General features: G+C 41.8%; 1 protein-coding gene across 1 annotated transcript; it reads right to left on the reverse strand.

The window, feature by feature from the left end:
- Positions 1-19,155: 19,155 nt before the first annotated feature.
- tmem168a (transmembrane protein 168a) lies at positions 19,156-47,263 on the reverse strand. Its single transcript, XM_080421675.1, has 7 exons — positions 47,144-47,263; positions 44,033-44,551; positions 43,020-43,517; positions 41,603-41,878; positions 37,487-37,629; positions 26,003-26,280; positions 19,156-22,071 (listed from the first exon to the last, which is right to left on the reverse strand). Exons 2-7 carry the CDS (start codon positions 44,378-44,380, stop codon positions 21,518-21,520), a joined length of 2,097 nt encoding a protein of 698 aa, XP_080277801.1. The 5' UTR covers positions 44,381-44,551; positions 47,144-47,263; the 3' UTR covers positions 19,156-21,517.
- Positions 47,264-72,089: the final 24,826 nt, after the last annotated feature.

A 72,089-nucleotide genomic window follows, 5' to 3' on the forward strand; every position in this document is an offset into this window, starting at 1 on the left:
AGTAGCAGAATCTTTATTCATATTTTATTAACACTTCCTACTGGACTTTTCCGAGCCAGTCGTGCAGATCTGAATGGGCCTCATTTGCGTACTCTAACAGACTATTATCCGTAGAGTATGCAATTTATTGATGATTAAAATCAATAAAATCCCATTGTTGTTATATTTTATGTCAAATTATTGATTTATTTTTCTGTAATAAGTGGGATAATGAACAACAAGGCGGTTATTTCTGAGAAATAAACACCTTTAAGGTGGTAAGACCCCTCCGCTTCGAGCCAGGGTCTTGAATCAACCTGTTCAGGGTTCATTTCTCAATAATCTCTCAGGAACAGATTCAGAGCTGCGTTACTAAATCTGTCGGTAGCCCCGTTCAGAACTTATCAACATTAGCCTAAAAGTGGGCGTGCCTTCAGATCAGGAAGCAGGCCGCGCTTTAGCCAATCAAATGTAGTGGGCGGGATTTACATCTGTGTGTTTGCTTCCCACTGGAAACAAACCCAAACTCATTTAACAATAGCGTCCTCGGAGCCGTCAAAACCACGGAAGGTTAGTAACATTTTAACTTCCAGCATAGAAACAAGTGGGCTTATAACCAAAACGATCCATTTTCCGTGGGAGAAATGGTGTTAGTGTTCCGTGGAGAAATATTGTTAGTGGGAATGAAAACATAGGCGCACTACCGGAAGAGGAGGGCTGAGGGTAGACCAAACTATTTCCTGTACCTACGTTCTATCGGGAGCTAGCCCCAGAGTCAAATTCAAAGGCAAAAAACTGCGGAGGGCGCTGTTTTTCCTTTTTTTTTTTTACCTGGGTTCCCCGATTGATTTCTCAATAATTACTGGTAAGCAGGGCCGCATTAAGGCCCCTCAGGGCCGTGGAACTACACCAAATCAAAGGCCCCCCCTCAACATTAATCGGACAATATTGGGTGCGTTCACGTGCCAGCACGATCGGTGCTGACACAGGCACTGGGCAGAGCCTTTCCAACTTCAGTCTATGCTATGACTACAGTGTGTGTCTATCATTACAAATTACATTTATTATTAAGGAGGTTACTTTATGGTCATTACAGTCGTAGGCTACTAGACATATGGTGATGAGATGGGTAACAAATGTTTCATATTTATTTTCTTATTCTTCATAAGAAATTCAACAATTCAAGTTTAGAATTGAGAAAACAATACTCAGCAGAGATGGTAAAAGTACTACTCACTTTCTTCACTTAAAGTAGAAGTAGCCTCAGATACATTTACTTATGTAAAAAGCGACTTTAGTAAAAATACTCATTCAACTAATTACTCAAGTAAAAGTACAAAAGTACAGGCTCTGAAATGTACTTGAAAAGTTAAAGTAAAAAGACCTCTTGAAGTCTACCGCAGTGGTTCTCAACCTTTTTACCACCTCAGAAAATAATATTATGGCTCACCATTATGACCGACTGATGTTAAAATACAGTAGCGTAGACCTACTACTCCATCCTATTCAGCTATTTGCACAGTACAAATGTATTAGAATATGTCATTTAGATTTTCACAGTGTATGGTAGCACTAAGACAGACAGACAGACAGACATACAGACAGACAGAGATGACATTAACAACCGTGAGCTACATTATTAAAAACACAGCTGGCACGTGAGATACAGTCTAAGTTAAGCCTACTTCAAACAAACACACACACGCACACACATCTTCATTGTCAGGTTAACTCACCATGCTGCGCCGATGTTCAAAGAGTTTAATGCACGGCACTTCCAAAGTTTGTACTATGTTTAAGTCACAGGAGCTGGTTTTCATAACGTAAATATGAACGTTGGCCCAAATCTTGCGTTTAATCCACATGGTTCTTGTTTATTTGTGTTGCTGTCACAGACCATGATAGCAGTCATACTGGTTAACAGAAACAGACTTACCCTAAAAGCGGAGGATTTCAAAATAAGAGCCCCTTGTAAAGATTAGTCGACAGTAGTTTTATTTTTTTTGTCTACTTACAGGAAGTAGAAGTGACGGTATGCAAGAGGTTTGCATCTGTTCTGCCGCGCAACATTAAAAATAAAGCAACATATGTTTCTAAATATATATAATTCACACAGCAGGGCCCGAATATATACATTTGTATAAATAATAAGAAGAATACATATAATATTATAATAAAAGAATACAAAAAAAATTTTGTTTACAATAATATATATTTTTTAAAATACATAATTCACACAGGGCCCCTGCAGGCTCAGGCCGTGGAACACAAGTTCCACTAAGTTCCGCGGTTAATGCGGCCCTGCTGGTAAGTGTCTCACACTGAAAGATCTCCCTTTGCGCCTATAGCCACCTTTGGTGCAGATATGAGTCAGACACAAAGACATAACATGCCAGCTGTTGCCTTGCTCATCTGTAATACATTATTTAATTTTTTCACCTGAAGATGGAGTGCCTCAGTATTTTTTCCGTACTGCCTCACCACAAGCAGAACTTTGGGTTCCTTTGCTTCTATGCCTATACCTGTTCCACTGAAGAGCATCTGTTTTGAGCCACTGTGATTGAACCGAGGCAGCGCTTTCTTTTCTTTGTTTTACAAAGACATACCATTTCTGCAGAAGAGAAAATAAACAATAGGCTTCAGGGATGCATTTCACACTGACAACTAATACTACATTTAAGAAATCTGCATTGCAGTGAAGATTAAAAGCTAATGGAGCCTCTGGTTTAATGCACACTTGCACACCATGTGTTTTTTTGCACTCATGTCAGAGGTACTATCATCATATGCTTGCCCTACTATGGTTTATGTATTCAAAGCCATACTTCTGCAGTATTTGCACAATTTTCTGTGAAAGCGTTGACATAATTCCAGGCGCTCTGCTGTTTCAATGGTGAGGAAACCTTCACATATTGACCCATTTTAATAGTATCAAATTACAAAGGACATCTGTTCTGTCAGGATTCAGAAGCTGCACCCAAACACAGGAATGAACGAACAGGAATTGTGAGGCAAAAGTTTACTAGACAACAGGAAGAGGACACACAGGCACGGCCCGGGTACAGGCAGGATTCACAGAATAATTATCAGAACAACAGGCTAAACAGGCAGGCTGAAACAGGCTTACGAAAATAGACAATTGAACAAACATTAAAGGAACAGACAGCTACTACAATCACGGCACACGCTGGAGTGGGCAGGGACCAGAATTAGCAGGGAAACAAGGATTGGCTAACAAGATGAGTAGCGGGGTTTAGCAGGCAAAAACACAGGAGACAAAGCTGACAAGGGCTAACACAAGACAGGTAAGTAGGGAAAGGCAGGCTGGCGGAGGGGTACAGAAAGAGGGTGAGGGAGAGACAAGGAGACAGATGAGCAGAGATAGTGAGACAGAGGTACAGGGAGACAGAGAAGCAGACAAAGTGAGACAGAGAGCGACAGGGAGACAGATGAACAGGAAAGGATAGAGAGGAGAGACAGATGAAACAGGGAAAGGAAGAGGAAGCCAGGTAATAATAACAAACAACAACAACAACAACACCACAATAAATGGGAAACAACAGGGAGACGTTAATGACAAGTTCCTTCTTCTTGCTAAAGTATTTGGTCTCATTGACCATAATGCTGAAAGCTTTACTAAGTAACTAGTAACTAAGTAACTAAGTTGTCTCGTGTGGCCAGACTGTTGCCTCCCACAATTTTCAAATGCTTCCGGTCTTACAGTCTGGAGCACGGAAGCTCTGTTGATGATCAAGCGATAAAACGGATTTCGATTTCATCCTAATATAAATCCAAATCATCTAATATAGCTTGCTGCTTAGCAGAAATGAAAATAAAATAAATAAATGTAAAGATATTTTAAAATATATTTTTGTGAACGGCAATGACGAACAGATGCCAGCTTCCTGTCTCGGATTTCGGGAGGTGTAGTTCCAGACTGTATATAGCATTCGGAGATTGTGGAATAGTTGTCTGGCTACGCGAGACTAGAAACTAAGTAACTTAAGTAAGTAAGTAACTAACATATCATCACTAATTATTGAGGTGTACTGTAGACTATTTCCACAGGCAATGTTTTTTTTCTTTTCTCCGTTGTGTGTATTTATGTACATCTCTTTGACTTATCATTTGTCTTTTGATTGTGTGATCATGCTTAGCTAGCAGTTCCTGAGTTCCATAATAGAGGAAATGTCCTATATTTTGTGTATAATGTGTTCTCTGTGCCATGTTTTATGTAGCTGTGAGGAGCAGGTTCCTTCAACAGTTTTAATGTACTCTCTAGTTTCCATCACACAATTTATTATATTCTGCATTTAAGGAGGTTCAGAGAAAGCATTTGCTTGCCGTTGACTTTTTATATTCTGGCCATGCTGATATAATTAGTATGTGATTGTGATTTGGCATGGCCTACAACTCTCCCATCTTGTTGCCCTTTTAAAAAAAAATTGTCCCTCTTCAGATGTTTTGCTAGAAGTGCTCTACCGTCATTTCGATCGTTTGGTGTAAGGTGGTCATAGAACTCCGTCTGAGCTGTCTTAAAGGTCTAGTGTAATGAAAAATATGTTTAAAAAATATATATATATAAAACATAAACATTTTTTTGTGTATTTTTATATCAAAAGCCCCTAAAAAGCCAATCTTAATTACTTCCTGTGAACGAAACGTGCTGCGTGATGACTATAAATTAATCTTGATTTTGTTTACCTGTGGGATTCCCATAGCTGCACGTTCCTGCAAACACAGCTGATTTTAATTACAGAACTACTCCCTTTTTAATCTCATTCAAGATGACGTCCAGACGGTGTATTACTCGTTTTAAACTTAATCAACACACTAAAATATGTATCTGAAAACATTGTAAGTTCGAAATGTTTAACTTGGTGACAAACATTCTGCACAGTGGCCATCTCTGTCTCCCTTGGCCAGCCTGGCCAGGCTACAAACAGTAACACTGCGCACCACATGAGTGAGGTTCTACCGTGCCATAGCTTGAAGGGATGGAACCTTCTGATTGGTTGCGAGGCCGTTTCAGACTGAAACTTCAAAATAAAATTAAGTCAGTCTTTCCTCTCATTTTGATATTCTGATAAAAATCTAATAAATACTATCAAAAAGTGCCACATGTTCAATGTCAAGTTCAATGACATGAACATGAAAACCAACAGGTGCTTATGGAGCAAACACATACTGTACAGTACAGTATATGGATGGAGAATCCAGTGAACTGTCACTTTTGCCTTTAGTCCAGTGTACTGGAAGCATACTCAGATTGTACCAGCCCATTTTAAATAAAAAAATTCTCATTCTTCTCTCTGCTATATATCTGTTTAGGCGTGAAGTGAACCCTGAGCAGAATACCTATTCTACTCTACAGTAGAATAGGATTTTGCTAATGAACTGGGCTTTACACCAAGAAACGCTTCTCATAGGACAGTGCCAGACAAATACAAATAATGCATTTGTTATTTCCTCCCTAATCTGCTCCATGCAAAATCGTATTGTCTGTGATTAAAAACTGTGTGACTTATTAAGCATTCTCTTCAGATGTAAGAGGGTGTCAGACTTAAGTCTTTTTTAAAGTAATTTCAAAGTTGTTTTAAAGACTTCTATAGTGTATGATACATGTGAGAAGGGTGTCAGACTTTCATATTTTCAAAGTATTTTCAAATTCTTCTAGTGCATGGCATGCATTCACATGGTATGCATTGCTTACCTGTTAGCAGTCGGTGGTCTGCCAGCTAGGGTTACATGTCGGCTTTCCGACATGTCGCCTTTCCGACGGTTACTAACCCTATACCTAACCCTAACCCTAACCCTAACCGCACGCGGAAGCCACTAGTTGGAGTAGTGAGATGTCGGAATGGAAGGAGCACCCCGCCAGCTAGGCTAGCTTCTGACGATGGCACCAGAGACACGAGGCTGAGCTCAGCTGTTGCTGCCTATGAGGCAGACTGTGATCTGTGCAGCAACAAGGCCAGGGAGGGATCGGAGTGTGATGCACTGACGGACAGTCAAATGCTTTTTGACTTTTGACTGACTTTTGACTCAAAACCCATCCCTACGTCCTCGTCGTGCTTGGTGGAAGCACGTATAATGCTGATTAACAGGGCTCTGGTAAAACTGCAGGCTAATCACCTGTGCAGTGGATAAATGAAGATTACATACACATTTACAAAATGGCAACGCCATTCTGGACCTGGGCTCGTGAAGGTGGGGCAGTATGGGGGCCAGTGATAGCCCCCTGGCTATACCCCTGGTGAAGCCACTGATGTATCCATTCATGCCGCAGGTACATTTAAACTCAAATCAGTTTGTTTTTTTACACCACGCTAAAAAGGTTTGTCTCCGCAGTCAGCGGCTGAGGGCGGCAGGCAGGCAGACAAGACAGTGGGGAGGACAGGAGCGTGGGGCTGAGGTGAGTCATGTATCATCAACGGCGTTGTGAGAGATGAGAGTGGATCTGGAGCCAGGAGGACGTGTGGGTCTATAGGGGGACATGACAACGTGAGCCAGCGCTCTGGCTACTGGCTGACATCCAAATCCCTGCTTGGTCACTCGTGCGTATGCCTTGCTCTGAAGAAAAGTGACTGTTTTTCCCAGGGACCGTGAAATAGCCTGGCACACGCTGTATTAACCCATTTGAGAACTGGAACGCATCTGTGTCACTTTAGATTTCTTTGGCTATTCAAAAATAGCAGATATACAAGCTCATAGCGCGGCACAGAGTGCCGCGCTACGAGCTTGTAGATCTGCTATTTTTTATATTTTTTTCTGAAGAATTGTTAGGATTTAGATTTTTTTTAGACGCGGCCTCAGGTCTTAATGGGTTAAGTCCAATTTGAGTATGGACCGGCCGTTTCCCGGTCCAGTGTAAACCCACGTTAACCCTGTGTCTTTGGCGTGTCCTTGCATCGCAATGCTTTGCAAGCTTGTAGATGGTACTTAAATGGTTAACCTACTTCAATCTTTATGAAGATTAAGGATCGAGGGTTTTATTGTCACATGCTTATGTCACGACCTGGCACAATGTGTGGACAAAGTGGAGGGCCCACATGACTCTTACAAATAATTAGTAACTGAGTAGATTTATTTACTTAAAGTAAAAATAAGTAACATAATTTACATTGAACCCCATTATATATAGGGTGAGCAATCACCCCACCCAATAATGAGCCTCTCCTCAGAGGAGCCCAGGGAAACCTGTTTGTGGACACAGGCCACTGATCTAAGGCCAAGGGGCCGTCACACTTACAGTACATGCAGCTGTATAATACAGCTGTCGCAAAATTGCAGTCAGTGGAATTCTTGTACTGTACTTAGAGCTTCCTCGACATCGTGGATAAAATATATAATAATAAAATAAAAGAGAAATTGCATTAGGAATAGCATACTGTATTATACAGCATGAATGATAAATCCAGTTTCCCCTGTGACATAAAAGAGAATACACGATGTTCCCCCATTGGCGATGGGACATCTTGCTAAATGTACTGCATTCACACTTGCATTGGGACTAGAATGGGAAACCCACCATGCTCGTCGTTCAGCCTCAATCCCTTGTCCCATCTCAACCCAACTGTGACAACAGAGGCTAATTAGCACACCTCCGATCCCACGGCACTGACAGTCTCATTAGCCTCCGATTTTCGCCGTTAATTGAATTATGTGCATCAACATCATCTGGCTCATGCTGAGCATATTTGGCTGCCTCCGGAGGCAGACACTTCCACAGCAGCTTACTTAATTTCAACTTCAAAAAGCTCACAAAATCAGCCAGCCTTATTATTGATAGTTGAGAGTTTCGGTTAAACCAACACTTGGGATTTGTCTGAGCAATCTTGTTATCACTATCTAAATGACCATATATGGATTACTATTAATGGACATGGTGAGCATACCGGTAGTTAGCTCAAACTAGCTACTACTACATTTTTTTACTTAAGTAAAAGTATCAATACTGCAATGCAGAAATACTCTGTTACAAGTAAAAGTCCGGAATTCAAAATTTACTTGAGTAAAAGTACAAAAGTATTGGTATCAAAATGTATTAAAGTACCAAAAGTAGAAAGTACTCGTCATGCAGAATGTCCCATTTCAAGTTTTCAAGTGCATACAAAAGCTATGCATGTCAAACTTACTATGCACGTCAGAACACTGTTGTGAGTGTGTGGGTACTGCTTCTCTGTTGTCATGCACTAGGGAATACATGACAAAAGAGGGAGTCCACACACAAGTCAAACTTTTAAATTATATTTATTGATATGAATTAATTAAATAATGTTGATAATCATAAACTGGTCAGGTATGAGATGTGAGCAATTCAGTATTCAGTAATGTATGGATGTGTGGAACGTGCTGTGCGAGTGTTGTATAAAAGGTGTGTAAAAGTAACAAACAAAAGGGTTAGGCCCCACAGGCCAAGTGGGAACCCTCAGCAGAGATCCTGCTTGCAGGGAGGAGACAGAGAGATAATAGAAAGTGGGTGGGAGAGCTCCGTATATACTCTCCCAAACCACCTCACCCAGCTGCAACCAGTTGGTCTGACGGCCTGCACCACTCCGCCCTACTCACTCAGGCTGCCGGCTAGCCAACAGTGTTAAGGCAGAGGGGGCAGGGCCGTCACACTGTAGCAAAGCTAATGTCCAGTCCTCTGTGTCTGTGTGCCTCGACCTTGCTTCTTGGAAAGAGTTTAATGATTTGGCAAAGACTTTAGAGAAACAACACACACTAAAATGGGGTACAATGGTAAACGTCCAATTGGCACCGTAGCGTTTCCAAATGTATTTTGGTCGCATTCTATTCAAGACAATATGTCTTAATGATTGCGACCTTTGTCGGATCGTTCAGTTTTCTGAGCTCTTGTTTTTCAATGTGCACACCATATACTTGCATTGAGGTAGGCTATCTGAAGAGCACAGAGTACGTTTCTTACTGGGCGGTATGGGCTGTCATTGCAAGAATTGCCTGACATGCTGTCTCTAATTGACAGTCTAGCAATGACAGCCCATACTTACTGCACAGTGCACAGTCAGAAACTACTTACAGTGCTCTATACTTGATAAGATTATATAGTGTGCACATCGAATAACGAGACAGAAAACAACGTCTGATATGTCTTTTATTTTCTTGAACCGATTATTGTACAAAGGTCGCAATCATTCAAAGATAGTATCTATTCATTAGCTTGTTCATCACTTCAATGCATATCATCAACCGTCCATCTCCACTTTGCCTCATCGCCAGTGCGATGAATCTGTTGGCTAGAATTGCCATACAGAGAAAGGGACTATCCACATACGCAGTTCTGAGAGATTGCCAAGACCATGGCCATGTTTGAAAGGGCAACAAAGGTAGTGAGGAGCGTTTTGGCGGTCCCTCTCAAATGATTGCCCCAAGAGCGGGGAGCCTTGTAAGGCTAATTGGCCAGTAAACACATTTGAGATAAGGCTTTTGACATTTCAATGTCAGACACACTGCGGGGCGCAAAAGCAGACATGGAGAGGACAGAAGGAAAGTTTTTTTTTTTTACTTCATCGTATGACTGTGTGGCACACCGAAATAGCAGATCTACAAACTCATGACCCCGGGACGCAACGTGTTGTGAGGTTGTAGATCAGCAATCTTTCAGTGACAGAGCATCAACTGGGAATAAAAGAGACTCAGCTATATAGGCTGCGGAGAGAGAAGGAAGGAAGGAGGGAGGGAGGGAGGGAGGGAGAAAGAGATACAGAATGAAAGGGCGAGGGGGGATGTGATGAAGAGGGAGGCAGAGAGCGAGAGATGAAGAGATGAGAGAGAGAATGTTAAAGAGAGAGAAGGAGAACGAGAGAGGGAGATGAGAGGTTTATTATTCTTTTTGTGTGTACTGTATCTGTGCAATTTTGTGTGCGTGCGTGCGTGCGTGCGTGCGTGTGTGCGTACGCACGTGTGTGGGGGTCATATTGACATAGCCCTCAGAAGCCGGTCGTTCTTTTATGATCTAATCCAGTTTAGGAGATGAGTCCAGCCTCTAATCTAATGTTCTCATAAAGTACACACGGAGCCCTGACCCCCTCCATAACAGCGCCCTTGTTCAAAACCACAGCCAGAGAATACAAGCTGTTATATGTTGTATTTTAGGAGCTAAATTAGAAAAGCCTCTTCTAGGCTATATATTTCAAAGAACAAACAGTTTTGTTTTCCTGATTGCAGTTTGAATGGATATAGACCAGTGGTTTTCAACCCTTTTCATTATCAAGGACCAATATTTATTCGGCATTTGAACCACGGATTCACCATTTGATGAGATTTAGACTCTCAGACCCAAAACGTAGAATATTTTGTTGTCGTTGGATACGATTTTGTCCACAATCATGCTGTATTGATGTTGGTACCAATAGGACAGATGACAGGCAAATGTTGATTATTTAATTAAGTAATGCAGATGAGACAATAATTTAACTGTTGAGGGCGTAAAATGAAAATTTACGCTCTCAAGAGTTAAAGATCTACCCAATGAGGGTCCATTTCAGGGCCGGACTGGGATTTTGGTTCGGACCGGCCCACCACCCCCCGGGCCGTTTTGTCAACGGGGGGGGGGGGGGGGGGAACTCTGCAGCCGCACTGAGGCCCCTGCTGGAAAGCATCTCAGCCCACACATTAACGTAACTAATAATTGGGCCACGCGACCCTGAAATGACCGTAATAATCCTAAAACGGGAGCAAAACTTTTTTTTTGAAAAAATAAAAAAATAAATAAATAAACTTTTTTTTTTTTTTTTGGCCCAGCGGCCCACTGGCCCAGCGACCCACCGGGCATTTGCCCGGTACGCCAAATGGCCAGTCCGCCGCTGGTCCATTTGGTTAACTCTCCATCATTTAGCTGGGGACCACCTGGAACCCCCTCAAGGACCACTGGTGTTTCCCGGACCACTGGCTGAGAACCACTGTTATAGACTATGAACAGACTATCAACAATTCACCTTGCAGGAGAAGTCATCCTGACTCTAGTTTGTGAGCTATAGGCAGATTGCCTGGAAGTTCTCCCACTCAGAAGTATGAGACGGGGAGGGGGGAGGGGGGAGGCCGATATGACCTCGGATCTATCTCCCCACTGGAGGTTCAAGTGAGGATAGAAGAGTGAGGAAACATCAGGCAAGAGATTTGGAATCCGGCCCAAAGTCTTTCTCTCTCTCTCTCTCCCCTCTCCCCTCCAGCCACACACACATTCCACCACTTCACCTAAAAGTTGCACATCTGGTGTCTGTTGCCACCTCACTGCAGTTCCCTGCTCTGTCTAGTTTCTACAGCCATATGCTCAGTACGTTTTGTAGTTCTTTGTAGGTGCTTTGTTCAGACTGCAGGCAAATCCTATTTGTTTCTCAAATCTGATCTTCAGGACTGACCGTCCTCACTGTTATTTGCAAGTGATCAGATTCGGATTTATGTATTCAGACATCGTCGACCTATCTGCATTGGTTGCCGTGGTAACGCCATAACGACACATAAGCATGAGTAATGCCTCTGTTGCATGACGCTTGCCAATAATAGCTGAAAACAGCTGATCTACAAGCTCCCAACGCGATGTGACACGTTATAATACCGGTATCCGACGTAAGCGTAAATCAGATTTTATTTGGCTGTTTCAAACCCCAAGCTTTTTTAATTCCCAGGTGTCTCTTGTTGTAATCAAACCACATATCTCCGTGAGAGCACTTCTAGGTTTAGTCTTACAGCATAAGCTCTAAGTTCTAGCATATCATTTTATTATAGCCGCCATCTGTTTTTTTTCCCCCCCAGTCATGGTATTTGTTTCCAGTATTTGTTAGGTTGTCAGCACAGCTGTCACCTTCTATCGTAGGTTTCTGTTTGTTCCTGTGTACAAATACATTTTGCACCGTCACCTGGCTGCTTCCAGCCTGTTTGTCTGCGTTCGGGTCCTACGGTATTACCGCCACGCAGTGACAGTTACACCATAGCAGCTATTAAGACTGTGTGACATCGATTCGATTAGCCTCCCTGTTCCGAGTGGTGGTGCAGATGGGTACTTGGGAACCCAGACAGGGAGGTTAAGTCTCATAGGGAACGACCTGTAATGCTGCCTTTAGAATAACCGTTCTGTACTTGACCCCCTCCTTTTTCTCCTCTTCACCAAATCTCTTTGTCTAAAATAGCTGATCTACAAGCTCACAACACGTCATTGCGATACGTTGTGAGCTTGTAGATTTGCTATTTTTGCCAAATGGTCACCTATTATATGTGCAGAATAGGGTCACTAGGGTTAATAATCACACACACACACACACACACACACACACACACACACACACACACACACACACACACACACACACACACACACACACACACACACACACACACACACACACACACACACAGGGGAATGTACTCCCTATTTAGTTTTTTGGGGTATTTTGAGGGTTGCATCAAGGGATTCATTAATCTCTTACCTTCTTTCTGCAAGTAAACACAATCAATATAATTATTGTGAGTACACAGCGTAGGAACTCTAATTTCAGAGAAATCCCAGAGGCAAACTCAGATTATTAGGAGATCAGTATTATTACGCTAGTATTTTGAGTGTTGCATAATATACATGGGTAATGTGATTACTCCACCAAATTGGTAGAGTAATCACATTACCGATATCCATGTATATGCAACACTTAAAATGTGGAGTACAATTATGCTAATAGTCATGTTGATGTGATTGGTAGTACCAACTAGCCTGGTAAACCCTCCCTCCGGAAATCTCAATTCCATTTCATTTCAGGAGTGAGTCTGGCATGATCCGCCTGTCTGCAATATTGGCTGTGCTGGAGTTGGGCGGGAGTAATACCGTTGACTGACAACCCCTTCAGCCAATGATAATTTTTCCCCTTCAGCCAATCAGCAGTTCACCAGTCTTAATGTGACGCGACGGGACTTTTGAGACAGCCATACCCAAAATGGGTTGCCTTTTTCGGGTACAATGGTGTCACTGCCCGCCCCTACCGGTTCTCTAATTATTTTTTTTTAAATAGGCTTTGTCATGATTAATTGACCACATATATGAAGTTAAACAACTAAATTCTATCCAAACGATATCTTATAAGTAAATTCCGTGCCTCAAAATAGAAGTTAGAGAGCTTTTTGAAGTAAAAAAATAGCGGAGAATTGGCCGCACAAGAAAAAGATGGCTGCCGTTCGTGTTTTGGGCTCACTCGAACTCGCCACCTGATTGGCCAACGTAAGCTGTCAATCACAGAACAATGAGCGACGACGCTGATAGGCCCGGCCGTTTGGCATACAGAGCCAATATTGCAGAAAGGCGGATCATGCCAGACTCACTCCTGAAATGAAATGGAATTGAGATTTCCGGAGGGAGGGTTTACCAGGCTAAGTACCAACAACATCTACATGACTATTATCATAATTGTTGTAAGGTCCACAGAAACAACATTGGGTAAAGGGGAAATCTTAAGCATTCTGGTATACGCCATGGTTCGACTGAACAAGATGCGCACAGTGAAATCTAGTGAAATCTGAGAGATTTGGGAAATCAGATAAAGAAATTCATATAACCATATAAATGATCACAATCTTTATATAAACAGGGTAAGATCAACGTACAGTATTAGTATGCATGTAAACACACATGGGCCAATATTCCGGTGATCAGGGCTGCACAATAACATATCATAATAATAGGCCCAGTGTGCTACCTCAATGATTCTCAAACATTTTCATGTCAAGGACCCCCAAATTGATACGTATACAGTGTATGTACACCCATCTGAAAAGATTTTGTGTCAGGGTCAAGATTTTTCGAATCTTTTGAAAATAGCCTATCTACAAAGCTCATGTGTTGTGATGCGATGTGTGCAGATCTGCTATTTTCGAATAGCCAAAGTATAAAGGTTAAACATGTTTCTCATTTTACTGGGGACTAGTCAAGAACCCCTGGGGGTCCCCAGACCCCACTTTGAGAACCATTGTGCCACCTGAAAGACATCATTGTGTAATCTGACCAATGGCCAGCCCTAACCATTGTTTCTGAAAGCTATTTCAGAGGATCTCTGAAGATATTTAGCTGGAAATAAATGAGAAATGTTTGTTAGGAAAATCTAATTCACAAAGCAAATTCAACTATTTAACCTCATGAACCCTAGTGTTCCTATTCTGCATGGGGCACACATTTGGTAAAAAAATAGGAGATCTGAGAAGCGTTCGACAGACTGACCGGCCTAATAATTTATTTTAAATTAAATGTTAGGGATTGTGGGAACATAGGCATGACCCCAACTTGACGGGTTTCCCGATTGATGGGGACCACACCTAACGTGTTGGAAGTTCTCATTGTTAATGTGATTCAGAGTTTAAATTTGGACGTATCCGAGAGCTGCAATGAGGCATTAAACTCAACATGACTTGCCATCTCACCATCATCCGTACCACCATGCTCCCCTGCTTGAAGAGATGACAGCTACCAGGCCAGGCCAGCCTGACTTGTCCACTCCTTTCCTACCGCCCAGAATTGAACAAGACTTGTATATAAAAAGAGATGTAAGCTTGAAAGTTTAACAATAACCTTCAGTTATTGGCATGCGTTTTTCCACCGACCATATACAGAATAATGTATAAACACACTCACACAAATGCGTGGTGTATGGGGAACTGGGCTGCTAGTCTTCTATCGGACACTCATGCACACACACATGCACACGTGTGCACAAAACCAACCTACTTCCTACTACTAGCACCGTCAAGGCCAGTGTTGGTGTGTGGTACACACACACATGCTTGCCTCAGCACTAGCGTAAATCTTTGGCAAGTTTGCTGTAATCGTTCTTTTTTTTTTTGCCAACGGGGCAGATTGCACACCACCTTGCTCACACACTTAGCATTACATAATTTAATAGTTCCATAACCACACTGACTGACTGGACAATGAATAAGCCACATTTGCTTGTGTGGCGGATTGTGTATAGCTCTATTCCTATCCTGATCCCCCCTCCACCGCTGCAAAAAAAGCTTGCAACATGCATGCCTAATGGCATCCGTGGGTATGGGGAAGGTCCTGTAGCCCTGCTGTTGTCTGAGACCAAGAAAAACACATCAAGCCCAGAGGATGTTAACCACTTAGGCCCTACTTTGTTGTTTGATGAATAGCAAAACATAGCAGATCTAGAGCACGTAACATTATGCCTACTGTATGATAAAAGCTCTGTCCTTGAAGACACGGACGGATGCATAATGATACCTCCAAATTGAGACAAAGGATGATGATCCTCTTCCAACAAGTAAGAGGGAGACTTTAGGTGTTAGAAAGAGAGAGAGAGCGCGAGAGAGAGAGGACACCGGACAGACAATATATCTCTTCCTATTAGCCTAATCATTTCGCTGTATTGATCTGACTGTTGTGCAGCTATTGTAATAGAAAGATAGATGGAATATTGATACTGTACATAAATAGATGGATGGCAGTTGACAAGACGGGCAGACAAGATGGACATCAATGGATAATCAGACGTACGGAGGGACAGACAAATGAAGCGTGCGTTTCATCTCTCGTTTTCTCGCTTCGTCTCTTTTTGCGATCGTGACATTTGCAGGGCTGAGCTAGTATTTGGAGTCTGTCTTTGTTCACGGCCCTCGCACGTCGCCATGGTAATGACAGACTGGCTAGACACATTACAGGGCCTATATCCGTCCATTTTATCCTCGAATTCCTCTTTCCTCCACTTCTGTTATCCTCCGCCCCAGTAAGATCGCTCCATCTCTCCTGTTCTCGTTCCTCAGCACCCCCTTCCAAATGCCACAGTGCATCGCTGGCATGGCACATCATATCTATATATTATTTATTTTCTATGTGTCATCAAACAGTGCGAGTCATTAGTTCCAGCCACTATGCGAAGTATGAGTCAATCAGGGGAGAAAAAAAGTACAGCACAGCAAAATGTTGTGTTCATTTAACTCAGGGGGTGTAAAAATGGAACCGTAAGGATTTTGCTGTGTGGTTATATGTGGAGAATATATGACTTGAACTCTTCTTACAGTTAGTGGCAACACCAGTGTGTGTGGGGAGACGGGAGAGGAGGGCAGAGAAAGATGGGGAGAAAGTAAAAGCAAGAAAAAGAGGGACAGCAAAGCCACAGGAGATGCGGCGCAAGGGAGAGAAAACAAAAACATTGTGTAGAAGACTAAGATTCAGTGTGTGTGAGATAGAGGTAAATTAAGTATACATCTTGGTCAATACAGGCCCTCATGGTCACTGCAACAATAAAAGGCAGAGGAAATGTCCTGATGCTTTGACGCTGTGCAGGTCAACTCCCTGCTTGATAAGAAACTCCACAGTACGGCTAACTGCTTGTCAGTGTATGTACAGTACCATACTGCATGCATCTCGTCTGAAGCAATAAATAGTCAGCATTCCTGAGCCCTTACTGAAACCATACATGCATAAGAACCAGTTAGCCCACCCACACCGTCTCAACTAATTCAATCGATTTCTTTACACAGGAAGCTCTCATACTCGAAGGCAGCAGTAGACTTTTTAAAACTATCAGAAACCTGCAGGGTCGAGACACATGGGAGTTGTGGTGTGATTGGTTGTCGTCGCAACAACCAGTGTCTTCATCATGTTAAAGGTTCTATGACATTCATTTTTGGGCGGTGAAACCGCCCCTATAAGTGAGATTTGGAAAATGTACAAATATCTTGGGCAGTGAAACTATTCAGGACTGTGATTGGCCAGTGTCACATGACACATGTGCATAGCCCTATAGATGGGTTTCCGCGCGACGTCATCACAGAGCAGAGTGCGCAATCTGCGCATGCGGGTGGTAGAACGAACCGGAAGCGCCATTCACTCTGTTGTTATTTTCGGGATTTAGATAGGCATAATGCTGCTATTTTAGGCATAATAGGCATAATGCTGCTATTATATACAAACAGATCCAACTTCCGACAAATCATTTTTATTGAGTAAAGAAGATATTACAAACTGCATCATTTAATCTACTTTCATTAAACCCGGTGAAGACCATTTCTTTTATGAATGTACATTTGACTAGAGCTGCTGCGGGTAATAGCGCCCTCTACTGCTCAACCCTCCACTGCGCGCGCATCATCCTCTCATGTTTACAAACAGGAAACCCATCTATATAAGCAACCATAACTTAAAAAAAAACATAAATTTGTTTTTTTTAAGTTATGGTTTTGTCCATCATAAAGAGTGTTTCAATAAATGTATTTATCTTTTGTACATGATTGATCGACTCCATTCAGTATTGTGATTAGCTAGCAAGACACATGCTGTGATTGGCTAGTGATACATATGACGAAACTAATCTAAAACCACTGTGATGTAACACTAGTATATTACTTAGATCCTGTCCATTTCGTGAGAACAGTAAAGTAGAAGTCAAAGATCACTATGGCTGAAATGAGAAAAGGGAAAACCGATATTGAGAAGAAAATGGAAAGTCTTCCTAGAAGTGGCTCTTTAAGATCAAAGCATATATCAGAAAAGGTTAAAGATGGAATTGTGACAAAGCATAGATCTGTCCAAGGTTACAGAAGAATTTCAGGCAAACCTAAGATTTCTAAGAACACAGTTACCAACATAATCCATAAATGTAAGAGACGAGACTTGGTGAGAAACGTAAAGAAGAACCCAAAAAAGGAAAAGCAAAAGGATAAAATGATAATGGTAAGATCAAAGGGTATTCCAGAAGAGCTCAAAGACAGAATTGTGGCAAAGCACAGATCTGGCCAAACTTACAAAATAATTGCCGCTGCAGTTAAGATTTCCTGGAACACAGTAGCCAAGATAATCGGTAAATGGAAGATGTTTGAGAAAAGCAAGAATGCTATCAAGAATGCAAACAATGTTATTGCCAAAAAGATTTTGTTTCAAAAGATATTTAGACTTCCCACTTCATTAATGCCAGCTACACGAGACAGACTTATTAATATTCCCATAGAAGACAATGATGTAATGAACACTCTGCACACTCTTCCGAGAACTCCATCTCAGGCAGGAATAACTACCATTGATGTCAAGATGTTAAGTGGCTCTTTCAGATCAAAGCATATATATTGGTTGACTCCATTCAGTATTGTGGTTAGCTAGGAAGACACCGCCCACTTCACACAGGGTGTGATTTTTTGTTTTTTTTTGGGTTTTATGACCTCAATTACACCCAAAAAATCAGAACTTTGAACATTCAGTGGATTTTCTGTGGTCTGGGGTTTTCTGAATAATTAGGCTGATAAGTAATCTGAACTTGGCCCTTCGGCAGTGAGGTCACAGCCGATTAATCCCGCCCACTCTCCTCCTCGCCCCTCCCCTCCCCTATCCTTTCCTTTGGGGGGGGCGGAGCAGAGGCGATGATTGACAGGCAAAATCCCTCACCAGCGACACCCAGAGGCAAAGATTTATTTTTTCTTTGCAGTTGAAAAGGCTTTAGAAATGTGAGAGAAAAACACCTGCCATGGAACAATGGAGTGGAATTTTTTGTTAAAACTTTCTATACACGTTTGAAGGACCATGACAAAGACTTTTAATGTGTGGTAAAACTGAACGTCATGAAGCCTTTAAAAGGACCATACCGGTGGTCTGGCATGTTGTGTATGCGCGTATACGTAGCTTGTTTGATTTCCAAGGAAGCCCATGGATGCCATTCACTCACGTATGAAACTCAACAGCAGATCGTTGAAACTTCACTTGAGATCCAACACACAAAATATTGTTTTTAAATACATATTATCATTGTGTTTTAACCACTTTAACCCTGATGTTCCTATTTTGGGTATGTCATTATAGGTCAATTCTTCTTTTTTTTTAAACAAATATAATAAATAAAAAAATATTTAGGAATATCTTTTTTTTTAAATAGGGCTTAACTTGTTCATGCAATTCATTTGAAAAGTCTAAGAGGATTAGCCAACATCGAATCAATTATTACGTTTGCTAATGTTTTAATAACGATGTAAACAATCAGCGAGTCTAAAAATACTAATTGTCTCTTTAGGTACAACATAAGCTGTGAATGAACAATTATATGCATTGACACCAGAATGGGCCTTTATTAAGTCTTGAGCAAGACAATGGACCCCTCCCTGTTCACTCACTCCAAGTTGCTCTGAATGAAGCCGGATACAGTAGTAGCTCGCTGGAGTCATACGTAAAAACAGCCAATCTACAAGCTCACGTAGATCGGCTATTTTTATTCAACTTAAGGTCATGTATAACATAATAAAGGCACACTTAAAAAAAGAAATAAGTACAATCAATTCATTTTAAATTTCCCAAGTTCTGCTTTTAAGGCACTCCCACAATAAGAAACAAAGGGTTCAACATTATTGGCATAGGCTACAGAAGAAAAAGAGAAAAAAAGATGATTAGAAAATTGTTCCCAAAGGAAATAAATGCAGTAACAGAAGTATAGTGCATATTTCAATAAGGTATCACATAAAGTGTCGCAAGAAAGTACATGAGCTTTAAATAAAAAAAGGCACATATAAGGTAACTTCAGTCTTAAGAGGTGTTGCAGAAAACAGTAACGGGGCTTTTCATCAAAAAGCAGAACACGTAAACAGCTTTGACAAAAATTAACCAGACAAATTAGCCAGACAAAGTATACAAAGCAGCCAACCAGCGTGTGGGTGGTGTAAGGGTAACAGTCCATGTCAACCACCGCAGAGATTAGGGTTTCAAATCTACTGCGGTGCATCCGGCTTGACCGAGCATCTATACAGGGTTCCCACACATTTTTAACAGCGAATTTTCAAAAGTTTTCCGTAACTTTTCTAAAGTATTTTACCCCATTTCAAGGACTATAGAAATCATACAGTGCAATAATGAGACTCTTAACCCAGTGTGCCATCAATGCCCCAAGACTCGAGGGAAGGTGTCACATGACAAAAAAACAGATCTACAAGCTAACAACGTATCGAGTAACACTGCATTTTACCCATCTTTCACGTAATGTTAGACACAAACATGTATTTTGTTGCTGTCGGGCAGAAACCTCTTATCTCCGTAGTTTAACTTTTAGTTTTTTCGTAAATCATACAGCATCACACAAAAGCATCAAAAGTAGCAGATCTACAAGCGCAAAACGCGGCGCGAAGCGACGCGTTTTGAGCTTGTAGATCTGCTACTTTTGCCATTTTAGAATTTGAATCCTGGACATATGAGGTTTCCACCCGACAGACAAGATAGCCAAAGATGTGTACAAAACATTTGATTAATTTCAAACCTTTTCCAGGCCTGGAAAACTGTTTTTATAATTTCAAAATACTTCCAGGAATTTCATGACCGTGGGAACCCTGTCTATATAAACACAACTGGCCATGTTCAGGGCAGGGAAGCCGTGCTGGTGAGGGTGATCTTTGTTGCTGTGCTAGTGACTCGTACGGGCTGAGGCCAATGCCTGTCAGCGGGTTGACCGGGCGGAGTAGAATGAAGACGCTACGTCCTCCCGGTGGAGGCCCCTCACTGGCAGGTGACCCACTGACTAGAGTACAACAGCAGTTTGGCAAACCACAAAAATGTGTCGGGTGGGTTAATTGACGTTACGACTAAATTGGGAGAAAAAAGGGGGTAAAAATTATTGGCTAATCTTAACACATACAGTGCCAAGATCGCGTCGATGCGTTCTTTCAAATCCATCGCTTGAGTGCCAGGATTCCAAAGAACGCATTGATGCGTTCTTTGGAATTTTCATTGTTTAATCTGTGATCGCACGGTCCTGTTTATTTCTCATCAACACTTTCGTTTTCCACTTACGTCACACTCACCCGGAGCCGGATGTAAAAAAAATAATTCATTTCCGGGTCACGTTGTTTTTCTCCGGTAATTTTCGGCCAGAATAAGGAAAAACACGTTTTTTCACACGGTATAAAAAACGAACGGACAGCTCAACTTCTATTTTCTTTGGTCCGGGTGACTAACAGTCATCGTCGTAGTGTATCACATCGTTTTCAGGCCGATCAACGGACCAGGGATTGTCGAAAACGTCACATCCTGTGAATGACAGGATATGACGTGGGCTTGTTTGGGAGGGGGCGAGCGAGGTGATCAATGTGTGGATTTGCTGCTCTCTACTGGTGGAACTGTCGTAGGTGCTTGACTTCACAATCAGAGAATTTATTTGAATGAAAAATTACAAAACAAAAAAAATAAAAAACACGCAAATTGCTGGCACAGGGGTGAGTACATTATGAATAAACTCTGGCAGTCAATGAAATAATGTATTTAAAAAAAAAACAAAAAAAAAAACAACAGCCTACCAATCAAAAAGAAAAAAAAACACCGTGCCATTGAATTAAATGGATTGTCTGTCTGTTATGGTGACCTCTGATTCACGTTTTGAAGGTTCCCCTTTCTCGACTACTTCGCCGACCACCGTCAATTCAGTTGTAAATAGTGTGTGTAAGTTTTGCGCTCGTGTAGAAGGTAGCATTGTTTGTCCCTTTGGCATCGACTCCTCCTCCGACTCAAGATGTGCGTTCCGAGTCCTACCGCTCCGACCGTCGCACCACAACAAGTTCACCAATTCACCAGTTTGATTCCCTGCCCGGTGTCAAGGACGGCAGGAGGGAACCAGGCCAGCTTGAGCCTCCTGAAGCATCGCAGGAACACGCCGCACAGCCAGAGGAGGTTGAGGCCGCAGCACCAGCTGGACAGGTGCACCATGGGATAGGTCGCCCGCGGGAAGTGCGTCTTCCAGTGCTTGGCGACGTCTTCGCCGGTGGGCAAGTGGAGCGTGTAGTCGCTCCAGCGCTTGGAGCAGCCGTAGGCCGCGGTCGCGCCGCCGCCCCGCCCCCGGCTGCCGTCGCCGCCCGGGTTGCAGTTGAACTCCACCCAGTCGGCGGTGAAGTCGCCCAGGCGCGGGAGGCCGTCTCCCGACTCGGCGTCCAGGCCACTGGCGAGGGGCGTCTCGGCGCCCTGCACGGCCACGTAGGCCCCCTCCGCCCGACGCACGTCCTTCACCCAGGGCAGGGAGTTCTCCGTGTCCAGGACGACGATGAGGCGAGAGCAGTGGCCGGCGTTCTTCTCCTTCCACCACTCCAGCAGCTGGGCCAGGGGGAGTGTGTCACCTCCTGGGGGGGGAGCAGGAGGAGGGCAGAGGCGGAGTTAGGAGTGGGAAAAATAAAAGAGGGAAGGGATGAGAAAATGAAGGGAGTATTCAATCAGTAGTGTTCATCCTGCAATCTGCCGTTTCTCAACGTGAGGTTCGGGGACCACCAGGGGTCCAAATGGACCCTTACAGTTCTGTAACTCTTAAGTTTACAAATAGAATCAAATGGACCCTTATACTGTAGGTCTGTAACTGTTGAGAGTTAAAGGTTCAAATGGAACCGTAAGGGCCGGGTCCCCAGAATATAAGTTGAGAACCAGTGGTCAAGTCTACATCATGGGGACACTCAAATGGTTAGGGTTCGTCCACTAGCTCAACAAGTTTCACGGTAATCCACCCATTTGATTTGAAGACATTTTGTGTGAAATGCTAAACTTTTGGCCTGAGGAAAGGCCTTGGGGTAACCAAAATCATAAGGGTTCATCCCTTTATAATTATTTTTCTCTTTTTATCCCAATGTGCCGCCCCAGCCCGTAGGACTACATGCAGTGATATCACCCGCCCGGCTTCCCTCCCCCGAACACGGTCCAATTGTGTTCGTGTCTAGATGCCCAAAAAAGCCGGATGCACCACGCAGTGGTGGAAAGTAACTAAGTACATTTACTCAAGTACTGTACTTAAGTACAATTTTGAGGTATTTGTACTTTACTTGAGTATTTCCAATTTCCAATACTTTTACTCCACTACATCTCAGAGGCAAATATTGTACTTTTACTCTACTACATTTATTTGAAAACTTTAGTTACTAGTTACTTTTCAGATATAAACTATGATATAATGAAACATACATTAACCACTTTAGCCCTATTTTATACCTAGGCTATTTGAAAATAGCAGATCTACAAGCTCACAACGCGTCGCATCGCGACGCGTTGTGAGCTTGTAGATCGGCTATTTTCAAATATTTAGTACTTTTACTTTTGGTACTTTAAGTACATTTTGATGCCAATACTTTTGTACTTTTACTCAAGTAAATTTTGGATTTTTACTTGTAACAGAGTATTTTTATATTGCAGTATTGGTACTTTTACTTAAGTACAGAATTTGAGTACTTTTTCCACCACTGGCCCACCACGGTGGATTCGAACCCACAACCTCCGCGGTGGTGGGCAGGCACTTTTACCACTGCGCCACCCGAGCGCCCTGTAGTCAGTAGTTTTCTTTTTTGCTGGTATAGCCAAACTGGTATAGCCATTCTTAGAGACCCACAGCTAAATTCCCACAGTGCTTTCCTTGCACACCCACTCACACACTCAGGTTACTTATCAGGTTGCTGACATGGAGCGATATTTTCTCATCTACACCCCAAGTGACACAAATAGAGACAGTGTGCGCGAGTTCTCTTCCTCTGTAGAATATGAATATTTTATCCTAATCACCTATGTGTACAAGAAAACAAAAGTTCCGCAGGAGCCTTCAGTAACCAGTAAGAATCATGACACAGCATTAATGCAGTTGTTCTCAAACTTTTTGTCTGGCGACTCCCAAAAAGACATGTCCAAGTCATGTGATGCCCGTCAGTCACGACACTCATAATTAATATTAGGCTAAAATAAATTAGCGAAACCAATAATATTTGTTAAACGAGGGTTCGTGCCTGCGATGCTTCTTAACCCATTGAGACCTGGAACTGTCTCATTTTTAGATTTGAGCTAAAAAGCATTATTTTACACTTTGGGCTATTCAAAAATAGCAGATCTACAAGCTCATAGCGCGGCACCGAGTGCCGCGCTACGAGCTTGTAGATCTGCTATTTTTGAAAATTCGTGAAAATTCGTGAAAATCTTTGAAAATATATATTTTTAAAGCGAACATTTTTAACTCAAATCTTTGCTTCTGGGGGGTCCCTGGAACAAACTATTTTGATGGGGGTCCGCGGCCAAATACATATCATTTTGGGGGTCCTTGACATGAAAAAGTTTGAGAACCACTGATATAGAAACATACGTTTTTCAGAAAACTGTTGAGATTTAGGAGACATGTAGAATCGGCTTCAGGTCTCAATGGGTTAAACGAGGGTTCTGCCAATGTATTCTGGGCGGCAGCTAAAGATTGTTGAATGTGACAGGGTAGCAACCACAATGTCCTGTGTAGAAACTCCCGAATATTATTGACAACCTTTCAAACTAGCCATTGTAGATGTAGAAATTGATCATGACAGAGTGAAGCATTCTCACCAAAAATGTGATCAGTAACTGTTTTTGTTGGGACTGCATAGGACCTCCTACAGTATACAGTCCAACAAAAACAGTACTGGTGAAATACTCATACTCTTCTATCGGCTATTTCGTTGTCAAGGCCAACTGAGGATAGCCTACATCCCACAGGGACGACTGCCTTGCGATCAGCTAGATAGTTGTTAGGCCAACCGACCAACTAATGGGGCAATTTCATCAGTCACTTAGTGACTCAGTGACTGGCCCCTGCGGTCCAGCAAAAACAAGGAGCAAAAAAAAAAGGGTTGCCTGCTGAGTAGCTGCACTACAGAATGATTGATGCTGTGGGTAGCAAAACTGTGGGCGAGTTCAGCAAGTGCACTGAGCAGATGCGCAAAAAAACTCTAAGGCTGTGTCCACATACTGAATGCCTGCAAATCCGTGATATGCTAACAAGCATTTGGAGGTCTGGTAATAACTGGATTGGGCCACTTTGCACTGAGACGCAACTGTGATCAATTGTACAAACAGGGAATACTTATTTTCTTTCACAGGTCTGCTTGTGTAATTTAGTGGCAGACAGTAATACTGGCACAACATTTACAGCTCCGAGTGAAAATAGAACTAGAAAGCTGCAATAAGTGTTCCCTATTTGGCTGCTGTATAGAATAAGAATGTGTCCACATTTGCACACGATTAGACTCTGAACCGAAAGCAGACAATTACCCTCAGTAATGGCTTTGTATGGAGAAAGTGATTATCTTTTCCCCCTCCTTTCTGAAAGCACCACAAGGTAATATCAGGGAATGAGTGAAGAGAAAAGCAAGTGTTTCCTTGTGGGGGGTACTTTTAGCCCCCCACCACAAATAATATTTGCCAACAGTGGGATTTTTTCCCCCCTTTCTTTTTCTCATTTAAAATGTTCTTTTTTCCTTTATCTCCAGCGAGCAGAATGGCAGACAGAATGGGGAACGGCAAACTTGGATAAAGAAGTATGAATGGGTGAATAGGATAATAGGGGGATTACAAATGCAGAACTGCAAAACACAAAGTCCTGTTGGGGGTGGGGTGGGGGGGCACGCAAAAGGGAAACATGGTCTGCAGGGTTGATTAGTGATTAGAGGGAATGGCCAGTTTAAAAAACAAAACACAGGTTTGATGTAGGGCTGGGCGATATGACTTCAAATCAATATTAAGATTATTTCAAACTCTTGCCTCGATTGCGATTAATGAACGATTATATAAATAAAATACGTTAAAATAGCCTGCAGCTCACAACGCGTCGCATGAGCTTGTAGATGGGCTATTTCAAAAATGTTGGACTACAGTAATCGGTTTAGTCGATAATAAAACATATATCTTTTCTGTGTCGAATCGTTGATATATTATTTATACTTCGTTGCACAACAGTGTTGTGCATAAATAGTTATAATAGAAGATCTTTGTTTTTTGAATGAGATGGCCAAAATAGGGAGCGATTACTACTAATTGATTATTAGTTAAATGATCAATTATCGCTTATTTTTAATAACTGATTAAATACATTAGTTTGATTAACTGTTGCAGCCCTGCATCAATTCTTTCATGGCCAAAGGTGGTTCCGTTTTGTGACATCACGCATGCAGAGGCATGAGCTGTGATTGGTCTACTTTTGAGGGGACATATACAGTACATATACTGACAAACCCCGTTCTGAAAAACAAAACAAAATCCAATTCCCCAAACAGTATTTCTCACCAGCCAGGGCCCAGGACCCAGTGCCGGGTCGACTGTGGCCACTGTAGAACACCAGGTAGGTGTCGTGGCGCGGACCGTCGGCCGTGCGCAGATCCAGGAAGGCGCGCAGCTTGGCCTGCAGGGCCTCCAGCGTCACGCCGCTCGCCGAGTAGTCGCAGCCAAAGGTCTGCACCATGTGGTGGGCGAAGAGGCGCTGCACGTTGTTCAGCATGCCCGTGGAGCGCAGGTTCGACTCCTGCACTTGCTCCGGAGGCAGGAGGGCAGGCTGGCCGTCGGCACTGCGAGGGAGAGGGGGAGGGGAGAAGGAGAGGAGAGGATAAAAGATCAGGATCTTAAGGTTAGGCTCCAAATGAAGAGGGGCTCTTTTGGCTGATGGTCAAAACAGGGCATGGGAGTGAGGCCGGCGGGGGGGGGGGGGCGGGGGTAAGCTAAAAGCAGTGGTGGAAAAAGTACTCAAATTCTTTACTTAAGTAAAAGTACCAATACTGCAATATAAAAATACTCTGTTACAAGTAAAAGTCCAGAATAAAAAATGTACTTGAGTAAAAGTACAAAAGTATTGGCATCAAAATGTACTTAAAGTACCAAAAGTAAAAGTACTAAATATTTGAAAATAGCAGATCTACAAGCCCACAACGCGTCGCGATGCGACGCGTTGTGAGCTTGTAGATCGGCCATTTTCAAATAGCCGCTATGTATAAAATAGGGCTAAAGTGGTTAATGTATGTTTTATAATATCATAGTTTATATCTGAAAAGTAACTAGTAACTAAAGTTTTCAAGTAAATGTAGTGGAGTAAAAGTACAATATTTGCCTCTGAGATGTAGTGGAGTAGAAGTAAAAGTATTGGAAATTGGAAATACTCAAGTAAAGTACAAATACCTCAAAATTGTACTTAAGTACAGTACTTAAGTAAATGTACTTAGTTACTTTCCACCACTGGGAGTGAGGCCGGCTGGGGGGGGCGGGGGTAAGCTAAAAGTAGAGTTTGAGGGAGGGGAGGAAGAGTTCACAGACTTTGTGTGAACCAGACAGTCAAGGAAGCTGCTGCAAAGACGTGTGCAATAGTGCAAAAGGTCAAATGAAGTAATAAGAAAGACGCAGAGGGAAGCTGATCGGAGGGTTCTTAACCTACATAAATAAGTCTGAAACATTTGACATCTGAACTTGCTCCCGGGCAGCAGAGAGGATGAAGCCAAGCGCAGGCGGAAGGCCCGCCGCATGCAAAGCGAGTTGAAAACGTGAACAAAGAGGTGGATATGAGAAGGGCAGAGAGAGACAGAGAGAGAGCGAGAGAAAGAGAGCGGAGCACTGAGCAAAGAGCCTGAACGAAAAAGAAAGGATGGGAATTGAGGTGAAGGGAAGGTGAGGGCAGAGATGTAATAATAGGCTGTGTGTGTGTGTGTGTGTGTGTGTGTGTGTGTGTGTGTGTGTGTGTGTGTGTGTGTGTGTGTGTGTGTGTGTGTGTGTGTGTGTGTGAGAGATACAGAGATAGGGATAGAGTGGCAGAGAATGGGAGATGAGTTGACCCCTTTCTGTTGCTGCTAGAATGCCAATTGCATATGAGAGCCTGCCTGATAACGAGAGGTGGATGTTAACACCCAGATCTAGTGGACACAAACATGCATACACAAAATGGACACACACACACACACACACAGTTTCTTCTTCTTCCATCTAATTCCCGTTAGGGGTCGCCACTCGCCACAGCGGATCATGTTCCCAGTCCTCTGCATCTTCCTCTGTCACTCCAGCCACCTGCATGTCCTCTCTCACCGCATCCGTAAGCCTTCCTCTTCTCCTCTTGCCTGGCAGCTACTTCTTCATGCATCCTTCTCCCAATATACCCATAATCACTCCTCCGCACATGTCTAAACCATCTCAACCTCGCCTCCCTTACTTCATCCCCTAGAAACCTGGGCTGTCACTCTATTGGGTCATTCCTGACCTTGTCATCCTCGTCCCTCCTAATGAGAATCGTAACATCTTAAATTCTGCCACCTGCTTTTGTCAGTGCCACCGTTTCCAAGCCGTACAGAATAGCTCGTCTCACTACCATCTTATATACCTTCCCTTTCACTCTTGCTGGTACATTTTCTGTTTGTTCTTCTCCTCACATAGAGAAAAACACCCAGGGGGGAAAGTTTATCAAGTGTGATATGTGTGAATTGATTTTCTTCTGTACCCAGCATGTAGAGTGGCTAGCGGGCAGCCATTATTTGTTAAAGCCACAGAGGGCGTATACATTTGTGATTATGGTTTCATGCGGTAGTAGAATTAGAAACATCTTAAGATCATCTAGGGAACGCGATAAATGTGTACAGTAACAAATGTTCTGTGACAGAACATTTGTGAGCAACAGTGACAGGGCAGGCCATATACCATTAGAGCTGCAACTATCTATTACTTTCTTAGCGATTACTCTATCGATTTCTTTTTTTTTTAAATTGCATCACCTACAGTACACAAAACATTTCCAATAGATTTGTTATAGTGTGCAAAAATAGCAGACCCAATGTGTCGCATCGTGTAAATATCACTCGCATGCTCAGTATCGTGATCATTTATTCCCTTAACACATTGGGTGCCAAAAACGTATATATACGTTTTTGCAAATTCACCCTCTGAGTGCCAAAAACGTATATTTACGTTTTTTTTTTTTTTTTTTTCCTTCACAGCACTACAGGAGATATCATTTTTCGAAGATTTAGACTCCAATCCACTTCCTGGTTAACTTATGACTTCAAAAGCCTGTATCTCGGCTCCTGTGTACTTTTTTTTTTACAATGTATTTTTGACTATTTTCAACTGTCTGCAACTATGGAACGGATTACCGAATGTTTTTAATTTTTTCCCCCCGATTGTACGAGACCTCTATGTGTGTAATGAGGGGATCACCGTGAGGACGGTGATCACTGAAAATATTTTGTGACTACTTGAAAAAGGTTCAAAAATGGTAAAAAATCCCGGCACTCAACGTATAATATTTTAATAAACCTCTGGCACCCGAAGTGTTAAGTTTGTGCCATTAGCCATGCTGAGCTGTTAACTCTTTGACTGCCAATGACAAGATTTATCTCAAATTTCGCGAAGTGGTTTTCCACTAGATGGCGCTGTTCGCTCGCCCACGGGTCACTGTTCGTCCCCCAGTGAAGGAGAGAAGCAGCATGATTGCAAAAAAAAAAAAAACAGTCCATTCACTTCCTTGTTATTCGATGTGGAAGAATGGCTTTTTCTGTTTCTGTTGCTTTTTGGCGAAAACAACCTAAATTCAACTGCCCATATCTATGGAATGAATGATTGCGGCGGCACGCTCCCCCCCCCCGATTCTACGAGACTCGGATACGTCTTTTAAAACAATTGGGGGATCGATCATACTGGAGATGAATATTTTATGAGGAAATCGTTGGCAGTGGCTTAGCAAATGATGTCCTATTTCTGGCAGTCAAAGAGTTAAGTTGTGCGTTGGTCCAACAAGCCGCGAGACAATTATACTAAGTGGAATGGAAATGACTCTTGTTTTTGCAGTAAGGACAAACAAATACATCTTGTACCGAGTCTTGTGCCGATATAATGAGTAGCATTAATCGTAGGAACATTGGAACATTGGTAGCACCTCTCTATGTTGGCTCAACGTTTATTCCGTAATTACAGACACATCCTGATGCTCACAGTAAAATGGAACCGAGTGGTAGGGTCAGCTAATTAACCCATTAAGACCTGGAACTGTGTCATTTTTTGATTTGAGCTAAAAAGCATTATTTTACACTTTGGGCTATTCAAAAATAGCAGATATACAAGCTCATAGCGCGGCACCGAGTGCCGCGCTACGAGCTTGTAGATCTGCTATTTTAGAAAATTCGTGAAAATGTGTGCAAATCTTTGAATATATATATTTTTAAAGCGAACATTTTTAACTCAAATCTTTGCTTCTGGGGGTCCCTGGAACAAAATATTTTGATGGGGGTCCGCGGCCAAATACATATAATTTTGGGGGTCCTTGACATGAAAAAGATTGAGCACCACTGATATAGAAACATAAGTTTTTTAGAAAACTGTTGGGATTTAGGAGACATGTAGAATCGGCTTCAGGTCTCAATGGGTTAAGAAGTACACCTGCTCTGTGCGAGTGAAATTAATTCACCGGCTGAACACTGAATCTATGTGACTCAGCATTCTGAATGGTACAGTATAAATGCTGGTGCAGGGGCCGCACGGTTCATTGCGAAGAATATTGAAATGGCAATGCCGGCGGGCACAGCTGTCAAATCAACAAGGCGTTGCAATTGTTCTCATCAGAGGAAACGGGGTTTTCAGACAGCCTTCTGAAATAAGGTATTCTACTTCTGTCAACAAGTCTAGTTACACATCACTGAGAAACTTGACAACCACCTGAACCCTAGTGTCACTGTTCTGCATTTCATTTTTTCATTTTTCCAAAGAAATTATAAAAAAAATAAATGAAAAAAGTAACACAGCCCCCTCACACATTAGAAGGCCAACATCAGCGACCAGAACCAAGGGCGGGTGGTTTTCAATTAATTTCACATTGATAAAATCAAGTTTGAAGTTACAATGGGTTTGCATGGGAAGGGGGCGTGTGTGATAAAATGAATATCAAATCTCTAAATACTGAATCAAGCAACTTAAAAACTGTCTGGAGTGCTGTGTTCACATAAGCCAGAGTAGAGGTTAAAATGACTCCAAATATGTTTGAAAGTATAATATCCCTTTAAGGTGAAATCTTAGTCCTTTGTTCATTTTTTGCGATCCTCTTTTTCTAGTTTTAGTCTTTATGCCAATTACCAATCCCCCTTATACTGGGGGGAGCGTAATGTCAACCACAGTGTCTCCTCCGATACACGCGATGCTGCCAGTCTGCTTCTTTTAACTCTCTCAGTGCCACGCCCCGAGATATCCCGAGTTTTTCCCGAGTACCCTCAGTGCCAGCACGAGTTTTTACTTTTGACTGTGGTCGCGCTATGCTGTTTATTTTTCATGATCACTTTCGCTTCCTGACTCCTTCAGACTCATTGGGTTCCGGTTTCATGACGCAGATTCCATTTCCGGTTCTCATTTTTTTCCCGCGATCATTTTCGGCCAGAATAGGGAAAGTCACGGTTTTTCACGCGGTATAAAAAACAAACGGAGAGGTCCACGTCTACTCTCTTTGGTCTGGGTGACGATCAGTCATCGTAGTCGTGTATCACATCGTAATTTAGCCCGATCAACGATTGTCAAAAATGTCAACATCCGGTTATGACCGGATATGACGTGAGCCTGTTTGGGAGGGGGCGAGTGAGCCAGCGAGATCATCAATGTGTCGATTTGTTGCTCTCTACTGGTAGAACTGTATTATGGGTTTAAAAACCCAATCAGATCATTTATTTGAGTGAAAAATTACAAAATTTAAAAATAAAAAAAAAACGCAAATTGCTGGCACTGGGGGAGTACTTTATGAAAATACTCTTGGCACTGAAAGAGTTAATGGGGGGAGGGTGTAACGCATGGGGAGAAACGTGCTATTCTACGGAGTTCGGTTCCTAGTGCCCTTACCAACCTGTAGGAGTCAGTAGTGCAGCAACAGAGATAGTCCTCACCACCCAGCTTCCCAGCCGCGAATAAAATAAAATCAACAAAATAAACAATACAGGCAATTGTGTTTTGTTGGAGCGCACGGCGAAGCCGGAGGCAGTGTGCAGCATTAAAAAAGCCCCGGTCTCTGCGGTTGTGGGCAGTTAAAGGAGTAGTTCACCCAAAAAATGACTTCATTTCTATCAATTGCACACCTCATGAAGCCTTGAATTCATGGATTTAATTTGTTTTTGTCGCATTCCTGAGCCAATAATTTTATTACCATTGGAAAGATGCTAATGTATCCGGTAGGAGACACAAAGTAGACTCTTTGTGTCTCCTACCGGAAATACAACCGGTCATCAAATTATTGGCTCAGGAATGCAACAAAAAACAAAAGAAATCCATGAATTCAAGGCGTCATGGGGTGTGCAATTGATAGAAAGTAAGTAATTTTTTGGGTGAACTACTCCTTTAACTTCACCCTAGCGCCATACAGACGCCCCAGTCCTCCCTTGTTGAGAGTAGCTACTGTATAACCCTCCATTCCTAACAAAACAAAGCTCTTTTTATGTCTTCTTGTAAAGGGTTTGTATAGGGGCTTATACTGCAAACCTGGTGTTCACAGCATAGCCATATGTTATCCGTTCTGCTCTCCTGGTGCTCTGGGGAGCCAAGGGCTGAAGGTTGTCATTCAGACTACGTCTCCGGCCTTAGTCCATTAGGACCTGAGGCCGACAGACTCTAAAAATGTCTTCTAAATCCTAACAGTTTTCTGAAAAACATATGTTGCTATATCAGTGGTTCTCAAACTTCTTCATGTCATGGACACCCAAAATGTTGAAATTGCCCCATTAGCACGGCACGAAGCGCTATGAGCTTTGTAGAGCTTCTATTTATGAATAGCCAAAGTATAAAATAATGGTTAAAGTAGTTACACAGATGCTTTCCCGGTTTTAATGGGTTAACACTCCCCCTTTTATCCTTTCACCCCTCCTTCCCTCCCTCGCCACCATCTCCGTGTTTACTGCTCGCTCCTAAACATTCTCTTTCCATCTTCTTCCTTCTCTCTTTCTTATCCATTTTTACGACAGTCTCTCTGCATCTCGGTTTTCCCTTCGTCCACCTCTCTTACGTCTCTCTTCTCAACTGCTTTACAGTGGTGGAAAAAGTAATCAAATTCTTTACTTAAGTAAAAGTACCAATACTGCAATATTAAAATACTCTGTTACAAGTAAAAGTCCAGAATTCAAAATTTACTTGAGTAAAAGTACAAAAGTATTGGCATCAAAATGTACTTAAAGTACCAAAAGTAAAAGTACAAAATATTTGAAAATAGCAGATCTACAAGCTCACAACGTGTCGCGATGCGACGCGTTGTGAGCTTGTAGATCGGCTATTTTCAAATAGCCTATGTATAAAATAGGGCTAAAGTGGTTAATGTGTGTGTCATTATATCATAGTTTATATCTGAAAAGTAACTAGTAGCTAAAGTTTTCAAGTAAATGTAGTGGAGTAAAAGTACAATATTTGCCTCTGAGATGTAGTGGAGTAGAAGTAAAAGTATTGGAAATTGGAAATACTAAAGTAAAGTACAAATACCTCAAAATTGTACTTAAGTACAGTACTTGAGTAAATGTACTTAGTTACTTTCCACCACTGCTGCTTTAACTCTCCTGGTCCTGGTACCCCCCCCCACCACCCCAACCCACCCCTGAGGTCTCTTTGTCATTGTGAAAACATGATGTGCAGCCATGAAGCTGCTCCCTGCTGTCCCAGCGGAGGTGCTTGTGTGTGCAGGCCTGGCATACAGAGCATCCCACAGGCTCTGGCAGGACATGGAGCTGCATCCCAAATCACCTGGAGAGGAGCCAGCCTGCCAGAGCTAGCTGCTAGGCTAACAAGTTAAAAACAAAGAAAAAGGCCACACTAGCCATAAATGTGTTCAAAGACCTAATGACTCCGTCACTCGTGGTTAAAATGCCCTCGTTTGTGCTGAAAGGGAGTATTTTGCTGGTCTCTAGGGGTGTGGAAATTGCTTTTGCAGCTCCACCCAGCTGATGGCTACTCAGATGGTTATGGTGAGCTGTTAGGGCACTGGTTCTCTTACGGGTCTGTAACTCTGAGCGTATAAAATTGGGGTCAGTGGTCTAAGGCTTTTTTCAAAGTAGGGGGTCCTTGAAATTAAAAAGTTTGAGCACCACTCAACTAAACTATACTGGAACCCCCAAATCACACTGTAAAACCCTCAGTGGTAATTTAACTCTGAGAGGGTACAAAGGCCGTCTCCGGACCGGACGCTGAGAATCAGTGCGTTAGGGGACACTTCAACACGTATACAGCGGGACGAGCTGGGGGTCGAACCAGCTACCTTCCGATTTCCAGATGGCCTAGAACCTACCCAATCTACCCACTCAGGTACGGCCGCCCCCCACTGAATCGGCAGATTCAGTAAGGTATTTTTTGGGACAGCAGCCAAAATGCAAAATGGCCCCCGAAATCGGAAAATGATACTGAATCAGAGAGGAAGAGGAGGATGCAAAAATAGATCCCTACCATTTTCTGATTCAATTATTTTACATTTACTTGTTCAGGTTAACATGTCATCAAACTAAACTTTGATGGACTGCTCCGAGTGACACATACCATATATTTCTTGATTTCAAGGAATATGAATACAACCTCCCACCACAAACAACAACAACAACAACAATTAACCCATTAAAACCATTATTTTATACTTTGGCTATTCAAAAATAGCAGATATACAACCTTGTAGATCTTGTAGATCTGCTATTTTTTTAACTGAAGCAAAGATTTGAACTCAAATTTTGCGTCTGGGGTTCCCTTTAACAAAATATTTTGAGATGGGGGTCCACGGCCAAATACATATAATTTTGGGGGTCCTTGACATGAAAAAGAACCGCCGATATAGCAACATGAGCTTTTCAGAAAACTGTTAGGATTTAGAAATTATTTTTTTTAGAATCGGCCTCAGGTTTTAATGGGTTGATGACAAAAACGATCTTACACTGTTAAATTAACAGCTCCTTGGCTAGCAGGTTCAAAACCCAGAGGCTGGTCATGGTCAGTCCCAAAAGGCTCTTGATATCCGGTCCACTGACTTCAACTGGACTTCAAAATGAAAAAGATCCTACCCTCTCCAATGTTGAAGCCGGCTGCTAAGCTAAACAGGTTCACATGTTTCAAAGACCGAATGTATTTTGCATTCAGGAATCAGGACGCTGCTGACCACTGCTGGGGCTGAATACCAAAATTACCCAGAGAAGCACTTGTAAAGGCCTAAATGGCAAAACAATCCCATCTGTCTAGCTTCCTCTATAAAGAGGTCAATTGAGGGCCTGGATGAAAGAAAAAAATAGCTAAAATGCTTGAATACAAAACTTCATAACGAGACAGAGGGTTGACGTTCTTTACATCGAACTTGGCTATTCTGAAAGCGTTCAGCCAACAGAGAGTGCTTGCTCGGGGAGAGGCTGGTAGGGGGGAAAATCTAATGGCTAACGGCTCTGACTTGATGACTTAGTATGCCGGGGAGGGAGCCGTTGAACGCTCCCTTAACCCTTTAAAGCCTGAGGCGATTCTCAAAAAAAGTTTTTTGAAAAAAAAAAAATATATTTTTTTTTTCACAATTTTTCAAAAATAGCAGATCTACAAGCTCGTAGCGCGGCACCGAGTGCCGCGCTATGAGCTTGTAGATCTGCTATTTTTGAATAGCCAAAGAAATCTAAAGTGACACAGATGCGTTCCAGGTCTTAATGGGTTAAGAGCCTAAACATTAGCAGAAATGTTTATGCACAGTTATTGGTCTATTTATCCAGTTGATTTTTATGCAAACTGGCGATTACTGGAATGAGTGATTGCATGTGGCGGTGTCTGTAATGTTCCAAACAGGCCCCCCAAAGTTAGTCCAATTCAGTGTGTGTTAAGTGCATGAGTGTGTGCATACAGAAGTCTGTATGGTTGTGTACGTTTTATAGCTGGGTCGCTGTGCAGTATTTTTTAAGTGCATAGTTCATATGGCTGCTGTCGGGAGGAAACCTTGTATGTCCAAAGTGTTGCTTCTCAGGAAATGGAAGAAATTATTATTATTTAGTCACAAGCTCTCTGTTAATATTTTTCATTGTTTAAAAGGTAGGGTAAGTGATTTTCTTTGGTTAAAATAAGTGCTAAATAGCTCTATATTCTGATAGTACTCATTGCTATAGAGTGTTTGTTCAGTAAAAGGAGTCTCCTCGTTAGAGATGCGCGGATCGCGGTTTTAGCCGCGGTTGCCGCAGTTAACCGCAGTTTGGGTGGATTTGGGTCAATCAAATATAATTATTAATTATATCGGATAAACCGCGGGTGAAATATTGCGGTAAATAAATTAATGACATCTAATATATCTATCCATAAAATAGCTAAATCTCTGCGTGCTTGTGTCTGTGTGAGTGTGTAGAGCAGCCTCTGTGCGATGCGATCACAAAATGCATTGATTTAGCCTATGTAATGTCGGTGCGTCTTTTTTCTTTTTTTTTAACCGGTGCTGCTGTGCTGCGCTGAAGAGCAGTGCGCTCTGTATGTTGGATGCCGCACAGTTGGATGCCGCACCGACATTCCATAGGCTAAATCAATGCATTTTGTGATCGCATCGCACAACTAATACTAAAACTAACAGGGAATACCAGAAAATAATAATATTTTGACATACGGGAAAAACGGTTGGTGCGGATATTAAAATTGGAATTATTGCGGTTGGATAACGGATGGATAATGAATTTGTACCGCGTTTTCGGATGACCATGAGAGGCCATCCGCGCATCTCTACTCCTCGTCTCTCCAGCTCTTTATAAAACAGAAAATGCATTTTTGTTTCAGTTTCAGTTTCATTTCCAATTTTATCCAATCAGGATAGAGAACTCAATCGGGATATAGATTAAACAAGTGAAACACTATAAAAATGGGTACTTTCTCCTGATTGGCTGAGATTTTGACCGGAAAATGTATTTTCTGTTTATTAAAGAGCTGGAGAGACGGGGAGACTCCTGTTACTGAACAAACACTCTATAGCAATGATTACTATCAGAATATAGTGCTTTAACCTTTTAACAAAATACTTTTTGTTTTAACCCAAAAATATCACTTACCCTACCTTTAAATAAAAAAAAACAGACTTGACCACTTTCAACCTGGCTTCTCGTTTTGGGTATGTCATATTGCAGGTGAATACAATAAAAAGTGTGGAAGTGTCCCTGAGCGCGACACTTAACAGATAACAGCTCCCCCCCCTGTGCTCTCATCCGAGTCTTCTGAGCAGCCAACTGCTGGGTGAAACAGGCAGTGGTGGAAAGTAACTAAGTACATTTACTTAAGTACTGTACTTAAGTACAATTTTTTGGTATTTGTACTTTGCTTGAGTATTTCCAATTTCCAATACTTTTACTTCTACTCCACTACATCTCAGAGGCAAATATTGTACTTTTACTCCACTACAATTATTTGAAAACTTTAGTTACTAGTTACTTTGTAGATATAAACTATGATATAATGAAACATACATTAACCACTTTAGCCCTATTTTAAACCTAGGCTATTTGAAAATAGCCGATCTACAAGCTCACAACGCGTCGCATCGCGACGCGTTGTGAGCTTTTAGATCTGCTATTTTCAAATATTTAGTACTTTTACTTTTCGTACTTTAAGTACATTTTGATGCCAATACTTTTGTACTTTTACTCAAGTACATTTTTAATTCTGGACTTTTACTTGTAACAGAGTGTTTTTATATTGCATTATTGGTACTTTTACTTAAGTAAAGAATTTGAGTACTTTTTCCACCACTGGAAACAGGAAAAGTAATTCCCCCTCCCCCAGGACAAGTAAACACTCCCCCCCCCCCCTCTGTACCTGCAGTTGGCGGTGGGGACGACCAGGGCGTAGCCGACACAGGTTCCCCCCAGGCAGCTGCCCAGCTCGTGGAACAGGCCGTGGGTCAGGGACTCCAGAGGCAGCACCACCAGCAGAGCGCTCAGGAAGAGACCGCTGTACGGCTGCAGGCAAAACACAGGCAAGAGTTTATACATCCTGTATAGATACTAAATAGTCTAACAGAATCTCAAACCGTCTTTGGCAATACTGGGCCCTTTCACTTGCTGTAGTCAACATACATTACTAACTCAAGACCTGAGGTTGCTATAAGTTGCTATAATATCAGTGGCGCTCAACTTTTTAATGTCAATGACCCGCAAAATTTAAATTATATTTTAAATATTCTAAATATTTAGTTCCAAGGACCCCCAGAAGCAATTTTTTATTTGAGTTACAAATGTTTGCTTAAAAAAAAAAAAAAAATATATATATATATATATATATATATATATATATATATATATATATATATATATATATATATATATATATATATATATTCAAAGATAGCGTGGCACTCGGTGCTTGTAGATCTGCTATTTTTTAATAGCCAAAGTATAAAATAATGGTTCAAGTGGTTAAAATCTAAAATGACAGATGCTTTCCTGGTCTTAAAGGTAGTGTAAGTGATTTGCAATTATTCAAATAATTGCAAAATGGGTCTATGTTCTGATAGTGCTCGTTACTATAGAGTGTCCTGTCCATATAAAAAGTCTCCATGTCTCTCCAGCTCTTTATAAAACAGAAAATGTATTTTGTAGTTTTTTTTTTTTTTTTGTAGTTTCATTTCCAATTTTATCCAACCAGGACAGAGAACTCAATCAGGATACAGATTAAACAAGTGAAATTGGAAGTGATGACACTAAGAAATGAGCATGCAAAATTAGAACTGAAAACTATACAAATTAAGCTTAAAAATGGGTACTTTCTCCTGATTGGCTGAGATTTTGACACCTACCGAAAAATGTATTTTCTGTTTATTAAAGAGCTGGAGAGACGGGGAGACATCTGTTACTGAACAAACACTCTATAGCAATGATTACTATCAGAATATAGTATTTTAACCTTAAAAAAAAATACTTTTTGTTTTAACCAAAAAATATCACTTACCCTACCTTTAATGGGCTAATATAATTAATACATAACGTCAGAATTACTTAACTGTGAGAACATCAAAATACTCTAGCATTTCAGTCAGAACTATGCAGCCCTAGTGGACAAACAAGACTTTAGACTTTGTCTCCAATAGGGAAATTCCTTTACACAGCACTGCACATATCAGACGACACAATAACAAGGGACCATGACAGACATCGGTACACACCCAGACCTGTTCAGCAAAGACTGTTATTTAAGGCGGCCATTATCTCTGGGTATCACGCTTTTTCCAAAGTGAGCCTTTCTGCACCTCAGAGTTATGTGTCCGCGCCCAGAGGGCAGTAGCGTAAGGTGGTGTAATGTCCTGTTCTATTGAAGGTTACAATGCATACAACAGACCTTCGTAGTGACAACCCACTTTTAGGACGTAGTTTCAATGTTCAATTTACTCCATACACGTTGCAGAAAATCCATATATATATATATATATATATATATATATATATATAAAATTGTAAGTCTGGAACAAAGCCAACCATGCTCCTGACGCATCATGACCATAACACATTTGATTCTGTATCAAGTTAAGTTCAGATACTCAAAAAATTTACAGTAATCAAGTAAATGTACTCGGTTACTGTCCACGACTGAAGAGAGCAAAAGCACCAGGCTGATAGGTAGGTAGATGACAAGCACTTGAGATGCTGTAATGGTTCTGCAGCCTCAGACACTTTGATGTTCTGGTATGAAATAGTCAATGTGTTTTCTTTCCATTTATTCTAGTGGAGTTGCATTCCCTGCTGTAGAATATAGTGATCTGTCTAGAGTACATCAGGGGAAGAAAGATGAAAGACTCGCTTATCAACTGTCGTCTTTATCGAGGGTTTGGTACCGCAAAAAGAAACATCAATTGGAGGAGATACAATGCCGGCTTGGAACTTATTAATGAATGTCAGTTTGAGACTTTGAAAGCTTGAGGAACCCTTAGTAATTTGGCTGTACAGACTCGAGTGGATTTAAGTGGCTTGGCCCTACATAACCCTATTTAGTGCATTTCAACAGCCTGAAGAAATAAGTATGCCTACATGCAATGTCTCAGAAATTCCCACCAAACGATGAATACTAAACTTTGTGACTAATTTTCCCCGAGCAAATTCACAATTGAAATGAACAATAAACAGGTCTCAAATTAGGATTGTGGGCCCCTGAGACTATTACAAGGTGAACGCTAACAAGGCTAAATAATGTATTTATTGCTGCTCTTCATGCGAGTGGATATGGGATATTAAAGCACTAATTAAATTTGTTACGCTTGATGGAGGCAGTGTCGCAGTTTTAGGGGATTGACTAACAACTCCACACTGCCACTAGCATCTCACTCCGGGGTTTATAACAGTGGTCCGTGATATGGTGCGGGGCTGGTCTTGGCATTGTAAAAATGTTTGGTTATTGCCATGGCTTTAGCCCCATTCAATCCGGGAACGCGTCTCTGTCACTTTAGATTTCTTCTGCTATTGAAAAATAGCAGATCTACAAGCTCATAGCGCGGCACCGAGTGCCGCGCTATGAGCTTGTAGATCTGCTATTTTTGGAAAAATCGTGAACGTTTTGCAAATCTTTGAATATATATATATTTGTTAAGGCTAATATTTGTAAGTAAAATCTTTGCTTCTGGGGTCCCTGGAACAAAATATTTGACAAACGTTTGACAAACGATTTGCGCAAATGTTCAAGATTTTTCAAAAATAGCAGATCCTCAAGCTCATAGTGCCGCACTATGAGCTTGAGGATCTGCTATTTTTGAATAGCCAAAGAAAATCTAAAATGACAGAGATGCGTTCCCGGATTGAATGTGTTAATACAGAGAAGGCACTGCCCACCACTGGTCTAGCGGTTTGAATCCGCCGTGACCGCGGTGGATCCATAATAAGGGCCTATACGAACACAATTGGCCCGTATTCGGGGGAGGGAAGCCGGGCGGTGAGAGTGATCTTTGTCACGGCGCATACTCCTATACGGGTTGGGGCAGCGCTTGTCGGCGGGGAATGTTGAACGGGAGGAGTAGGGCGGAGGCACTACGTCTTCCTGGTGGGGGGGGGGGGGGGTCCTCACTGACAGGTGAGTCCAACAGCAGTGGCAAACACTAAGCAGTGGGAGGAATTAATTGGTTTAACAACTGAATCGGGAGAAAAAAAGGAATAATAATAATTGGCTACTTTTATTGTATTGTGCAACAGCATGACCTGTGTATCATACTAAATGTGTTGCTTCTTGAGTGAACCTCGCTGATTAAAAATGAGAGAATGTAATTACCATTCCACTGTTGCGGCCGTTATCATACTGGATTCACATAAGATGTTTTTTTTAAAGGAGTGGGCTGTGTGCGCTACGAATGGCATTTTATCATTTTCATAGAGACAGGCAGATGGCTAGAAGTCCATGTTTATGTCTTAACCGTCCGCTACAGCATTGGCAAGGACAAACTAAACCTTTTTTATTTAGTAACACCAGTTTAAGCGCTAGAAGCTGCAGCAGTAGTATAATAACAATAGTATTTGTAGTAGCAGCAGCAATAGTAATAGTATTAGTAGAAGCAGCAGCAATAGCAGTAATAAGTAATAACAGTCCCGCACCAGTAGATAGTATTGACATACAGTGGTTCATAGTTGGCAGTAGCACAAGTAATAAGTATCAGTGTTATCATTGCTAGTAGTTAGGGCTGTCACGATTACAAATTTAAGCAGACGATTAATTGTCACTCAAATAATTGCGATTAACTATTTAATTGTGTGTTTGGCGTTGAACATTGCCACGTATGAATACAAATACAATTTCTGTTTGCCTTTTAGGCTTTGTAATAAAAAAAAATGCACAGGGCAGATATGACAAATAACTTAAATATACAGTCATTATTGACATATTTAATAATTTTATACATGTAAAGGAAAGCAGAAATAGCTGATCGACAAGCTTACAACGCAATAATAGTTCTCTCACCTGCCAGGACACGGCTCCCAGGATGGCGGTGGACAGCAGGCAGAAGAGAACCAGGCGCTCGGAGATGAGGCAGAAGTGTCGGATGCCCCTGGAGGCCATGACGCGGTCCAGGCTGCGCTTGCCGGAGCGCTGGGACCGCCAGGCGCTCTGGCACTCGCTCAGCTTGGTGTGGAAGCCCCACAGCGTGATGAGCAGCACCACGTGGCACACGGACCAGAACAGGCCGAAGACGCAGAAGCCCGGTATCACCAGGTACCACAGCTCCAGGTGACCCAGCTGGAAGGGTCAAGACACGTTCATGTTATCGGAAAGTAGAATGCCTCGTACCAACAGCTAAGAAAGTAATTAAACAGGGTAAAATAAATAATGTTTTGTATATATTATTTAACCCATTTAGACCAGGAACCGTGTCGTTTTAAGATTTCTTTGGCTATTCAAAAATAGCAGATCTACAAGCTCATAGCGCGGCACCGAGTGCCGCGCTATGAGCTTGTAGATCTGCTATTTTTGAGAAATCTTGATTTTTTTTGCAAATCTTTGAATATATATATTTTTTAAGCGAACATTTTAAACTCATGTTACAACTCCTGGGGGGTCCCTGGAACAAAATATTTTGAGATGGGGGTCCACGGCCAAATACATATAATTTTGGGTGGTCCTTGACATGAAAAAGTTTGAGAACCACTTACAACAACGTACGTAAGTTTTTTTCAAAAAACTGTTTAGAAGACATTTGTAGAATCCCCCAGAAGCAAAGATTTGAGTTACAATTGTTCGCTTTATAAAAAAAATATATATATATATATATATTCAAAGGTTTGCACAGAAATTGCAGATCTACAAGCTCATAGCGCGGCACTCGCGCTATGAGCTTGTATATCTGCTATTTTTGAATAGCCAAAGAAGTCGGTCTTAATGGATTAAAGATGCGATCACACTTGGTTAAACAGCAGTACCAGTTTTAGATTCCACAGTCAATAAATGAATTATTTAAGGTCATTTTAATGCTAGCTTTGCATACGTAAAATGATCATAACATTGAATTGGTGGGGCCATATCATTTAATGATAATCATGCAGCCCTGACAAGAACCCACATTAGCCAAAATCGGTCTGTCAAGGGCCGTGATTCACAATTTGGAGAAATTAATAATTTTGCTTAGGCGCTCATTCTTCATTGAGGGGTCACACATGATGAGAATACAGATTTCCACCCACTGCTGTTGACCACTTTAACCTTGGCATCCGTATTTTGGGCATTATATTGTCAGAAACGTCCAGGAAATTTGCAAAAACTACAACCTCACAACATGTCACAGTGCGATGTGTTGTGAGCTTGTAGATCGGCCATTTTCGCTATTTGCAGTACGAAGAAGAATAAGGGAATAACTAAGTGGTTAAGGCATTCCTGAGTGTACCTTTAAGGCAGCCAGGACGAAAAAGGCCAGCTCGGCCAGGCTGAGAGGCAGCAGGGACAGCCTCCTCCACACCCGGCCCAGGGACAGCAGTGGCAGCCAGCGCTCGCTGGGACCCAGCCCGCTGAAGTACACGTCCAGCAGGGGCTCGCACAGCAGCCGGCCCAGGTAGCAGCCCAGCGCGTAGGGGTTGGCCTTGATGCCCAGCGCCTGGAAGAACGCCAGCGCCGTGACCAGGGTGAAGCAGATCAGGTTGGGCAGCGCCAGGAGAGATTTCATCCTCAGGTCCACGATGAGGGTGCCCAGGGCCACCACCAGGCCGACGATGGCCGCCGACTCGGGGAGGTGCATGACGGTGCTGGCGACGCCCATGCCCAGGAGCTCCAGGAACTCCCCCGACTCGAGCAGCGTGGGCTCGTAGCGGACGGAGCTGCATATCCGCTCGGTCAGCGCCCACATGGCTTTCATCGCCACGCTGGCCAGGAGGAGGTAGTTGGTGACCTGCAGCAGTGGTGGAAAAAGTACTCAAATTCTTTACTTAAGTAAAAGTACCAATACTGCAATATAAAAATACTCTGTTACAAGTAAAAGTCCAGAATAAAACATTTACTTGAGTAAAAGTACAAAAGTATTGGCATCAAAATGTACTTAAAGTACCAAAAGTAAAAGTACTAAATATTTGAAAATAGCAGATCTACAAGCCCACAACGCGTCGCGATGCGACGCGTTGTGAGCTTGTAGATCGGCTATTTTCAAATAGCCGCTATGTATAAAATAGGGCTAAAGTGGTTAATGTATGTTTTATAATATCATAGTTTATATCTGAAAAGTAACTAGTAACTAAAGTTTTCAAGTAAATGTAGTGGAGTAAAAGTACAATATTTGCCTCTGAGATGTAGTGGAGTAGAAGTAAAAGTATTGGAAATTGGAAATACTCAAGTAAAGTACAAATACCTCAAAATTGTACTTAAGTACAGTACTTAAGTAAATGTACTTAATTACTTTCCACCACTGACCTGCAGCTTGACGTTCTGGAACAGGGCGGGGCTGTTGAGGAAGCAGAGGAGGCCCAGCAGGAAGCCCAGCCACAGGTGGAACAGGCTGCGGCTGGCTTTCTCCATGGCAAAGTAGTAGTGGAGGATGCTGGCGATGGCCAGGACGAACAGCCCCAGGATGAAGATGACCAGGATCATGGGCTCGTCCGTCACCTCCCAGCACGCGTACATGCCCACGCACACGGCCACCAGCAGGGTGACGCTGGAGATGTAGCCGAGGAAGCGCACCGACGTGAACACGTCGACCTCCTCCTTGGGCCTGGCCTCCTCCGCCGGCGTCAGCTCCTCTTCCTCTTCCTCGCGAGCCATGGCTAACTCTGGGACTGGGAGCAGGCTACAGGAGTCCTCTGTGACCGTTCACTACGGCCACCTTCTTCTCCAGAGGCTGCGAGAGGGACGCTAGATGGGAGCTTTTATTGTGCCAATTGGGACGAGTGGTACCGAGGAACATTCCTCCTGATGGCTGTGTAAAATCAACCCCTGTGAGATCACAAAAAAAATATTGTATTACTCAAAAAGTTAGTTTAAAGTGGCAATCCGTAGCTTTCATGTACTACCCGTGTTTGGAGCAAGGTCTCCTGCATGAGAAAACACATTTCTACCTGTTTGTACGTGTCAACCAGTGGTGTAAAGTAACTAAGTACATTTACTTAAGTACTGTACTTAAGTACAATTTTGAGGTATTTGTAACTTTACTTGAGTATTTCCAATTTGCAATACTTTTACTTCTACTCCACTACATTTCAGAGGCAAATATTGTACTTTTACTCCACTACATTTATTTGAAAACTTTTAGTTACTAGTTACTTTTTAGATATAAATTATGATATAATGAAACATACCTTAATTACTTCAACCCTATTTTATACATAGGCTATTTGAAAATAGCCGATCTACAAGCTCACAACGCGTCGCATCGCGACGCGTTGTGAGCTTGTAGATCTGCTATTTTCAAATATTTAGTACTTTTACTTTTGGTACTTTAAGTACATTTTGATGCCAATACTTTTGTACTTTTACTCAAGTAAATTTTGAATTCTGGACTTTTACTTGTAACAGAGTATTTTTATACTGCAGTATTGGTACTTTTACTTAAGTAGAGAATTTTAGTACTTTTTCCACCACTGGTGTCAACTGGTCTGTGTCTCAATGGCAGAGTAGGGGGACCACCTCCAACGACTGCAGATGTACTAGTCAGTTATAGTGTTTTAACAGACTCTACCATACAGATGTGCTAGTGTTTTCCACATGTGCTACCATACAGTTTAGTTAAAATAACGTTTTAATCGTTCCAATAAGTCATGGATTGCAGCTTTAATCCATCTTCAGGGAACTTGAACATCACATCACACGGTTAGCGTTGTGAGCTTTCTTATTGAACAGGGTGGTATTAGCGCAAAATAAAGGATGGAACAAATCTAACTGTCACATTCGCTGGCATTAAACCCAAAGCCAGCACTGCAGTCACTGTCTGTGTTAGGGCGACACCAAATCCCCCCATGGAGAATACATTTTGGTGAACCATGTCAGAACGTCAGTATCGGAAGGATATTGAAGAAAGTTGTACTTGTATCCCTCGACAACGTAAGGCAAAACACAGCTGCAGTGTGTGTACCCTAGTCTCATGTACTGATGGAAACAAAAAACATGATTGCATAACAGACAATTCTAGGCTAGGCAAAAAAACAACAAATAACCAAAGTTAACGCCCTCTCCAAATCCGGAGTGTTAATTTAAATCACATTCTACAAATGTAAGCAAACAGACCCTTGTCCATCTGTAACTCCAAAAGGGAACCAAATGGACCCATAGGGGTCCATTTGTTTCCAGCCCAGTCTGTGGTTTGCTTTCAGAAGACATAGGGTATTTCTTTTGGCCACAACATATTATTGACCAGTGGTGTAAAGTGATTAAATTCATGTACTCAAGTACTGTACTTTATTGGAGTATATTACATTTTCAGTACTCTTACTTCTACTCCACTACATCTCAGAGGCAAATATTATGCTTTTACTACACTTATTTTTAAACTAGTTACTTTGTACATTTGGATTATTATTACAAAACACACATTAACCACTTCAAACCATATACATTTCGCCCATTTGAAAATAACCGATCTACAAGCTCACTATGCGACGCAGATTGGCTATTTTCAAATGATTTTTACACATTTGAAAACATTTGCATAACGAGTACTTTCTACTTTTGATACTTTAAGTACATTTTGATACCGATACTTTTGTACTTTTACTCAAGCACGGGACTTCTACTTGTAACAGAGTATTTCTACAATGCATTACTGATACTTTTACTTAAGTAAAACATTTGAGCAGTGGTGGAAAGTAACTAAGTACATTTACTTAAGTACTGTACTTAAGTACAATTTTGAGGTATTTGTACTTTACTTGAGTATTTCCAATTTCCAATACTTTTACTTTTACTCCACTACATGTCAGAGGCAAATATTGTACTTTTACTTCACTACAATTGTTTGAAAACTTTAGTTACTAGTTACTTTTAAGATATAAATGATTACATTATAAAACATACATTAACCACTTTAGCCCTATTTTATACCTAGGCTATTTGAAAATAGCAGATCTACAAGCTCACAACGCGTTGTGAGTTTGTAGATCTGCTATTTTCAAATATTTAGTACTTTTACTTTTGGTACTTTAAGTACATTTTGATGCCTATACTTTTGTACTTTTACTCAAGTACATTTTTAATTCTGGACTTTTAGTATTTTTATATTGCAGTATTGGTAATTTTACTTAAGTAAAGAATTTGAGTACTTTTTCCACCGCTGAGTATTTCTACAATGCATTACTGATACTTTTACTTGAGTAAAACATTTGAGTACTTTCTCCCACCCACTGCTGTCAAAGTGACGATGTGGCACTGACTGATCTGATGCTAACACAGGCTAACGTTAATATCTGTCATGTTTCATTAACATGTATGACGACACCATGTTAGAGGCTTCAAAACACACACACGAGAGAATATATCAGTGTTAGCCGGAGCGTAAAAACAAGCATTTCATCATGAATAGTTATCGTTACTTACATGTTGTTTAATGTTGGTACAACTTTCTACTCTTCTCTTCCTTCCTGACTCTCGCTTTACTTCCGGACTCCAAACTACAGACAGCGTTGCCAGGTCTTGTGAAAGAAATAAGCAACCAGGTATATGAAAACAAGCCCAGAAGAAGTGACTATAGGCCAACCAGTGGTTCTCAAAGTCTCCAGACAGTGTACAAATGGAATCAAATGGGCATTTGGTTCCATTTGTACACTGTCAGAGTTATATACTTGTAAGGGTCCATTTAGACCCCCCCATAAAGGAACCCAGAGTCCCTGAAATCCACTTTGAGAACCAATGAACTAGGTTATGGCTATTTTAAAAAAGACCAGGAGACCTGGTTCTGCCAGACCCAGAATGAAGTCCTAGTATGTAACATAATAATGATGTCATTTTTTAAATCTGATTGGCCGGGCTTCGCACGACGACGTGTGTCCCTTCTATGCCCATGTATGGACAGACTTTTTTTGGGGACAGATTTTTTTTTGGCTGGGGCCGGAGGACAAAGTGACAGACTTTTTTTGGGGTGGGGCCGGAGGACAAAGTGACCATGCCCGTATGGACGAAACAGGTACAAAGCCTCATGTAAGCCCGAACCCTTGGGTCTGGCAAAAAGATGTATTTTTTGAACATTTTAGCAACACCAATCTGGTTAGGGGTCACAAAATACATTCAGATGGGGGTCCGTGGACAAATACATATTATATTGGGGGTCCTTAATTTGAAAATGTTTGAGAACCACTGGTTTAAACAGCATTGGGAAACAAGCCCAAATAAGCATCTACACTTTAGAAACAAGCCCAAAAAACCCGCAACCAGCAACTACCAATATTCACAAGCAACTTTACAGAAAAACAAGCCCAAAGTTGCTTATAATAAGCAGACATGGCAACGCTGCTCCGAACTACGGGAAGTAAATGGTGTCAAACAACTGCGTCAACGGCAATTTGCGTTTCCTCCTCCACCGCTCCTTAATTACCTTTGATAATTTGCAGCTGTGATCTCTGAGTGTGTAGAAATATTGTGTTTTCCGGTGTTTACATTTATAGATGGTGAGATTGTGACTGAGTTTAACTATTGTGTTACTGATATACAATGGTGTAAAGTTACCAAGTACATTTACTCACTGTAAGTAACATTTTTAAGTATTTTTTACTTTACTGGAGTTTTTCCAATTTTCAATACTTTTACTCCACTACATCTCGGAGGCAAATATTGTACTTTTACTCCTTTACAGTTATTTGAAAACTTTACTTTGTAGTTACTTTGCAGATATTAATTATATTCTAAAACATGCATGAACCACTTAAAGGGGTAGTTCACCCCCAAAATAACTTTTTTTCTATTGATTACTGACCATCTGGAGCCTTGAATTCATAGATATTTTTTTGTTTTTGTCACATTCCTAAGCCAATAATTTGATTATAATAAATGTGTCCCCATTGATTCCGGTAGGAGACACAAATGCATTTGTGTCTCCTACCGGAATCAATGGGGCTAAATTTATTATAATCAAATAATAAAGGAAGGAATGCGACAAAAACAAAAAAATATCCATGAATTCAAGGCTCCATGGGGTGAGTAATCAATAGAAAGAAAGTTATTTGGGGGGTGAACTACCCCTTTAAGCCCTATTTTATAGGCCTGACCTACAAGCATGTGTTGCGAGCTTGTAGATCTGATATTTTCAAACATTTGAGTACTTGTTACTCATTTTTCCCATATTTGTAGTGGAGCAGCATACAGTAGTTGATTGATTGGCAGGCAAGAGGCGCTGCAAAAAAAAAAAGAGAGGGAGAACATAAAATATGTGCTCTGCGTTATGAGTGAATATTCAAAATGATTGGAGCCCTGGTCCCTGACCTAGTGGTACAGGTCACTGAACTGTACTAAGCAATCAGCCATACAACAAATGTGTTGGCGACCCCAGAAGTATAAAAAAATGTCAATGCTGTTGAGTCCAAGCTTTTACATGGCAAGTAATGGAAATTCATGTATTCAATCCAATTAGTCTGCTTAAAATGATTTTTCACTTTCAAACATGTTTGGGGTGATTAAAACGTCTACTCTGGCTTTTGTGAGCACCCCAGACAGTTTTTAAGTTGCTTGATTCAGTATTTAGATATTTGACATTCATTTGATCTCACACCCATAGATATAGAAACCTAGATACCTCATTGGCCTCTGCACTTCGTTGGAGCAACCCGTTTGGTATGGTGGCCGCCATATTTCCGGGGGGAACTGGCACTGGCCAATCACAGCGTGTTGACTACTGGCCAACCACAGCACGTCTTTCCCAGGACTTGTCAGAATCTAGTTGTCCCGCCCCCACCTGCCTCTGATTGGCCTACTGAACGCCCCCTTCTGTGACGCACAAGGAAATTTCCAGCTGCCCCCCGGAAGCATAGAGGAAGCGGAAGTGCGTCCGAGATGCCGACGCTTCAGAGCCAGAGGAGGCGTCTACCTTTATATGTCTATGCTCACACCATAGATATTAGAAACCTAGATACCTCATTGGCCTCTGCAGTTCATTGGGGCGACTTGTATCGCAATACACACGGCTCTTCCGCCCTGCACGGCTGCACCTGCCACTCAAAGTGACTACTGGCCAATCACAGCGCTCACAGCGCGTTGACTACTGGCCAATCACAGTGCGTCTTTTCCGGGACTTGTCAGTGCAATGGTTCTCAACCAGTGGTCCGGGAACCACCAGTGGTCCTTGAGGGGGTTCCAGGTGGTCCCCAGCTAAATGATGGAGAGTTGATAACCAAATGGACCCTTATATAGATCTTTAAATCTTGAGTATAACATTTCACACTGTCAAGAAGAGTCAAATTGTTAACCATCTACATTACTTACTAAACAAGTACACAATTAGAGAACGTAAATAATTGTTATTTTGACAACATCTAATCGAATGATAACATTCTAAGTTTTGGGTGTGAGAGGCTAAAGCTTATCAAACGGTGTTCCGTGACTCAAATGCTGAATAAATAATGGACCTTTATATGAAAAAGGACCAGTCTCTTATTTGAATTTCACAAATAGAGTGTGGAGTTTGCCAAGTTCCAACTAACTAGATGCTGCGCACAGCTGTCAGCTGCTGCCTCTCAAAGGGTTAAGAGCTGGGTTAAGAGCTGGGTTACAAAAAGACCCGCCCCCACCTGCCTCTGATTGGCCTACCGAACTTCCGCGTGTGTGACGCACAGGCAGCCCTGCGGAGGCAGGAAGCGCGCCCGAGATACAGACGCTTCAGAGCCGAATGAGGCGTCTACCTTTATATGTCTATGGCTCACACCCCCTTCCTATTCACCTGTTTCCTAGGCTTTTCACTTCCTGTGTGTGTTCCACTTCCTGTCGATTTGATCCAATGAAATCCAATGAAACTGGTCAGATGACTAATGATATCCAATGAAATCCGACAGGAAGTGGAAAACACACAGCCTAGGAAACAGGTGAATACAAACCCATAAACTCCATTTTAACCATATTAGATTCATTGAAAACACACGTCCTTGGTTCTGACATTGTCCTAATGTGTGAAGGGGGCGTGTTTTTTCAATTACGTGTATTTATAATATATTATATAATATTTTGGTCAAATAAAAAATAACAAGGTTTAGAAACCACCGTTCCTGCATGGTTCTCCCAGGCTTTTTTTCTTTTGAAACAAAAAAAAAAGGCATGGGTTTCCGAGGCTACCAGAACCTAGGTCGGTAGTTTTCAATGAATCTAACAGTTACAATGGGTTTGTATAGGAAGGGGCCGTGTCTGATAAAATTAATGTCAAATATCTAAATACTGAATCAAGCAACTTAAAAGCTGTCTGGGGTGCTCACAAAAACCTGAGTAGATGTTAAAATGACCGCAAACATGTATGTAAGTGAATATGAATATCCCTTAACGTATTAACTCCTCTGTCAACAGTTGGTAGTCCACTGATTATTTAATTTAGAATTTTGTCTTAACAGTTCTATGTATATTGCTACTACTTATACTGCTGCTCTGAAATCATAATGTTATTACTTTTGTTTCTCCTGGTGTTGTGTAGTTCTCTGCTGTAATGCTGAACAGCATGAGTGACTCTGCCTCAAGTACAATTCCAGGCAGCGAGGGAGTGCTAAATGCATACAAAATGGCTTCCCTTTTGACTCGGCAGCAAGAGGAGCTCACCTGTTATCTGTGCCATGAAGTCTTCCTGCCATGAAGTCTTCCTACAAAAGCAAGAGGATGCCAGGCTCTTTTCTATGAGGGAGGAAGAGGCACAGAAGAGTGAACAGAGACATGATGACCCTTTCAGATTCAATCAGAGCCGTTGAGGACCAGTCGGAAGACTACAATGACGTCTCGTTCCTGAGGAACTACAAGGCCACAGAGGAAAATATCCAGCTCATGGTCCAGTTGCCGGACCCACAGCCAGTCTCAGGAACACTGATGGATGTGGCCCAACACCTGGGTAACCTGTCCTTCAGTGTCTGGGACAAGATGAAGGAGATCGTCTCTTACGCTCCTGTGATTCTGGACCCCAACACGGCCTATGATGAACTGATCCTGTCTGAAGACCTGACCTGTGTGACACTCGGTGGAGCAACACAGCAGCTTCCTGACAACCCAGAGAGGTGCAGCTATCTCTTTGTCCAAGGTTCTGAGGGCTTTGACTCAGGGACTCACAGCTGGGACGTTGAGGTTGTAGACAATGCATCCTGGGCACTGGGTGTGTCAGAACAGAGTTACCTGAAGGTTTGGGGTAAATTCTGGTTACTAGAGTTCTGTGATGGTAAATACAAAGCACGCTCATCGGGAGCATCCACTAATCTGCCCGTAAACAAGAATGCCCAGAGGATCAGGGTCCAGCTTGACTGGCTCAAAAGAAAGCTGTACTTCACTGATCCTGATTCTAACACACACCTACATACCTGTCCTTCACCCTCGGACGCGATCTCACTGAGAGACTCTTTCCAGTAATTGTCAATTACAATCCTCTCCCTCTGAAAGTGTTACCGAAGAAGGTCCGCGTCACTCTGGAACACCAGTTAGATTTTTAGAGAGAGAGATAACTACAGTATGTATCACACAGACACAATTTAAGATGTACCAAAATTGACATTACCTTGTGTTTCCAAATGTGTATTTAAAAAAAAAGAAAATCGTTATGGAAAAAAAACTGTTGGTTTATAAACAGATTTCTAATGACCATACCTGCTGCTGAATGTATTATGTTTTATTATTGTAGTTTTGATGACAATTTTAGATATGGTATCACTAGAATACAGCACTTAATTTTGTGTTGGAATTGGGCTGTTTAGTTAATTTTTAGTTGGTTTGATGGCTATTTTATTGTTTTAAAAACGGGGACTTTGGACTTTTTTTTATGCAGGCAAAGATTGTTATCGTTATTAGTTATTTAAAATGTTTGCTATTAAAAAGTAGCTCTGTATACCTCATTTTAATGTTAATAAATAAGTATGTTCTTTTAGCAGAAGCTTTGTGGTAGAGTTTATGTAAAGTTTGACTGAAAATAATCATTTAGCAGAAATTAATCAAAATGACTAATAATCCAACTGTAGGTAGGGAACCTTGAGCCATGTGTTTCCCCAACTACATTCAGTCCTCCGACATTCTCTTCTCTTTTCTTCTAAAACTGTGGATATTCTCAGTGATCCAAGGAGATGACACTAGTATGCTTAATTTTAGATTTAACAGGTGTTACAGTATCTAAGGTGGAGTTGTAGAGTGTTCAGATAAATTAAAGCTACACTATGTTAGTGCTGATTTTTTTTCTCCACTGAGATAATGGAGCCTGCCAGAATATTGATTCATATTTGATCAACACTACCAATGCTTTCCAAGCCGATGTTGCACTGCATACCTTACTTTTCTTTTAAGTGGTAGCCGTGTAATATGCGGGACAATCAATGGGGAGCTGGTCATTATTGAGAAATAAGCAGAGAAATTGACCGGCAGGCACGTGCACAGATAGACTCTAGGTGGTGCTACAGCACCTGCCCTTTGCCCTCTGGACCAGAAGTGCCCTTTAGAAAAAGAAGAAAAAAAGCTTTTTTCTTTCACATCTGCATCAGACAGCATATGGCTATTGAAACAAATACATATGCAATTACGACGTACAAGATGTGCCTGTAATAAATATCACACTACTAGGGCAGCCGGCGGTTCCGCTCACCGCACAAGGTGCCCTTTTTTCCCTTTTATTTTGTTGAGTACCTGCCCCTCAAAATGTCTGTGCACGCCACTGTTGACCGGCTCCCTGTTGATTATCCCTTGCTTAATATACTACCATACAGATTGGTCAAAAATAAATATAATACAAAATCACTAAAGTGACATAGTGTAGCTTTAACATTAGTCAAATCAGATTCAGGGAGGCAGAAGTCAGATAGACAAGATGGGCAATGCAGGCAATTGAGTAAATGGTTCCGGTATGTTAGTAGTTCCACTCTAGCTTGATTTTGTTGACAAATTATGTCGATAATGAAGGGGCGGGCAGGGCCCTCTGCAAGGCTAAAGCACTTATTTCCATCTCCGAAAAGTGCTGGGTCACGTTAACACTTCAATTCAGTTGAAAACAATGTTACAATGAAACACAGACTTTCTACCATCTATATTATAAACTGTAGACTGTAGTGAGTGTGTTTCATTGTAACATGTCTATGGCCACCTTCTTTCTGCTAAACTGTTGGTAGTGGTCCACTGTTAAATTATGTAATTTTTGGTTTGCCAAGTCTGTTGAACAAAAACAAAGTACTGCTATAGACAACCCCCTCTTGTGTGTTGGCTAGTGCTGCACGCCCTAGCGAGACCTGACAGAATGGGTTTCATTTGCAACCAGTATGACACACAACCTAATAGACTGATACACTGTGAAAGGGGGGGGGAGTTATGCGGCCAGGAATTAACCACTTGAACCCCAGCATCGCCATTCTTGGGGCAACGTTTGCCAAAAATAGCAGATCTGCAAGCTCAACGTGTCACCTTGCAACGCGTTGTGGGCTTGTAGATCAGATTTAGTGTAGTTGCATCGGTTGCAACTCAGGTCCTTTTCACTAAGAATAGAGGGTTTAAGGAAACAGTATCTGTCTGAAAAGACGCATTAGCAGCATAGTGCAGCCATGTAAGTATGCAATTGTAAAATTCCAATTTCATGCTAGCGGCAGTGTGCATATCTGACCAGCCATGCCAAGGCAAAGCTATTTATTTGCCTTTATCCCCCCCACCTCACACACCACAAAAAGCCTCGGTATCGTGCACTTTATGGACCGAGATAAACCCATCGGCCCATCGGATCAAAAGCCTCTTTACTGCATTACCGAGGAGAAGGCTGTTAATAGGTTTATTTAGGATTTTCTGCTGACGCAACACTATAAATGTAAGGATCGGGGAGAACATCGAGATTCAGGCTAATTCAATACCCCAGAGGTACAAACCAACTGTGTGTGTGTGTGTGTGTGTGTGTGTGTGTGTGTGTGTGTGTGTGTGTGTGTGTGTGTGTGTGTGTGTGTGTGTGAGAGAGAGAGCGCATAGCATGTCACTTCACTTTGATCAGATTGGCTGACATAAAGCTGAAGCTAGGAGCATACTGTATGATAGCATGATGCATATAACACCATGGATGTATTTATAGACTGACTGACAAAGAAAACCCCAAAATGAAGGAAGTACCTGTTGCATTATGAGCATTAACAGCCTGTGCACAGGAAGTTAAGTTAGCCAAATGGACAAAAACAAATAAATAGGCATTGCTTTAAAGCGATGTTGAACTTCTGTTGGGTTGATCCGAGTTTGTTCTCAATGTTGTGTTTTTTCTTTTGACCTCTTTCGCCATGCAGTAATGGCGGATTCACACTATGGTCCCGGGTGCGCATCCTGGACCACTTGGCTGATGTTGTGATAGTGTGAACGTTGCGTATCGTTCCCCGAAACGGATCACCGTACCGTACCCGAGACCGCCTCCGGAGGTAGTCTCGGATCCGGATCATGCATACTCGGCTACGGATGCAATGTGAATCCATCCGTACCAACAGAAGGAAGTGGACTGCTAATCATATATCATTTATATATTTTTAGAATGACACATTATTTTAGCTGGGTTATACCTTCTCATAGTTCTACTTGAATGTTGACAAGAAATAATAATCCCGCTAGTGTTTGAGTACCGCGAGCTGTGAAAAAACATAAACAAAAAACACATGTGTAGCGAACGTCTATATAAGGATAAATATACTAAGGATTAGTCCGTGACGTCACTGCTAAAATACCAAGGATGCGTCCGTGACGCCAATATAATATTAACAGAGACGACGTTACATTTCGAGGTTTCAAAGACCAGTGCACACACTGCTTTGGTTGTGTATTGTTGATCTGTTGTTATTATAACTCAAGACAACGTCAGGAACACAGTCAAACTTTATTATTCACTCTAGACTCTGACAAGTGACTTTTTTTCTGTGAATGACATCTACCAAAGCCCCATAGTCCACAGCGCCCCCATGAGGCACATATTTACCATTACTGTTGAATGAAATGGTCTCGAGTGTGTTCGAATTTTGGCCAATGTGAATACTGGCCAGCTGGGAGAGGCCAATCGTACTCGGGAACGGTTTGAATCAATCGGACCCAGTCTGAATCCGCCCTAACAGTGAATGGAATCGCTGTTTCCAGTTCCTCACTCACAGAGCACAGAAGCATAAAGATGTTAGACCAAATTTGGACTTAATATCATGCCCTGGTAGCTATACAACTCAAGATTTTACAAAACCTACATGTGTGCATAATATGCATGCGCAGCAAAGCCACAATGTAGGTCTGCCATTGAATAAATTGCACTATAGAGTTGAATCCAACACATTCTCACAAGCGTTGCGTCAAACAGGTTGACAGGATTTGACCATCAGGCACCAGTTTGACACGACTCCCCTGCATCAGACTTTTATGCGACTAGACGGTCCTGTTGAACACATGTTGACGAGGATGGGTGGTGATTGGTGGTGATGGGTGGTGGTGATGGGTGGTGATGGTCACTATAGTACAAGGTGAGAGTGAAAATATGTTTAATCCTGCATGTGTGCGTGTGTGGGCGGAGAGACGGAGCATAATCCATGTGCCTGTTATACACCGTGCGCGTGTCCACCGGCAGCGTGTGTGCGTTCACATCCATGTGTGCTTGCTGAGTGGGAACAGCCGGTTGCCTGCCAACTCGGGGGAGCCTGAAGGTTGAGGCTGAAAATAGCCGATCAACAAGTTCACAACACCTCGCATCCGAGATGTGTTGTGAGCTTGTAGATTGGCTATTTTGGGCACGCGACACCATCATTTGACGGAGGATAAATCAAGCATTAGCGAATCCACACGCTGATCACGCTCGGGGACAAACCGTCCCCAGGAGGACAGGGCAGAGAGGTCAATATGTGGCCTCATATAAACGCACCCCATTCGCTTTGCTCCCACCTCTGTTCTATATTTGTTTGAGGTCATTTATTGCTAAAAATGTATTTGCAAGAACTAGATCAGTGTAACAATAGAGGACTGACCACACGTTTTTAATTAGTACCACATAGCATTGCATTCATGTTTAACCACTTTGACCCTGGTGTCCCTATTTTGGGCATGTCATTGTAGACAAAAATGTTAAAAGATTTCAAGCTCAGAACATGGCGATACGTTGTGAGCTTGTAGATCAGCTATTGTCGCTATTCATCGTAAAACAAAGTATATAGGGCTATATGTAGTGTGCTTATGAAGTGGAACGGTGCCACGGCGGTGATTACCTCTCCAGAAAGACACAACCAGAGCTCATGAGTGGTGGAGATATTACCATGTGGGTAACAGCACTCCCAGAGAGAGAGAAGAGAGAGCGAAGAGAGAGTGAAGAGATAAAGAGACAGAGAAATGGTGAGTCAAGGGGAGAATGTGATTGGGTAAGAGGAGATTATCAAAGACTCCAGCCACCCGAACCACAGAGTAGACTGTTTCAACTGCTACTATCTGGCAAGTGGTACCACAGCCTCAAGGCCCGGATTAGCCGGCTGACTATGGGACCGTTTTTTTCTACCAGTCAACCAGGCTTATGAACAATGGAAACCTGTTGCCTGTTACAAACACACAGACGCACGCACGAAACACACAACCGGAAAGGGGAACTCTGCAGAGCACATATCTCTGCCAGGCTGGGTTGCCTAGTGTCAGTCGTGGGGTGTAGCTAACAGGACACAAAAAAATTGTGGGGGACGTTGCTACTGTTCGCATTTGTAGTATCAATACTGCAATGTGGAAATACTCATCAAAATGTACTTAAGGTACCAAAAGTAGAAAGTACTCATTATGCAGAATGTCCCTTTTCACAAGTTTACAAATGTGTAAAATGTATTAGTATCTTAAAAAAATAGCAGATCTACAAGCTTGCAGATCTGCTATTTTCAAATGCCCGAAATGTATATAGGGCTGAAGTGGTTACTGTATGTGTTGTCGTAATAATCAAAATCTACCTATTAACTGGTAACTTAAGTTTTCAAATAATTGTAGTGGAGTAAAAAGTACAATATTTGCCTTTGAGATGTAGTGGAGTAGAAGTAAAAGTATTGAAAATTGGAAATACTCCAGTAAAGTAAAAAATACCTCAAAATTATACTTAAAGTAATACTAGGTAACGTTTTCAACAAAACTAAAGTTAAATTGTATATCTTTTGTGAGTGGCAAAAGTTTCACAACACCCACTCCATGAATTTCACCCCCGGAAGCCTTTTATTTATATATTTTCTATTGAATGTGGACTGGGGGGACTTTCCCGGGGAAATGACGTTCCTGGCCAACGTCATGACGTCGTGGCCGACGTCCCCAGGAACTACCGCAACGGTTTCCTGTTTGGCCAGGAACTATCGCGGTAATAACTAAAAGGAACCTCACGCTGATGTTAAGAGAATGTAGGATTAGAAGATCGAAAAAGAACAGAAAAAGAAAGCACAGCTCATGGTAACTAATGCTCCACTGGCTAAGAGAAACGATCCGTAGATAGTATAGAACAATTAAAAGATCGCTTTTTGAAACGCTTCCGGCTTCCGGTGAAAACGAATGGAATTCTGGGTAATCGAGGATTACGGAAATTGTATGCAGTGACGGTAGTGACCAGCAGAGGTTGCTAAAAATCGTTATTTGGGATTCTGCATTGTATAACTTTAAATACCTACAGTACTTGAGTAAATACTTAGTTACTTTGCACCACTGTCCTCAACCCGTGATTCCAATTTGGGGTTCATTGGATTGGTAGCATTCATGATGCCATTTTTTGTAAGACTCCACCCCTATGGAATCTCAATAACCTGTTTGATGATCATGGCACATGACACTGGGGGGGATCATGTTTCTGCAACAATCAGTGACATTTGTAGAATAATCAGACACACACATGCAGAGACCTTGTATCTCCACATTTCAATGTTCCAACTAATGCCGTAGGCTACTTTCGCATCACAGAAAAGTAGCAAAAATATTTTTGAGTTGCTTTAAAAGTGAATGTGGTTCAGGTTAAGTGTGTCTGTGGATTGTATAACTATTGAACCAATGAAAAGTATTAACAAAAGCGAGTGACTAAAACATAGGTTCTTTTCACCCATTTCTGAATAATAGTTTGGGACATACAAGGTTTCACCCGGCCAACGGTGACGATATTCACATTTATTAAAGCTGCAATCCATAACTCCCTCTTAGCATGAGTGCTTCTCCTTGCACACGCTGCACATGAAATATACACGTCCAGTCTCAGACACCCCGACGTGTTTAAGGCGCCAAGACATAAACCAGCATGTCATCTGTGTGACAAATAGTCCAAAAGCAGCCGCCAAATGCAACCACCCGCTGCGTCATAACAAGAGATGAATAACAGAGAGGAGACAAATAACAGAGCCCTCAGATACTGTAGATGGCAGCACAACTGTGTGTGTGTGTGTGTGTGTGTGTGTGTGTGTGTGTGTGTGTGTGTGTGTGTGTGTGTGTGTGTGTGTGTGTGTGTGTGTGCAACACAGTCTCATTAGACTGTGTTGCAACGTGTGTGTGTGTGTGTGTGTGTGTGTGTGTGTGTGTGTGTGTGTGTGTGTGTGTGTGTGTGTGTGTGTGTGTGTGTGTGTGTGTGTGTGTGTGCGTGCGTGCGTTCATTCCACCTCAATATTAAATCCATCTCCCAGTAGGACTAAGGGATGCTAAACACAGAATCTACCTTGCAACAAAGTGTGTGTGTGTGTGTGTGTGTGTGTGTGTGTGTGTGTGTGTGTGTGTGTGTGTGTGTGTGTGTGTGTGTGTGTGTGTGTGTGTGTGTGTGTGTGTGTGTGTGCGCGCGCGCGTGTGTGTGTGCGTGCATGCGTGCGTGTGTCCACTGTAGCAAATCTCTGTCATGTTCAGAGTGAGAGTGAAGTTTCACTCCAGAATGTAAACTCTCTCTCCCCAGAAAGCCTGCTGGGAAATCGCCTTTTCAGCATTGTGGGTATTTATCTATAACTTTGTGCTTTGTCTCTCTGGGTGAAAGAGGCAACTCTGCCGTGACAATAACAACTACACCTCAACACCTCAGTGACTTTGTAATCTGTTCTAATGTTTGTGCAGAAACACACACACACACACACACACACACACACACACACACACACACACACACACACACACACACACACACACACACACACACACACACACACACACACACACACACACACACACACACTGTTGGTGCACACACCATTGATATTCCAAGGATCGCCTTACGCCTTCGAGTGAGAACCGGCAGTAGAATATAGTCTATAGATATCTACAGTTTGTTTGTTTGTTTATTGATGTGTGTGTGTGTGCGTGTGCGTGTGCGTGTGCGTGTGCGTGTGCGTGTGCGTGTGCGTGTGCGTGTGCGTGTGCTTGTGTCCAACCCTCTAAAAACCTGGCAGGCCTCTGAAAGACGGAAAAGCCAACGTCTGAGCTCTCGGGCTGCTTGACCTGAATTGCTGATGTTTGTTGTTCCATCTTTCTCTCAGCTCTGTGAGTCATCACGCTGCTAGTGCCGCGAGACCCCAACGCATTCGCTCTGCTGCATCTCCACTTGGCGCTCTCCTCCAATCTCTTCTCCAATGACCTCCCATCTCACTCTGGCTGTGCCGGGTTCACTGACCAACCAATGTTCATGTTTCATTTGAAGCCTAATAGCCTTGCGCTCAACCTATAGGGTATAGTCAACTACCTGAAATTCAAATAAGGGACACTCAGAAAAAGATACAACATTGATGTACAGTTTTTGTATATTATAATAACCACTTGAACCCCAGCAGCATCCATATGGGGGAACATTAGCCAAAAATAGCCAATCTACAAGCTCACAACACGTGCAACTCTCGCGCTATTTTTGGCAAAGACATTTGGTGTACACAGAAAAAAGCGGTCCAATACAGAGACAACTCTGGTCCAGTTTACTAAGTCTAGAGGGTTTAAGTGGTTACAACCTGTATCGTAGTATATATGTTTATGAGTTCTTTGAAGTAAGATGTGTGTCATTGATTGATTCCCAAAAAATAAGAAACAAAGTGTGTCCCATATCAGTTCAATAAGTGACACGTCTTTCATTTTCCAAATGCAATGGCAACCATAGCTCAACCGGCAAGATCAATCAGACATGATTCATTGACGTATTTGTTGCTTCTATGTGTCCCATGTTCCCCCGCGCCACATGGATTCTGCTAGTACAGCTGCGATCTCCCACCGCTGGTCACAGAGCAGTTTCACATAACCCTGGCGTTCCAATTGTGGGCAATTGAGCAGAGCAGAGCTCATTACAAGCTCATGGATTGTGAGCAGTGCTGGAAAGTATCTACAGTAAGAACATTTACTCAAGTACTACTTAAGTACAATTTTGAGGTATTTTCACTTTACTGGAGTATTTCCAATTTTCAGTACTCTATTACATCTCAGAGGCAAATATTATACTTTTACTACACACAAATTATTTGAAAACTTTAGTTACTTGTTACTTTGTAGATTTTGATTATTATTATTACAAATACTGTAAGATTACCCACTTCAGCCCTATATACATTCGTTGAAAGTAGCCAAGCCTGTAACGTGTTGTGAGTTATTTTCAGCAAAGAGATTTGATACAGAATATAGAAGAACATAGGCTATTGGTGGACATAGTAGTAGGACATAGTAATGGACCGGAGTCCCTGACACAGACACACACGCACACCAATCTGGGAACCCAGAACCAAATAAGAATGAAAAACAGCGCCCTCTGCTGTTTGTACTATCTTACTTGGCTCTGGGACAATGGCGACGTAGCACCCGTGCGCAAAGGAAACCGGGGTTTTGGTCTGCCTTCAGCTTTCACTTCCGGTGGTGCCACTATGTTCTCATTCCCACTAACAATATTTCTACACGGAACACTAACACCACTTCTCCCAGAGAACATGGATCGTTTTGGTTATAAGCCCACTTGTTTCTATGATGAAAGAGTAAGTTAAAATGTGAATATCTTTCCGTGGTTTTGTCTGCTCCGCGGACGCTATTGTTAAATTAGTTTGGGTTTGTTTCGAGGGGGAAAGATCGACGGACACGTGAATCCCGCCCACTACATTTGATTGGGTAAAGCGCGGCCTGCTTCCTGATCTGAAGGCACGCCCACTTGTAGCCCAGTGCGTACATGTTATGACGAGCCTTCACGACAGATTCCAACGCAGAGCAGAATCTGTTCTTGAGAGATTACACGCACACAGACTCCAGTCAAATAATTCTCACCCCTCACACAGTTCACCCCACACCCCATTACAACAAATACAGCAACAAAAGGACAAAATCCCCCGATATGCATCATGGCTTATTTTTTTATAGCAATTCAAAGTGCTTTACAAAAAAAAGGGGAGGGGGGGGGGGACTGTGAAAGCTTTAGGACAAAGTGCAAAAGAAACAAAATATAAAAGGACATTTAAAAAGGAAAATATTAAAATAATAGAAAATGCAAGGCAACGAAAGGCAACGGCAAAAAGAAAACTCTTCAGCTCTGATTTAAAAGAGCTGACAGTTGTAGCAGCCCTGCAGTTTTGTGGGAGCTTGTTCCAGATTTACGGTGAATAAAGGCTGAACGCTTCTCCTCCACTTTTAGTTTTGACTCAAGGGAAATAAAGCTGACCTATCGCAGACTATACCTTATAGTTTCTGGTTGATTCATAATAACGTATCAGAAGATCAGAAAATGGGTTTTATTTACACCTGAACCAACAGTGGTATTTCCAAATCAATCCTTTGACAGACAGGGAGCCATATCACTCCAGATCTGAACTGAGGTGATATGATGCCCCTTCTTGGTATTAGTAAGGACTCAAGCAGCAGCATTCTGAATCAACTGCAGCTGTATTATTGGGAGTTTGGGAGATAGGGAGTCTACTGAAGAGGAATGCATGAACAAGTACTTTACAAATCCTACTGAAACATACAGTAAGTCCTTTAATCCTTGATATTCTTAAGGATCACCTTGTAATTATGTGTTAATGTGGCACTTGAAATTCAGGTCTGAGTCCATGACTACAGCAAGATTGCTGGCTTGGTTTGTGGTTTCTAACTACCAATTAGAGCTATAAGCCCTGAATCCTCGTTATTATTTTTAGTTAGTATTTTAGATAATGTTGTATAATGCCCTCCAATTTCTTTTATGGTTGATTGTGTCATGGAATTTGAGCATATCTTAAGTGGACAGAGGACATACATGTCCTGTAACCGATATGGAGGCACTGACTACGTGTCTAATTTTCTGAATTTTGTCGACAGTAGCAAACATGGCACATGCATTATTTTAGTTTTATAGTTATGGAGAAGGACAACCTTTCATTTCTCAGTTCCAAATTCTAAATTCAGATTAGTTTTCAGATCTTTGCCCAAATGACACGCCCAAAATAGGGATGCCAGGGTGAAAGATGTTAAAGCCAATGGTCAGAAGTTGAGGTCCGGTCATAAGCTTTCCCTGTAGACTTTTACTTTCAGAACTAGGCTTCTCTCAGTCCTCTCAGACAGACAGACAGACAGACAGACAGACAGACAGACAGACAGACAGACAGACAGACACACAGACAGACAGACAGACAGACAGACAGACAGACAGACAGATAAGAAGGAGATCATTTGCCATCAAGACACACAAACAGAAACCTAACATAACATGCTCTTTCAGAGCTCTGTTCGCAAAGGCAAGATATGATGATGACGATGATAATTATTATTTATACCACTTTTTTTAAACAATGTTACAAAGTGCTTGAACAATCAAAACAGCAATCAAACAACAACGATGCAATAATGCAATAACAATAATAAATTAAGTTTTCAATAGAACAACAGAGCAATAGCGAACAAGATTTATCTCACAGAGTTAAAAAGGCCATTCTGTAGAAATGGGTTTTTGATGGTGATGATGAAAATCAAAAACATGGCCCAATGTAAATGTCTCTAATAATGCACTTGTTCTCCCTTTTCTTCCCTGGCAATATTATGCAGATACAGTATACTGTATAGTGTATAGTATTGGATATGTATATATACTGTACATATAGCTTGTAGGCAGAAGGCAGACATATTACAGAGAGAGTGAGAATAAATTCCTCTGGGCTGATTAATGCTGAAAGGAGGTGAAATCCACCACTCAGAGTCGCTTCTTCCTCTAAAGGCATCCGTCTCCACGGGACAATGACGATGCCTCATCTGCCCAGACATCTTGTCAACTGACGGGGATCAATTCAAACAGCTATTACACTGCTTACCCTCTTGTCAGCAACGCAGACGCGATGCCAGCCAGAGAAGATGCGTGGCGAGAGAGAGAAAGGGAGAGAGAGAGAGAGAGAGAGAGAGAGAGAGAGAGAGCAGTGGTGGAAAGTAACTAAGTACATTTACTCAAGTACTGTACTTAAGTACAATGTTGACATACTTTCACTTTACTTGAGTATTTCCATGTTGTAATTCTTTATACTTCTACTCCACTCCATCTCAGAGGCAAATATTGAACTTTTACCTCCACTACAATTATTTGACAGCATTAGTTGTTAGTTACTTTGCAGACTTTGATTACAAGAGGTTCTTTTATGCCATATATGGAGATCTCTGTATCTGTCAGTCCTTGTCCCTTTTATGCCCATATATCGAGATCCCAGATGTCATCAGTATATGCCCATATTGGTTGGATTGGCGGTTCTGGACAACTGGATATCCGAACTACTTGACGACGGGCACCGCACTCCCTCGAGTCCTTGCCGATATATGCCCATATATGGGCATGGCGGTCGGATCTGTGGCTCTGGACGACCAGATCTCTGTATCTGCAGTCCTGGTCCCTTTTATGTCCATATATGGATATAAAACATACATTAAGCACTAAAGGCCTGTTTTATACTTTGGCCTTTCGAAAATAGCAGATCTACAAGCTCACTTGTAAATCGGCTATTTTGAAAAAAGTTTGCCAAATTTGGAAAGATTTTGAAAAATAAAAGGCTGTTCATAATGAGTAGGTTACTTTTACTTTGGTGCAAGTACAGGTATATTAATGCTAATACTCAAGTTTTGAACACAAGACTTCTACTTGTAACAGTGTATTGTGACATTGTGATATTGCTACTTTTACTTAAGTAAAAAATCAGACTACTTCTTCCCCTACTGAGAGAGTGGTAGTCCTCCCCCAGGCCCTGAGATTGGAAATCATTTGAGCTTGTGTCACATGCACATGAGGCATCATCCACGGATCAAGTGGCAGTGTCGGACACAAGTCGTCTGCCGTCAGATGTCAGGCTATTTGTAAGATGCGGCCACTTCGACGAGATGGAGTTCAAAGTTCAAGTGTTCACTCTGAAAAACAAAGAGAGTCCTTCTATTCAACAACAAAAAAAGATAGTTGTGCCATCTTGACAGTTTCCTGTTCCTGAATGAGCAAGATGTCCTTCCCCGGGGCTCCGAGGGAAACATCATTTCAGATCATGTCACATGCTGATGAGGTGTCATTGTTCGGATGACATTTGACAAGACACCTTCTATTCCCAAATTAATGTTTGACCTTTGCGGGTATGGTGTATATATATGGACTCATTATGGCTGGTCCTTGAGTGCGCTCATTGTCATATTTCACTAAATGTGAGGCCGTGTTCTTCTTGTCAGTGTCAGTAAAGTTACAGTACATATAGATAAGATAATAAGATAATGCTTTAATGTCACCTTAGGGAAATTTGCTCCGTCCTGCAGTTCCACTGAAGATAAAAGTCATTCATCTCCATCTCTATACATGTAACAGTTTGCACATAGACATAATTTGTTGCTGTCAGGTCCAAAACTGTTACTTTTCAGGAAATGGAAAAAATAACCTGTTTTCCAAAGGATCCAATGTAGTTTTTTGTTGTTGTCACAATCTTGTTAATACTTGTCATTGGTTTAACATTCATAAAACCCACAGACACATTTCACTTCCACTTAATTTGTTTTTTCAAAAATAGCAGATCTATAAGCTCACAATGCATCGCATCACAACATGTTGTGAGCTTGTAGATCTGCTATTTCTGCTGCTTTTGTGTGACACTGTAGTATGGCAAAGTAGGGCATTAATACAAAAAACTAAATGGAGATACTAGGTTTCTGGCCGACAGTGACAATATTGTACCAGTCAGCATAGCAGAACACCATGTCTTTAGTTTTATTCCTGCTCAAATACATTTGATTGAAAATGCACATTTAATTGTCCTAAAAAAGCAACACTGAAGTCCTCACTCCTCACATCTGAGGGGTCATTACCTCGGCAGCACATGGGGAGGCGCTGTTCTGTCTAGTGCTGGGGCCTTTGTCCCTATAAACCAGTGTTTCCCAAACAATGGGTCGAGACCGCTTTTTTGTACGTCTACAGGTGCTTCCTTGACCCACACAGTACAATATAGCCCAAATAGACTGCCAGAGGATAGAAAATATTTGTATACGCGTCTGGGCGAGTGAGATAGCAGATATATTTATAAGAATCAGGGCAATATGTATTCCAAAGTAGGCCTAGTCCTATATAGTGCAGACAGACACTTCCTCGGTTAAACAAATGCTGTTTGTTGCACATCCAAAACAAATTCAATGAAGCAAATCTCAGAACATCTATGGGGCTAATTCTTTGAAATATGTTTCAGAAGACAAATATAATTTTTTTTGGGGGGGTGCATGGTGACTTAACTTTTACAGCCGCAATTGCAGAGGTGGACAGTAACGGAGTAAATTTACTTGAGTACTGTACTTAAGTACACATTCTGAGGATCTGTAGTTTACTTGAGTATTAGATTTCTTTGATACTTATTACTCTTACTCGAGTACATTTTCAAGAAAAATATTTTACTTTTACTCAAGTAAATTTCAAGGAAGGCTGAAAAGTACAAGTTACTTTTAGGTTTGCTGGTTGTTGTTTTTCCCCCTAAAATGCAAAGGAACCCTATCCAATGTTCCCTGTAGCGTGCGCCCACGCGCACACGGCCGAACAATTCGCGCACAGAAAAAAACAACCACTCAGTCTGTGTCAGTGCAGCCAGGACGGGTGTGTGTGTGTGTGTGTGTGTGTGTGTGTGTGTGTGTGTGTGTGTGTGTGTGTGTGTGTGTGTGTGTGTGTGTGTGTGTGTGTGTGTGTGTGTGTGTGTGTGTGTGTGTGCCCAATATTGCCTCGTTTAAAAAAAAGAATCCAGCAAACAGCCCAAACAAAGGGTTAGGTAGTCCATTGAAGTAGATAGGGACAACTCTTGTTATCGAGGTAAGCACAACATTTTAGATCCCTTTAGAGCAGGGGTTTTTAACAGGTGGTCCGTGGACCACTTGTGGTCCCTGAAGGTATTACATGTGGTCCCTGACCATGTTGCAATATGTTTCTTTCTTCTTGTTCCATGGAACAGTGCATATTATCGACCTGGTGACCTATGACGACATGTCAATGTTGTCAGTTTCTGGGAAGTCAAGTTTCTGGGAGGTCAAGAAATTCCACAGAAAAGGGAGTTAGAATCTCAAAAAGGGGAAGTGTAACGGATTGCCTGATGGAGTCATCATTATTAGGAAATGTGGCCATATAATTGCATGTGTCTGTGTAGTCCATGGACCACTGGTTGAGAAACAGTGGGATGTATCATCATGGGATGTATGCATACAGTAGCAAGTGTTAGCAAAGCACTAATCTTAGCTCTAATCTCATCCAACACAACAGTGGTCCCCAGGTTGATTCTTAATCAGGGTGGTGGTCCCTGGTTCACAATCAGTTGAAAACCCCTGCTTTAGAGAGTTTAAAACTATAAATCTCACTGGAGTTTAGGCTAAGCACTAGTATTTAGCGCATAGCAGTGACATATGGTACTTTTTTGCCTTGAATATTCTTGAAAGTGTGGTATCTGAAAACCACAGACTTAAAGGTTCTATTGCACTTTTGTAGTTGCCAACAACGCCATATTGTAGTTAGTTTGTTGTTCCAGTGGTGAGTATGAAGGGTTGTAGAATGAATTTGAGTCTTCACTAGTCAGTGAGGTTTCTTGCTTCCAGTTTATTCAGAGTACAAACAGCCAACCATCTCCACAGCCTCACGGCCTGGAGTGGCACACACACTAAGTCACATTTCAGTATGGTCTTTATAGCATAGAGATCTAAAGAAGACATATGTGGGTGTGTGAGCTTTGGAAGGTGAGACCCCACCCCCTGGCCCAGACATTTGCAAACTGTATAGGCCAGGAAGGGGGATGCCAAAACCTTCTGTCTCCCAGGTAAACAACAAAGAGAATGTTAATTTTAACCCCCACACCCAGCTCAGACAAACCGTCACCTCTCTGCCTGAATCCACTCTTCTGTCTGTAGCCTACTTGTGGAGCAAACACATGGCTTTAGATTTGCATCCATGTTTATGAAATATACATCAAAAGGCAAAGAGTGACATGCTTTGTTTTTTGCCTTGACAACAATGCATGCGCCTTGAATGGGGAAACGTTTTTATTTTATTAGGACTCATAGAATCACAAAATGTCCCTGGGCTGGGACCCATTCAAATGACCACCCGTGGGTCCTGACACCCACTATCTACATTGAAAACCTAACATCACTGCTACGGCTTAGATGAGGAGTTATTTTGTTGCATTGGCATTGCTGAGGTTTTAGACATATTTTAGTTTGTTCAAGACAGTATATTTAAATGTATTTGTGGTTATTTGGTTATTTTATGCTGCACCACTAGGCTATAAAGATATTAATTTAGATTACCCAATGTGCCCAATATTGCCTCGTTTAAAAAAAAGAATCCAGCAAACAGCCCAAACAAAGTAGTCCATTGAAGTAGATAGGGACAACTCTTGTTGTCAAGGTAAGCACAACATTTTAGATCCCTTTAGAGCAGGGGTTTTCAACAGGTGGTCCGTGGACCACTTGTGGTCCCTGAAGGTATTGCATGTGGTCCCTGACCTTGTTGCAATATGTTTCTTTCTTCTTGTTCCATGGAACAGTGCATATTATCGACCTGGTGACCTATGATGACATGTCAAAAGAGAGTTAGAATCTCAAAAAGGGGAAGTGTACCGGATTGCCTGATGGAGTCATCATTATTAGGAAATGTGGCCATATAATTGCATGTGTCTGTGTAGTCCATGGACCACTGGTTGAGAAATATATATTTTAGTTTGTTCAAGACAGTATATTAAAATGTTGTGGTTATTTGGTTATTTTGTGCTGCACCACTAGGCTATAAAGATATTCATTTAGATTACTCGTTTTGAACCAATGCTGCACTAATTTGGCTTGTGATTTTAAAAAAGCCATATAAAAATTACAGCAATTCATTGATGTGAAAAATAAGAAATGTTTTTTTACTTTTACTTGTACTTAAGTATTTTTAAAAGCATTTACTCTTAAATACTTAAAGCAAGGACTTTTTTTACTCTTACTTGAGTAATATTTTGACTGAGCTACTTTTACTTGTAGTGGAGTAAATTTAACCAGGAGTACTCTGTACTCTTACTCAAGTACTGGGGTCGAGTACTCTGTCCACCTCTGCGCAATTGTCAAGTAAGATGATATATTCTGTACTTTTACTCAAGTATGGTTTAAGTAGGCCTACTTTTTGACAACACTGGTTAATTTATATGTATACTGTACACACATTCGGACAATGGTGACATACAGTACAACCCCCATGAACAAAATCCTGTTTTACCAGTTTGTGTTGAGAATCTTAATGGACAGAGGCAGGAATTAATGTTCACAATGGTTCAGCCTGCTCTGGGGAACCCTGAATCTGCTGGAACTCTGGGTGGAGAATGTGAGTTGTTGTGACAGACACTATTTTCTGTGCCAGTGTTATTCCATATCCTATAATACACTGCATGGTAAAATAGTAACATGAACTTCTCAACTTCAGCTCAACTCCACGAGTGTCAATACGGTACTGTATGTCCCTGCACCAGTGTGACTCAGACAAATGCATGTACTGTACAGCTACTGTGATTCATGAGTGCCTGATTTATATATACTTTGTTGAGAAAGTAGCCGATCTACAAGCTCACAACGCGTCGTAACCCGTTGTAAGCCTGTAGATCTGCTATTTTCGGTGTGTAGCACAGGTGTGCAACTACGGTAAATCAGGCGAAAGTGTTAATATGTCCCTGTACCTGTGTGCTTCACATGAGATTCAGATTCATCTTTATTGTTCCACACAGAGATTCCAGACTAATACGCAGTTTGGCCATGCCAGGCTAGTGTCAGAAGCTCTTAGATACAGGTTTTGATTCATGCCTCATGCTTTTGATATCACCCCCTCTGATCATTCATATTTATGGCCAGTGCAGATGTGTTTTATCCCGGTTTCTGTTCAGAATTAAATACATGCATTTTCTTTTGGGAAATGTAGACTGTCTGATATACTGTATATCACAATTAAAAATAATTCAAAATGTAATACAAAAATCACACCCTGTGTGAAGTGGGTGGTGTCTTGCTAGCTAATCACAATACTGAATGGAGTCAACCAATCATGTACAAAAAAATAAATACATTTATTGAAAGACTCTTTATGATGGAAGAAACCACAACTTAAAAAAAAACAATTTATGTTTTTTTTAAAGTTATGGCTTCTTATAGGGCTATGCACATGTGTCATGTGACACTGGCCAATCACAGTCCTGAATAGACTGTGATTGGCCAATCACGGTGCAGGGTTAGGCGGGGTACATTTTTGGCCAATCACAGTGCAGGATTTGTTGTACAAATATCCAAACCTCACTTATAGGGGCGGTTTCACCGCACAAAAAATATGATAACCACATTTAACTATCTAAATGTAATCTAAATGTAATTAATCTAAATTCAATGTAGGGCCAAAAACATCATGGAAACAATTCCAAAAAATGTAAAACCAATTCAAAGACTTTAGGGCGGTTCTTCGTATAGGGAAGGTGATGGGATTTGTTTCAAAGCAGAGGGCGGAGATCTCTGAACGTCTGGCTATGCGAGACTATGCCAGAATGTCATTGTGTTCCAATAGCAATGCGTGGTCCCACGCAATGTGAACTATGTGTGTCATTACCAGCTGAGGGCAGTCATACATTACCAGTCTACTTTGTCGCATGGACCCGTGGTGAAGTAGTAATGGTAGCGATCACGATGATGATAATGCCTTCGTTGTCCGTTAAACGCCATGCTCTAACAAACACACAAGGGGCCATGGATTTACGTCTCTTCTCGGTGTACACACACTACTTGTAACTGGCCTGGATCAGTCAGCGACTGGCAGTTAAAATACTTACTGTTTCTTCTTCAGTAAAAGTAGCAATACCACAATGTAGAAAATACTAGCTGTTACTAGTAAAAGTCTTGTATTGCACTTGAGTAAAAGTACAAAAGTATAGACATAAAGATATACGTACAGTGCCAATGGTAAGTATAAAATGTAAGTAAAGTAAAAGGACTTAAGTACAAAATTGTACTCAAGTACACTACTTGTTTAACCACTTAAACCCCAGGGCTCTATACTAGAGTTTTTTCTGTTTTCTGTTATTGTGGGGAAGGCTTTTGCTGAAAATAGCTGATCGACAAGCTCACAACGAGCTTGTCGATGTACTGTTTTCTGCGAAAGCCTTCCCCACAATAAGGATGCTGGGGTTTAGGTGGTTAAAGGTATTTTGTTACTTTCCACCACTGCTGACTGGTCGGCATCGTGCGCACGTGGCCCGGTGGCTTGTACTGTACGTCCTCCTCAACAGATGGATCAGATAATATCTATAAAGACTGGGCCAATAGATTACCGCCGCCCCCACGCTATCCCACTCTGATTCTATGCTACAAACGCTCTAGAAAAGAAATGCCTCGTGTAGGAGGTATCGTGCCAAAGAATCGGGCAGCGTTCATGACTCTCGCTGTGCTCTCTCAGGTCTAACAAATCAGCATCTGCTCGCAGATCTGCGAGCCAGAAACCCATTGGATACAACCTGGATAACAGACGGAAGACAAGGGGAGGGAGGGGGGGGGGGGGGGGGGGGTTGACACTAGAGAGAGTGGAATGACCATACTGTTGTGATTCACTGTAAAGGGCTGCAGCATGATACTGAACAACAGGTTGTGATAGGAAAGTCTTTTTTTTAATTTATTTTTCTTCATTTCGATTAATTTCGACAATTGAGATAGACAGGAAACAGGAGAGAGAGAGACAGGAAGTGACACACAGCAAAGGACGTCGGGCTCGGGAATTGAACCCGCGACTCGCTGCCAGTCTGTATTAGAACCTATATATGTGGTATTCGTCTTAAACACTAGGCCATCGGCACCCCTTGACACAGAACGTGGCTATCTTTGAAAATGTTACCCTTGTTTAGTTTCATTTAACTTGTAACATATTTTATGAATACATTATTTTAGCAGTGCCTGACACCCGTCAGCTGCTGCTTTG

Source organism: Gymnoscopelus braueri (assembly GCF_963280865.1).
Source record: "Gymnoscopelus braueri genome assembly, chromosome: 23".
Classification (NCBI taxonomy): domain Eukaryota; kingdom Metazoa; phylum Chordata; class Actinopteri; order Myctophiformes; family Myctophidae; genus Gymnoscopelus; species Gymnoscopelus braueri.

What these genes read in the sequence shown, in the direction of transcription:
- tmem168a (XM_080421675.1), bottom strand. Translation starts at nt 44,380, where the DNA reads ATGGCTCGCGAGGAAGAGGAAGAGGAGCTGACGCCGGCGGAGGAGGCC. An exon ending in TCGTCCTGGCTGCCTTAAAG is followed by an intron (nt 41,879 to 43,019) that starts GTACACTCAGGA and finishes TGACCCTTCCAG; the next exon opens with CTGGGTCACCTGGAGCTGTG. An exon ending in TGGGTCCTGGGCCCTGGCTG is followed by an intron (nt 22,072 to 26,002) that starts GTGAGAAATACT and finishes CTCCCCCCCCAG; the next exon opens with GAGGTGACACACTCCCCCTG.